Source organism: Lycium barbarum, chromosome 8, assembly GCF_019175385.1.
Source record: "Lycium barbarum isolate Lr01 chromosome 8, ASM1917538v2, whole genome shotgun sequence".
Taxonomy (NCBI): Eukaryota; Viridiplantae; Streptophyta; class Magnoliopsida; order Solanales; family Solanaceae; genus Lycium; species Lycium barbarum.
In genome coordinates this window covers 108,908,794-108,980,882 of record NC_083344.1, presented here as the reverse complement: position 1 = coordinate 108,980,882, position 72,089 = coordinate 108,908,794, and the positions used below count along the sequence as shown (strand labels likewise).

The 72,089-nt window shown below is 35.5% G+C and overlaps 5 protein-coding genes, 1 long non-coding RNA gene and 1 pseudogene across 6 annotated transcripts in view; 4 read left to right on the top strand and 3 right to left on the bottom strand.

Annotated features, from left to right (window-relative positions):
• LOC132605260 (uncharacterized) overlaps positions 1-182 on the bottom strand; it is a 3,102-nt gene extending 2,920 nt beyond the window's left edge. Inside the window, exon 1 of the long non-coding RNA XR_009569121.1 lies at positions 1-182. This exon is cut by the window's left edge and continues 360 nt beyond it. This is a non-coding gene — a long non-coding RNA (uncharacterized LOC132605260).
• A 4,311-nt stretch (positions 183-4,493) lies between these two features.
• Positions 4,494-6,474, top strand: LOC132606626 (1-aminocyclopropane-1-carboxylate oxidase homolog 1-like). Its single transcript, XM_060320206.1, has 4 exons — positions 4,494-4,644; positions 4,802-5,422; positions 5,642-5,963; positions 6,062-6,474. Exons 2-4 carry the CDS (start codon positions 4,881-4,883, stop codon positions 6,311-6,313), a joined length of 1,116 nt encoding a protein of 371 aa, XP_060176189.1. The 5' UTR covers positions 4,494-4,644; positions 4,802-4,880; the 3' UTR covers positions 6,314-6,474.
• A 7,775-nt stretch (positions 6,475-14,249) lies between these two features.
• On the top strand, positions 14,250-20,786 carry LOC132606625 (auxin transporter-like protein 2). The gene is made up of 8 exons (XM_060320204.1): positions 14,250-14,791; positions 14,969-15,154; positions 15,251-15,363; positions 15,463-15,646; positions 16,094-16,191; positions 17,432-17,639; positions 19,121-19,378; positions 20,118-20,786. Exons 1-8 carry the CDS (start codon positions 14,630-14,632, stop codon positions 20,376-20,378), a joined length of 1,470 nt encoding a protein of 489 aa, XP_060176187.1. The 5' UTR covers positions 14,250-14,629; the 3' UTR covers positions 20,379-20,786.
• Positions 20,787-22,214: 1,428 nt separating this feature from the next.
• Positions 22,215-23,232, top strand: LOC132606624 (glycine-rich protein 2-like). The gene has a single exon (XM_060320203.1). It carries the CDS (start codon positions 22,326-22,328, stop codon positions 22,935-22,937), a length of 612 nt encoding a protein of 203 aa, XP_060176186.1. The 5' UTR covers positions 22,215-22,325; the 3' UTR covers positions 22,938-23,232.
• Positions 23,233-38,531: 15,299 nt separating this feature from the next.
• LOC132606623 (uncharacterized) lies at positions 38,532-40,739 on the bottom strand. Its single transcript, XM_060320202.1, has 2 exons — positions 40,076-40,739; positions 38,532-39,533 (listed from the first exon to the last, which is right to left on the bottom strand). Exons 1-2 carry the CDS (start codon positions 40,263-40,265, stop codon positions 38,767-38,769), a joined length of 957 nt encoding a protein of 318 aa, XP_060176185.1. The 5' UTR covers positions 40,266-40,739; the 3' UTR covers positions 38,532-38,766.
• Positions 40,740-46,341: 5,602 nt separating this feature from the next.
• LOC132605259 (dirigent protein 22-like) lies at positions 46,342-47,403 on the top strand (annotated as a pseudogene).
• Positions 47,404-54,621: 7,218 nt separating this feature from the next.
• Positions 54,622-55,535, bottom strand: LOC132605258 (dirigent protein 22-like). Its single transcript, XM_060318462.1, has one exon. It carries the CDS (start codon positions 55,342-55,344, stop codon positions 54,760-54,762), a length of 585 nt encoding a protein of 194 aa, XP_060174445.1. The 5' UTR covers positions 55,345-55,535; the 3' UTR covers positions 54,622-54,759.
• Positions 55,536-72,089: the final 16,554 nt, after the last annotated feature.

Sequence of the window (72,089 nt, the reverse complement as noted above, 5' to 3'; positions counted from 1 at the left end):
CATGGCCCCTTAAGCTTAATTAATTAATGAAGTGATTTAAATTTTAATCCCACTTAATAATCTAATCATAGTTAATTTACCCCTAATCTCCAATAATATCTTTATACCAATAAAATTTATACACAATTTATGTTTTAATTAAAATTGAAAATTAACGATTTCTATTTCGTATCCGAAAATAATTCCGCCTTTAACTTGAGTCGATTTGCTTGCGGATAATTCATCGTATAAATGTACGGGGTATAACAGCTCTGTTCTTCATCTCTTTCTGAGGATTGATTGTTAGTTTGGCTGTCCTTTTGACTATATCTTTCCTCAACATTTGCTGATTCACAAATAGGTTGTCTACTTGTTGCAACAACTACAAATGGATCTGTTAGATATCTTCTACAAACAAAACAAAATAACCGAAGCTATGTCCAACAGATTTGTAATTGTTGCAATAGATTGTCTGCTTGTTGCAACAAGTGTTGAACTTGTTGCAACAACTACAAATCTGTAGGATATCTTCTACAAACAGAACCAAATAACTGAAGCTATGTCCAACAGATTTGTAGTTGTTGTAACAGATTGTCTACTTGTTACAACAAGTGTAGAGCTTGTTGCAACAACTACAAATTTGTTGGATATCTTTTACAAACAGAAGCAAATAACTGAAGTTATGTCCAACAGATTAGTGAGTTGTTGCAACATATTGTCTACTTGTTGCAAAAAGTGTAGAACTTGTTGCAACAACTACAAATCCATTGGTTATCTTCTAAAAACAGAACTAGATAAATACCAGGACAAGAACACAAAACTATCTGTTGGATATATTTTCCTAAACCCTGAACCATACCAGGACAACAACCAAAAAAACCATCTATTTCACTACAAACACACAACAACAACCTGGATTTTATCCAAACTTTTCCTAAACCCAAAAGAAGAAAAAAACAAGAAAAACTTCCTTTCAAGATTTTTTTTTGAGTGGGTGGGGTGTGAAAAAAACCAAAAATAAAAACTTTTCAAAACCTTTTTTTAAAACAATTTTTTTTTTGGGTGGGTGGGGGAAGTAAGAAACCAAAAAAAAAAAAAATGGGTTGGGGGGGGGGGGGGGGGGTGGGCAAAAACACAAAAACAAAAACTTTGCAAAACTTCTTTTTTCAAAACAATTTTTTTTGGGAGGGTGGTGGGTGCAAAAAAAAAAAAAAAAAAAAACTTTGCTAACTTTTTAAAAAAAAAAATTGGGGGAGGGGTAAGGGGTGGGAGGAGGCGGAGTGGGGGGCTGTTAAGAAAAAATCAAAACTTTTAAAAAAAAATTAGCCTGGGGGAGGGGCAAGGGTGGGAGGAGGAGGAGGGGGTGGCTGGTGAAAAAGCAAATAAAATTTTTTAAAACTTTTAAAAAAAAAAAAAAAAATGGGGGAGCGGGGGGGGGGGGGGTGATAAAGCTAATAAAAATATCAAAACTTAAAAAAAAAAAAGAAAAAGATAATTACACTCAGTATCAATTGGGGTACCAATGCTACCAAATTTAGCTCATATTTAAGTTTCTTGCCCACAGTAGCCCATCTTCAATTTAAACAAAAATTACTTGTCAAAAATGACCCAGCCTTCTCTCTCTTCTCCCCTCTGTCTACCTCCAGTGCTGCCACTACCACCCACCACTGCACATCGCCGTCGGCGCCGAAGAAGTCCTTCTCTCTCGCTCTCTCTCCTCCCCAAACCCTAAATCTAGCTCGCGGCGGTGGCCACTACACATCGCAGCCGCCGCCATGGAAATCCTTCTCTCTCGCTCTCTCTCCTCTCCAAAACCCTAGATCTAGTTTGCGGCGGTGGCCAAAAATGCCGGCAAAATCCTAGATCTAGTTCGCCTTTCTCTCCCCCGCCTCCTTCTGCTACCGAAACCCTAGATCTATTCCGCCGACGTTATGTTTGATCCAGGTTGTTTGGCCGGAGATGGAGCAATGGCGGCGGCGTTGTGGTTGTTGTATATGGATGTATAATATTGTATATGGGTGTACAATATTGTATATGGGTGTATAGTATTGTATAATACTATGGGTGTATAATATTGTATAACATTGTATAGGATTGTATATGGGTGTATATAGAGATATGTTATAATATTGTATATGGATATATGTTATAATATTGTATATGGGTGTATATGGATATATTTTATAATATTGTATATGGGTGTATATGGATATATGTTATAATATTGTATATGGGTGTATATGTATATAAGTGTGGGTTAAAGCTTTGCAATGTAAGTTTTGGGCTATTTTTTTGCAATGTAAGTGAGCAAATTGTATATTTATGAAATTTCCTAAAAAAAAAATTGGAGGGTGGGGGGTTGTGGGGCGGGGGAGGGGTGGGAGGTGGAGAAGGGGAGTTGGTGGGTTATTTGGGATTAAGTTGGGGTCTTTTTATATTTTGTAAAAGATTAAGAAATTTTAAAAATTATAATTCAGTCTCATTTAACTTAATCATATTTTTAAGATAAGTTTGACCTTGGCTGGTCAAACCATTTCTAATGAGCAAACTTATTTGTCACTATAAGTTAAATCTTTCAATACTCTGTGTTTAGGAATTGAAAAAAAAAAAAAAACCCCATCAAACCCTCGTCTCTAACATAGAAGAAAACTCCCAAGAAGTAAGTTTTCAATTTTTTGGACTGCCAAGAAGCCATGGGAGAGAGGAAAGTTTTGAACTCATCAGACATTCCAATGCGAAGACAGACAAAGAATTGACAGATGAAAATGCGCGTAATGCTACCTATGACTATTCGTTGTGCTACTTGTGCTAATTACCTCTACAAGGGCACCAAATTTAAATCCCTGATGGAGAACATCATTGGCGAGACCTATTTGGGAATAAAAATCTTTAGATTCTATCTCAACTGCACTAATTGCTCTGCCCACATTACCTATAAGACCAATCCTAAAAATTCTGACTATATTGTTGAGACAGGTGCAATTTGGGAAAAAGGGGATTCTGAAGAAACAATGGGTGTTGATCCGGTCAAGTCATTGGAAAAAAGAACCTTGGAATTGAAGTGAGTAATGGATGTTGTAGCTGCTTTACATGAATTGAAACACTTGAAGTCAAGACAAGCAAATTTGAATGCTTGAAGTTTGTTTCCTTTTTTTTTGGTAAATGACATGTTTAATTCAGTATTTTGTTTCCAGGAATTTTCATGCTCAACATATACAAATATGTACTGTATTACGAAACGCTAATTTCTGGTTGACTTGTTCTATTACAGCTTGTTTTGATTAGGAGTGTGCATATTTCGGGTATAACCTATAACTCGAATGGAAAAATGTTGTGTTGATTTATGTTATCATGTTCTCTGAATGTAGAATTATACACGTTTTGAGCAAGGTTTTCTCCAAAAATTCAGAAGAGTGGTCCAAGAGTATCAACTAGCCATCATCACAACTTAGTGGAGTAAATACAAGTCACAGCTAGCAAAATAGACATTATGCCTATTCAAATGAACAATCAGTATGTGGTCTTTCTTGTTATATTGATTTAAACAAGGCTTAATGCATATGTGGCCGCCTAAACTTGCCCTTTTTTTTCATTTTGGCATTTCAACCAAGTGTTGTTCCTATTGAACCTCTGAACTTGGCCTCAACTGTGTCTATCAAACATAATCTGACTTACATATATATGGTGAGCTTCATTTTTTTTAGCCTTGCGCATGAACGTCAATCGCATCCTACGTAGAAAATTCAACCAATTAAAACACCCCGCCCATTTTAATTATACACATCAGATATTAAGTTTTGGTTTTTTATTTTTCAGTTTTGTTTTCTTATTTTCAGTTTTTATTTTTCAGTTTTGGTTTCTAATTTTTCAGTTTTAGTTTCCAATTTTAATTTCTTATTTTTTTTTCCAACTTTGTTATTTGATTGGTTTAAGTGGTGGTTCTTCACTTGTATAACACGGTAGTACACTTCTTCCTATCTGATGTGAATAATTAAAATGGGTGGGGTGTTTTCATTGGTTGAATTTTCCACGCATGATGCGATTGACATTCACGCGCAAGGCTAAAAAAAATGAAACTCACCATATATGTTATGTAAATCAGATTTTGTTTGATAGACATACTTGAGGCCAAGTTCAAGAGTTCAATAGGAACAACACTTAGTTGATGTACCAAAATGAAAAAAAGGGGATAAGTTTAGGGGGCACATATGCATTGAGCCTTTAAACAATCATAGCTAGTTGATAAAAGAATTTAGAATAGTATTCCCTCGTTTCAATTTATATGATGTAGTTTGAGTGAGTACGGAGTTTGAGAAATAAAAGAAGACTTTTGAATTTTGTGATCTAAAATAAGCTAAAGATATTTGTGTGGTTATAAATCATCTCATCAAGTGTAAAAGGTAAAGTTTAAAGTTAAATTATTACCAAAATAAGGAAATGTGTCTTTTTTTTTTGTACCGGTTAAAAAGGAAACTGCGTGGACAAAGGGAGTACCAGTGATTCCATTGCTTATGAGGACCGGAACTTTGAAGTGGTTGTATTTGGCAGTTTATGCTAAATATGATAATGGAATTCTGACTATGATGAACTCTTCTTGATACTGAAAAATAAAATATGTTGACTTTGTTAAACATTTCAATTCTTAGCTAACATTATCTGTTACAGGTCTCTCTCTCTCTCTCTTTTTTTTTTTTTTTTTTTTTTTTTTTTTTTTTTTTTTTTTTTTTTTTTTTATAAGGCTGTTACTGTATCTCTTTCTTTGATTTTGACTAATACTTAGGTGATGTGCAAATTAATTTGTATATATCTTAACTTTTACAAGGTATTCAATAACACTTTTAGCCAAAGGCTAAAATCTAATAGGAGTAACAAATCCTGATTGTTCCAAAGGAATAAGAAAAATGGAGGTGTTCAACACAAATGAAGTTCAGGTTCCAAGTGAAGCAAAGTATGACAGAAAGGCTGAACTAGAAGCCTTTGATGAGACGAAAGCCGGTGTTAAGGGACTAGTGGATGCAGGTATCACCAAAGTACCAAGAATTTTTGTTCAACCATCAAAGAGTGAAGATTCAACAATTCATGACAGCAACAAGAAATTCAGTTTTCCAATAATTGATTTTGATGGCATCAAGGAAGATCCGATCAAGCGAAAGAAGATAGTCCAGGAAGTTGGTCATGCATCCGAGACTTGGGGTTTCTTTCAAGTGATCAATCATGGGATTCCTAATCATGTTCTGGATGAAATGAAAGACGGGGTTATCAGGTTTTTTGAGCAAGATACTGAGGTGAAGAAGCAGTGGTATACGCGAGACTTCACAAAAGAGTTTATGTTTAACAGCAATTTTGATCTGTTTGGAGCACCAGTAACCAACTGGAGGGATACTTTTAGTGCCACCGTAGCTCCTATACCTCCAAATCCTCAAGAATTACCTTCTGTCTGCAGGTATTTTATGGTCAATATAGGCAAGTCACCAATTTTAATGATATTTCACTATGACGGCCAAGTTATTTTTTGACCGATTTTTCATGTTATGTTATGTTATATTATTTCTATAACATCATTTCGCTATAGCAGCAAAAAAATATATACAAATAAATGACGCCGTTATAGAGAGGTTTGACTTTATTATGTCTTTGTTTGCTGATTGTGCATCTGTAATAGGGATATTCTCCTTGAGTACACAAACCAAGTGATGAAATTAGGTGATACTCTATTTGAACTACTTTCTGAGGCCATTGGCCTCGAACCAAACCACTTCAAGGATATAGGTTGTGCCGAGGGGCTTATGGCGTTAGGCCATTATTACCCAGCATGCCCACAACCCGAACTTACTCTAGGCACCAGTAAGCATGCTGACAATGACTTCCTCACCGTGCTTCTCCAAGATAATATAGGCGGCCTCCAAGTCCTACATCAGAACCATTGGGTAGATGTTCCCCCTACTCCCGGAGCTCTCGTGGTCAATATGGGAGATATTCTACAGGCAAGTGTTACATTTAGCACGTCTCTGTATCAAAAACATACTTGCCTTATCACTTATGTTATGTAGGTTGATAATTTTTTTACTCAAATCATTTTCAGCTTATATCAAATGACAAGTTAAAAAGTGTTGATCATAGAGTACTGGCAAATAAGGTTGGTCCAAGGGTATCGTTGGCATGTTTCTTCATGACAAATTTTGTGCCAACACAAAGGATGTATGGACCTATCAAGGAGTTGATATCGGAACACAATCCTCCAAAGTACAGAGAAACGACGATTAAGGAGTTCACAACTTATTTCAATAACAAAGGGCTGGATGGCACTTCCACTCTGTTGCATTTTAGACTTTAGACTAAATAGTTCAGCAATTATTCACAGGTAAGGGGTGTGTTGAAGTAGCTGAGGAAATGATAGTTATTGTATCAAATAAGGTTTGTACAACTATATATGTCAAACTATGTATGCTCATTTTTCAACCATCAATAAATTCTACTCAGAGTAAGTAATCTTCATGATTATAGTTACAAACACTTCTTGAATTACTTGACTGAATTAGAGAAACTCAATGAGATCTACAAGTCATAGTAGTTGATAATAGGATTAAGAAAGGAGCAGAATCACTTAAAACACCATAAATGGGAAAAAAACAGAGAAAAATCCAAGGCTTTGGCAGAGTGTATTCTCATGATTCTAAAGCATAATCTTTAATTTCTTTTTAGGTGGAGATCCCTTTTTTTTGGAGTGTGATGGATTTGTCTTTCAAGCTTAAATACCTTTATTTATTCATTTTTGGAATCATTGGATATGACAACATCAATGTCTTTGTCGATTTTTCTATTTGTTTTAGTTTGATTGGTAGTTCGGACGCATTCAGTGATGTTGTATCCGAACCTCCTTTGCCGAAAAATTACATTGAGTATAAAAAATTCTTTTTTTATATGTAAAGTAGATGAAAATCCAGTGTCCGCGACATTTATCCTTTGTAAATTCATTCAGTACTGTAGAGATGACTGTCCAGATACCTTCAACTTCATCATTTTAAGAGAATATTTTTTTTTCTTATTTTTTGTGTTCATAAGGTTAACCAAGTTCAAACAGGTGAACCTAATTGTATCTGGTTCCTTAGGGTTTGTCATATCATCAAAACATATTATTTCTTTAAACAATTTTTTTGCCATTTGAAAGAAGTACAGCAAGGGAAAGAAAGACTAAAGATTAAACACACCCTCAGTCAGAAACTCAGTATTAGCATCGTCATCCTCATCATTGGGAGTGGATGTTGATCTAATTTGAACGGTGCTAAGTGCTAACATATTCATTCCATTTTTGTATTCAGCGTCATTGTGAATTATTATTAGTATGTTCGCCCTGGTGTGTGCATTACATATTTAATATCATACCCATGCCTGATATTGAAATGTCCAGTTCTAGTTGAAAACTAATTGGGTTCTTAATCATCATGCTAATCCCATAAGTACTAATCTACCTATTTCTTGAAGATGAACCACCATCCTTAAAATCCTAATTATGGTCTAAACTCTCTAGCTACAAGATCCTGCACATCTAATTTTTCTGTTTATACAGCGTAAACCTATGTCATCATTTCTCTTACTGAACTCAGATCTTCAAGTGCTAATTTGGCACGTAAACTAATTGACACTTTCAAACTCCAACAACTGAAATGTTCTAGTCATGTTTTCTGTGGTAAAAAATCAACTAAAGTTCTCTAAACTTTTTTACTATTTGTATAGTCTTGAGAGGTTAAGTAGTACTGAAGGAATCATTCTGCCTCAATCATTCAATGTGCTTTATAAAATTCCTTTGGTGAGAAGAGTCTAAATTCTACAGCTAAACCTCTCATTATTCCGACTTAATCATGTTCAATCAACTGATATTGAATTAACACCACTGCTAAAGGGTTTCCTGTTGTCTCTCGCTTTTCTTTCTTGAATTCACCAACCAGACAGTATGATATACTCACATGTCTCAATTTATGTCGCGGTCTTTGACTGGGCACAGATTTTTTAAAAATTGAAATTTGAGGTCTAAAATAAGTTATTGATATTGGTAGCTATAAATCACTCATTAAGGATAAAAGGGAAATTTTAAACTAAATCTTTTTTAAATAAGAAAACATGACATTCTTTTTTGGACAAACTAAAAAGGAAAGTATGACAATTAAATTGACACAAAGGGAGTACTAGTATTTAGCCCAAATCACCAAGTGCCTATCTTAGCTCAGTTATAACAACATCGTCTCAATTTCAAACAAGTTGGTATGAGGATTCATAACGAATTGGCTAATATTACATTGGCTGCCAACCTAACGCAATTGATCTCCTCTTTTATCCGAGCTTGGAGTCGGTAATATGAGCAAATTCACACCAGCAGAGTCATCTTAACTCATTAGTTCTTGAATTATTACAACACTAGACTAAAAATTGCTTTCTTTTTACCCTTTAGACATCCATTTTGTCTCCTTGTTTGCAATGTCACACATTTTTTTTTTGGAAATAATGGTTTCTTAGATCTTAGTGTTTCAAAAAGAAACCAGAATGAGATTAAGCACAGCAGCGCCAGTGACTAGATAACTTCAGCGACCAGTTAATTATCAGGCAAAAAAAGAAGAAAGCCAATTACACATATTACACATATAACTAACACAAGCAGTAGGAATTAAGTAACAGGCTGTTCATTTTCTGAATGCAATAAAAACAGGCGGCAAACAATATCAACTAGTGTGTGAAAAATGTGCTGCAAAAAGAATTAATGGGCAAAGTCATTCGGTACCTATGCCGGTGATCGAGAGGTCATCAGTAGTTGGTAAAATAATTGAAATGCGGGTAAGCTAGCAGCGAAGCTAGGATTCACTAAGATGATTCAAAATATAAAGAATTAAAGTCACGAAGAAGCTAAGATATTGAAACAAATTGACCTTATAGATATGTACTGTGTATCCCCTACGCCTCTTACCTCCACTTTAGCGCAAGCTCACTCATACACACCTTTATTTTAAAAACGGAAAAGGGCCAAATATACCCCTGTACTATTGAAAAAGGGCCAATATACCCTTCGTTATACTTTGGGTCCCAATATACTCCTGCTGATATACTATTGGCTCAAATATACCCTTCATCCGTTAAAATTATTCACCTTGGACATCCTATCCCACGTGGTAGTGACAATTAATGAGGTGGATGTCACGTGACATTGCCACCTCATCACCTTTAACCCATTTTACACCTCCCCTCTTCAACCACTAAAATTTTCACCCCTCCACCACCACGGCCACCATATACTTACTGCCATATACTCCAGGCTCTATGGAATCATCCTGCTGGCCCAAAGACCAGTCAGAAATTAAAGGAATTAATAAATCCTACACTCATAATTTGAAGGCAACAAGTGAGTGGATCAAACTGCTCAAATCTGATCCTTCAGAAAGGTGAACAAAACTTGTATTGTTAGATCTTCAAGAGACTGTTCATTCCAAACGCAGCACCATAAACCCTAAATCTCTAGCACATTAAGGAAAAAATCGACTTTTTGAGTAATAACGGAAGCGAACCATAACTGATTGATTAAAACAATTTTTTCTTAGGGATGAGAGATCAATTAAAAGGAATACATAAATGGGAAATGTGGGCTGAGATTTGGGGAGGAGTTTTCCGACGAGACGGGTGACGTGTCATAGGAATCTGGTGCCGCCGCTGGTGGTGAAGGGGTGAAAATTTTAGTGGTGAAAGAGGACACGAGTGAAGTAGTTTAGGGTTGATGAGGTGGCAAATGCCACGTGGCATAACCTCATCAATTGTAACTGCTACGTGACCAAAATGTCCAAGATCATAATTTTAACAGATGAAAAGTATAATTGAGCTAATAATATAATATATTTGAACCCAAAATATAAGTAAGGATATATTTGACTCTTTTTCCATTAGTACAGGTATATTTGACCCTTTTCCGTTTTTAAAAAAACATATAAAATGCTGAAGAAGCAGTCAAAGGGGACAACGCCATCAGGGAACGTTTCTGGTCCCATGAGAATGTCTTGTCTGCAAAGCGTGACATAACATAAGGATTGGAATACCTGAAGTGAGGGCTCTGAGGCTCTCCAACATACCATAAATATGTTGATCTTCTCTTTAAACATTATGCTCTTTTATGGGTCCGCTTTACAAAGGGTGTATTTTTTTCTTTTCTCTAATAATTCAATTCCCAGCTTTTTTAGTTTCATAATCAACAATTACCATGAATTTGTTTCATTATACTCTACTTTATTTTAAAGAAATGCAATCTCATCATGTTTCACTATCATAACATGAAGGATATCAATGATTACACGGGGTCACACATTTAATTCAAAAGATCTCTGCAAGAAGCAGAAGACAGAGAATAAAAGAGGGTAAAAGAGTAACAAAAGATACAATATTTTGCACTTCACACCAAAAAAAAAAAAAATACAAATAAAACATTAAAAAGGTATACATTAAACTGTTTTGTCTTAGCCCTGCTCTTTCCTTTTCTTTTCTTTTTTGTTGTTGTGAATTTTCTTTTTGTCTTGCAGTAGCAACCCGAAATGTCCTGTTGGTTATCTTAACTTTTCATTATCATTTATCTGACATCTCGTATGGCAAGTTGGGTTGGGATAAATTTTTGTGAGAATAGTTCACTTCAATAACTTTTTGGATCTCTTCATGTTTCATTTTCTGATAAAAGCAGAACCCTTTTTCCTTTTCTCATTATTTGGTTAAGGGGGTTTCGACTCTCATTTGATTCCTAGTCCTTTGAAGAAGCATGTATAACAAAATTGCAAATATTAACACTTAATGTAGGAACTTCGAATCATTAATCCGAATAGACTTGAATTTCAACAATAATAAGCAAGAATTGACCAGAATCTCAAGTTAATGAACAGGAATAGACAATTGATAATGTAAATAAATACAGAATACATGTGACAATTACCTATATTGAAAGAAACTATCAATTCTGAGTGATTTTCTATTTGTATTTGACAAAGCAAGGTAAGTCTGTTCCCGAAAAAATACAGCGAGGTTGAAATGGGGTATAGTAAATATGCCACAAGTGCCCCTTAAACAATGGCCTCGAGTATCATTACAAGATCTCTTCAGTCGGATCCATCTATCACAGCCTATATTGCATTATTGTTTTTGAATCCTTACTTGATCATGAGAACAAGAGAAATTGCAGTTCCATATGCACATGATCAACCAAGTTTCAAAGTGTACAAGTTTCGGAGACCCCTTGGGTAAAAATAATAGGAGTACTATATTTTAATTACAGTCGAAATGTGGAATGTAGAAGAGAGTAATTGTAATAATTGGATTGAGTGAATTATCGAGTTTGTAAAGAGCTTCTTCCAAAGCCATGTGAAAAAACAGCTTTTCTTCATCTTCTTGGTATAAAGCGACCACGCCCCTTTGCCTTGCAATCATTCGGTCTACTTTCCTACAATTCCCATCTATATTCTCTCCTTTTTGTAAAATTAATCACTAAACATAAATTAATAACCTTGAAACAAAAAAAGCGAGTATAACATGCTAGAATCGATCAAATTAGACAGAACGTATACAAAAATTTACCGTACAAATAAAATACAAGTTAAAAACAATACACATTTTATAGAAAAGAAGAGTGAAGTTAGCTCAGACCACCTTCTAGGAAACTCTCAAGACAACATGCAAAGCTACTAGACCCAACTTGTTCTGTTGTTCATGCAACATGTTAGGCCATATAGTTTATTGAGAAACGACTTAGAATTCTTACAAATTTTGTTGCGCTAGTTGCCCAGTTTGACATTAATCAAACCTTTTTGTCTTTCTTTTCTGATAATTATATTCTATGTATCAGACAGTCCTCCTTTCTGAGTTCTAAATAATTGTTTTGCTTCGACAAAAAATAAGAAAAGAGTTAAAGTTAACCAACCTTGTTTTATGATGCTCAAAATAGCCAGTACTATACTCGAGAAAGTTTTTTCACTTTTTTATATATACCTCTGCCGGAGACACTTTTATTTTGTTCATTCAACATCAAATTAGTGTTTGATAAATTATCATAACACCAAAGACGAGAGCAATACATAATATGTTTATTTCTCTTACGTACCTTCGAGAAAGTATACATATATATAGCCAATATATATAGCGTCATTATTACATTGCAAAAAGAAAATTAAGGATGACTCGAAGAAGTGATTATGGCAATGTGAGCAAAGGAAAGTATTATAAGTATGTAGTACAGTATATTAGTTTAGGCCGAGTTATTGATTAGTACATATTTATATTGTAGTAGTATATATATTTCTGGGAAGAGGAGAAACCCGCTCGTGCGGACGAGCCATTCACGCTTCCATAATTATATTAGTTTTTGTACAAAAAGACAATAATCCTCATGTTTAATCCATGGAAATGTTTCCTCTTTGAAGTTGTAAATTACTTGTCTTTTTACGCTTCCCAGGCTCACACCAACCCCGCCATTTCTAAGTTTTGATGTTTACGCCAAACTATTTTGGAATCGTTTGGTTAGTGAAAAGTATACTGCAATAATAATGTGGATCAAGATTATAATACAAGATTATTAGTGGTCGTTTGGTTTGAGGTCAAAATAGTCCCGGGATTATAATCCCGGGACTAATTTATACCATCTGTTGGTATTATTTTATACCATCTGAAAGATGGTATAAAATAATATCAGTATAAGTGGGTTAAGAAGGTATAAGTTGAGTTATTCCAGCACTAATTTTTATAACACGTTTGGTACAAGGTATAAAATAATCTCGGGATAAATCTATACCTTATACCAAACGTGGTATAAAAATTAGTACCGGCATAACCCATGTTATACCTTAAACCAAACGACCACTTAGTGGATATATTTTTATTGATCGATATTTGGTTCATTGAACTTAAAAAAAAGAAATAATATAAAACAAGCGCGTGTTTGGTTTTAAACTAAATTAACTTGGATAAACTTTTATTCTAACCGTAACTTTAGCTTTCTTAAAAGACTTTGGCAGAAGTACTTTGAAGAAGGTCATTTTTGTCATTTTGTTAGTTAATATCCAGATTATTATCCCAAATTGAGTGTGGCATAAAAATAATACCACAAATAATTTTGTAATTGATTATACCGAAATCAAAATTCCAACCAAGCGCGAGGCAAAAAAAATCTATTTTTATTAGTAATTACAGTTAAGTACTATCTTTCATTTCAATTGATACATTTAGCCATTGTTCGGACTTTGGATGGACTTATAACTTATGGCTAACTATAAGTCAAAAGTTATAAGTTAGGAATTCTAGATTATGGCCTTTCGTTTTTTTTTTTTAATTATTATCTTAGCTTAACAATAAGTATTTAGTAGCATTTTTTTTATTTCACTCAAACACTAAAAAAATGCTTAAGAGCACCTGAATAAGCCAATCCAAGCAGGCTCTAAATTAGCAGTAAAATAATATGATTTATGACAAATACTAAATTCAGAATATGAGATCTAATTTGGAAATTTTTCAAAAATATACAGCCCAATATATTGTACTCATATAGTCATATTTTTTGTTTATATGTGCATAGCCAATTTTTTCGTGTCATCGTTTATACATCCAGATACGTACAATATACATTCAATGTAATAAATGTATCAACCTTGTATAATTGTGTATAAGAGGTGTTTATACATATTTCTACACTGTTAAATAAACCTATAAATATTATACCAAAGATATTTTTCGTCTCATATGAATTCAAAGCACGACACTCCGTCCAAATTGGGTCAAAAACATCACAAAATAGCTCAAATCTTCATCAACTAGCTTCGAATTTTAACCACAATTTTAAAATGACATCCCAAATGAACCTCAATCATCAACTTACCAAAATTTCAACAATCACAAAACTCATTTAATTTGTTAGTTTTCAGACTTTTGAATACGCCAATAGTGGAGTTTCCAATATTTTCATTTTAATTCACCCAACAATGTTTAAATGTGTTATGATAATTATAATTATGTATATAACTAGCAATCAGTTTTTAAGAATTAACAAATGGAAATCATAACCACAGATCAAGGATTTACTGTTTTTTTCTCTAAGTATTTCAAATTATATAAAAATGGATTAAATAAGGTAATATATGATAATCTGGACTAATTTGGTCATAAGCTTGGACCAAGTAATATAGAGAGTAAAAATCCTTCAATAAGAGATTAACAAAAATTAATAACACAAAAGATCTCATAAGATTATTTTCTTTTATTCAAATTGCAGGTGAACATCGAAACTAATCATTTCCCACCATGGAGCTAATCCCAAAAATGAAACAAATTAAAAAGAGATTGAATATCTTTTAACAGGAAGGGAATGAAATCTGGCAAGGCCCCACCCACCACACACAAAACCAAAAAAAAAAAAAAAAAAAGAAACATTTGCTAGTATATTCAGTTCTCACAATATAAATATGGCATGTATTGGTTAGACATAGCCACACTAGGCTTCCCTTTCAAGTCCATTTAAGGCACCTGCTTGAAATTTCAGTAGTAAACCCCACAGTAAAATACAACACCTTAATCACTACTCCTACAAAACAACAGAGTGCATATTTCAATTAAAGAGAAGAGTGAGAGAGGTAATAGGTAGGTCGAAGATATGGCATTATCTTCGGACAAAGTAGTAGAGACAGTAATAGCTGGAAATTATGTAGAGATGGAGACTGAAGGTAAGCCTAATAACGTTAAGTCCAAAATCTCAAATTTTTTCTGGCATGGTGGCTCTGCTTATGATGCTTGGTTTAGCTGTGCCTCCAACCAGGTACTGAATTTTTTTTTTTTTTTTTTGATAATCTGTCGTTAAATAGGATTAGCATAGATTTACAGTTTAGCAACAAAATTCTTAGTTTTGTAGTAAGGTATTTGGTAAAATTTGTTTGTTGGTAATTCTTAGTTTTGTAGTTGGTATGTTATAGTATTTTTTTCCCTCTCTTGTCAGGTAGCTCAAGTTCTACTGACGCTGCCATACTCATTTTCACAACTAGGAATGCTTTCTGGAATTTCATTTCAGCTGTTCTATGGTTTATTGGGTAGTTGGACAGCTTATCTCATTAGCATCCTTTATATTGAGTACAGAACAAGAAAAGAAAGAGAAAAAGTTGATTTCCGCAATCACGTCATTCAGGTAGTAATTAATTTCATAAATCATCCAAAGTTTCTCATATTCTTTAGTTTTCTTGTTCAATTTTATAATGAAAATATAATAGAGTGTACACTACAGTGGTTCGAAGTTCTTGATGGGCTCTTGGGAAAGCATTGGAGGAACGTCGGTTTGGCGTTTAATTGCACTTTTCTACTCTTTGGATCAGTCATTCAACTCATTGCTTGTGCTAGGTTCGTAAATTAATTTGTCACTCTAATTTTTTTACCTTGCTTCCAAATTATGCAATATCTACTCATATATTATGTCTTATGTAATTTATTGGCTTGCAGCAATATATATTACATAAACGATAATTTGGACAAGAGAACTTGGACTTATATCTTTGGTGCTTGTTGTGCCACAACAGTCTTCATTCCTTCTTTCCACAATTATAGAATGTGGTCTTTCCTTGGATTGTTGATGACCACTTTCACTGCTTGGTACCTTACTGTTGCATCAATACTCCATGGCCAGGTACCTACTCAAGAATCCACCTTTTACTTACATCAATATGCCTTAACTATGTATATACATGCAAGATAGAAATTAAATGTAGTAAGTATGTAATAAGATCAGACTAATTACAAATTCACTGACACTAAATTTTGAATTTGCATCTACTTTCAACATGTTGCATACATTATCAGAAAATTGAGCATATACATATTTTCTTGAGAGGCAGAAACAGAAAAAGAGAGATAATGCTACTTTTGAGTTTTGAATTTGTTATTTGTGAGTTGTAACATGTGAATTCAAAGTTTTGAAGATTCTAGTCTACTACACAATGTGAACTGTCAAGTAAACCTTTAATCATAACGCTATGTTGGGGTTGGATATTATATTTAATACTAAGCTTTTTAATTACATCTTAATTAGGGGATTTTATCCTTTCTTTTTATAAATAACAAAATATTATTACAGGTGGAGGGAGTGAAGCACTCGGGACCAACCAAGTTGGTGCTATATTTCACAGGAGCCACAAACATTCTCTACACATTTGGGGGACATGCTGTTACTGTGTAAGACTACAAAGCATGATTTTTACTTCTTACGTCTTTTTAACGTTTTTAGCTTCCAAGTACGAGGCCCTTGTCTCACTACCATAAATCCATAAACTAATAAACATTAGTAGCAATAGAAATTTCTTGAAACGTTATTTATTCCGAAAGTAACTTGACCTTGACTTGTTTCGACATATTCTGAGAACTATCCATTTTGTCGATAAAAGGTAAATATTCCCCCAAATCTTAAGATTTAAGACACCATGTCCAATTTTTGTCAAAACGATATATTATTTTATATAGTTGTGTATTCAAATTTCACTGTAAAATTGGCATGTGTTTATGTAGACTTTCAGCATCTTTTTTTCAATGAACAGAGAAGGGCGCCTTTCTCAGGCATGAGAAGCAAAAAGTCACACTTTTTACCCTTTTCAAGTTGGAAAGCTACGATGAAATAATAAAAGTTGGAAAGCTACAGCTCTTTTTTTCGATCACTTTCGCTTTTCCTGCAGAATCAATCAATGAGAATGAAAAAGAAAAACAAATAATGAGAATAGAAGCTGAAAAGGACTCGGATCTTAATGAGATATTTACTGAACTGGATATGTTGGGCGGAGCTACGTGGAGGCAAAGGGTTTAATTGATTCTCCTTTGTCGGATCATTATACAGCGCAAATAGAGTAAAAATGAATTTCTTCTAGTATAGATAAATTGTTGAATCTCTTTTGAGTAAGAGAACAGTCTAGTATTGTTTATAATGATACTCAAAATTGCATAACATTTTACTATTTTTTAAATCTTGTATATTATGAATTTATAGCTCCGCCAGGTCATGCTTAACCAGGGTTGACCTAGAAATTCGGATATAGATAATTCAGCCGAACTCAGTAGTCTTTTGCTTAAATAGTGTATTGTGTCAAGAAATTCATTAAATGTGTACAAAAAATTATGTTTAAAATTCAGTTATTAACACTTCAAGTTGTCATTCTATAAAATATAGAACCCATAAAGTTGAAATTCTAGCTCTGCCTCTAAGGTCAAATGTAAATCCATTTAATTGAGGGTCGTAAGTTATTTTTTTCCGATGGAGATCTATGATAAGTCATTAGCTTGTAAGTAATTTTGCAAGAAACTAAATACTTATCTCAGTTTAAAGAATTAGGACCATTGCTATTGGATATTCAAAATTGAATTACCTGCTTATTTAAATTATAATTAGAGCACCTAACTAGTAACTAATTAATTTGTGAAAATGCAGAGAGGTAATGCATGCAATGTGGAAACCACAAAAGTTCAAGGCAATATATTTATGGGCAACGGTGTATGTGTTGACACTGACTCTACCATCAGCAGCAGCAGTGTATTGGGCATTTGGGGACTTGCTACTTGATCACTCCAATGCCTTCTCTCTTCTCCCTAGAACGCCTTTTAGAGATATGGCTGTTATCCTCATGCTCATCCATCAGGTACATCATACTATCATTTTTCTCTTTTCTAACAATTTTTTCTCTGGTTGAAAGATCTTATATTTACTTGATCAAAAATAACATAATCAATGTTTGGGCCACACTGGGCCTGATAAGCAAGAGGAAAGTAGCTAGATTAAAAACATAACTGCCCACTATTTTAAAAGTAATTACAAAAGGCTAACAGGATTACTTATTTGACATATCTGGCACCCTATACATTTGGATTCCAACAGAAGAAACCACGTCATTAACAAACCGTTCCTAATTTTTTGCACAAAAATTTATTTTTCATGTGTATTGGTTGAAGAAGGGAGAGAAGCGAGAAAGATAAATATTTATTAGTTAAAGAAAGATAAAGATACAATAAAGAGGGGTTTATCCTTTAAATAATAGAGATAATAAAGAATAAGCAAATATAGTTAAATACCGAATTTAGGGGGACTTTTTCGTATAAGGTTTTTTAAAATATGACATAAAGGTAATAAAACTTTTCATTTTTGAAGAACTTTAAAAGTAATGCTATTTATGTTTCAAAATTTATAAGCTTGACATACGGCGTTATGTCTCTTACTACTACTATTACATCTCTCACCTGAAATTCTCTTAGTAATAGTAGTTCCTATTTTGTTTGCTCTATTACTAGGACAAAAGCACGAGGAACTTCATCCAAAAAGAGTCTTTCTTGTCAATTGCTAGCTCACTTTTCTAGTCTAATTTATATATAGTGACCGTATAAAATAATTAAACACTGGTATTGAATTATTTAAATGATAATTATCCGCAAAAAGTAACTTAGGAACATGAAAAATAGGATAATTTACCCTCTAAAACATGTTAAAATACATTGATTAATTATGTAAAAAATTGTGTATACTTATAGCTTTGTATTAATTAATTAGTTCTTTTTTAAGTTATATACACTTCTAATACATGTGTTTAGCATGTGATAGTAGGTAAATTGTTTTTTTATCAGATTTCTAATTAACCTTTTCCATAGAAATTTACTTATAATTACCTTATACTCCCTCTGTTTTTGAACTCATTTGACTGGACACGACATTTAAGAAAGAGTGGAGACTTTTGAAACTTATGGTTCAAAATAAATCTTAAATATTTGTGTGGTTGTAAATCATTTCATAAAGTGAATATGTTTCCAAATTAAGAAAGAGGTCATTCATTTTGATACGGACTAAAAAGAAAATAAGTTCACATAAATTGAAACAGGGGAGTAAAATATTTGATTCCTGTTAGTATATAGGATTTAAGCCCTTCTTAAAATTACTAACTGCTATTCATTTGATTCCTGTTAGTATATATAGAACTTAAACCCTTATTAAAATTACTAACTGCTATTCATTTGATTCCTGTTAGTATATATAGAACTTAAACCGTTATTAAAATTACTAACTGCTTTAATTTATTCATCATATGTATATATATTGTAACATGACAGGGTTGTGTGTTTATGTAATGTGCAGTTTATAACATTTGGATTTGCTTGCACTCCCTTGTACTTCGTATGGGAGAAGGCCATAGGCATGCATGACTGTAAGAGCCTCTGCAAGAGGGCTGCAGCCAGGTTGCCTGTTGTCATTCCTATATGGTTTCTGGCCATTGTTTTCCCTTTCTTTGGGCCTATAAATTCAACAGTTGGATCACTTCTAGTTAGCTTTACTGTCTATATTATCCCTGCGCTTGCTCACATGTTCACCTTCAAATCTGCTGCTGCCCGTGAGGTATATATTCTTCTTTCATAGATAAATTTGACTTTCTTTCTATTTAGAATAGAAAACTGTGATACATCTTATGACATAAACATAATATATTCTATGTATATAATATGTATATGTATGTATATTGAATAATTTATTCTATGTATACTTTTGTATACAATATGAGTATTTTATTTATATTTATACTTAATATACAAAACATATACATTTGCCAGCTATTATTTTTTTATGGCTGCCCAAAAAGATAATTATCCCTATTCTCTTTTATACAAAAAATCTTAATTGGTTAACTCTGGCTATAAGAGCGTTACAAAGTGAAAAATGATCGTTATATGTCCATTTACAAATGTTCTTTTAGTTATACATGACCCTTTCTCATAGGGGATCAATAAAACATAACACATGAGATCTTTTATAGCATCGTTTTCTCTATCCAGATTGTAATGGGTCACAGGAAATTATTTCCTCAAAAAATAAGGGTTGCGATTGTTGAGTGTTGGTGCAAAAGTAATCTACTTATATATATATATATATATATATATATATATATATATATGAAAAATGTGATGGTTCTTTCGTAACTCTCAAATTAAGTGTGTTTGGACAGAATAGTACTGAGATCAGTGCCTTGATCATTTTGTTACATTCCTTGAACCCTCAATTATTTGTTTGTTTTTTCTGTGGCTATGCTTATTGGTGTGATCAAATCAATCTAATGCTGACTACACACATTCTTGTGCAGAATGCTGTAGAACAACCACCAAGATTTGTTGGAAGGTGGGCCGGCACATTCACAATCAACATATTTGTTGTTGTTTGGATATTCATTATTGGATTTGGATTTGGTGGTTGGGCTAGCATGCTCAATTTCATTCATCAAATTGACACATTTGGACTTTTCACACCGTGTTACCAATGTCCATCTCCTAAACAATTCCCCATCCCACCACCACCCTACGCCACCGCTCCTCAGCCTGCTCCAGCCAACTTTACTCACCCTTGAGCTAACTGTCGCAAAGAAGCCTAATTGGCTTTTTTTGCAATTAAGAAGCCTAATTGGCTCTTTTTGCAATTCAGAGGGCTAATTGGCTCTTTTTTGCAATTATGAAGCTTAATTGGCTCTTTTTGCAATTCAGAGGCCTAATTGGCTCTTTTCTGCAATTAAGAAGCCTAATTGGCTCTTTTTGCAACTAAGAAGCATAATTGGCTCTTTTTGCAATTGAGAAGCCTGATTGGTTCTTTTTGCAATTAAGAAGAAGAGGATTTTGAGTTTCTTTTACTACCAGCAATCTGCTTAAATTAGCCACCTCGTTTTATTTTTATTTTTACCTTTTCTCCGGGAAAATAAATTCTTGGCTAGAATTGGATATTGGTTGGAATTTGTAATGGAGTATGCCACAATTTTTTGCAATTTCCTTCTCTTATGCTGATCGTTGATTGTTGATCCTTGAGTCATCCTTGAAACCGGCTAAAACCATGTGTTATGCTGCTGTTTAAGTTAATAATTAAAGGATTTAAGTTATATATATTGTGGTATAAGATTCTTTTATATTATCAGTGAAGTTTGAGATATGATGATAGGTTAGTTATCGTTGCAATCAAATTATCAATCAATGTTTATCAAGAGATTTATACATAATAAGTAGTAATAAATGACCAACAAATTAAAATATCCCGCGTGTCATCTCATAATTCGTTAAAAGGGGGTATTTTTAACCTTTAAAATAAGTTAAGGGCAATAGAAGTTCAATAGGTGGAAGAAGAGACATTTAAATAAAAAAAATTAACATTAAGAGCAACAAAGGTCTAATAAATGAAAGAATGATAAATTTAAATTATTTGTTTACGCGGCATAATCAAAATAAATTTCAAGGGTGGATGGTCCGCACTCCGACCAAGGAGAGCTTGCTATGGTTCTATTTTCTCCCGATAAGGATCATTTGAATTTCCAAAAATTATATCCAAAAATGAGATCCGAAACAAAGAAAGAAACAATAGGGATACAAAAACATGTCATTGGGACTGAATAGGATGTGATCTGTTAGCAAGGACAGGGACAGTAGGATAAGGCAAGAGCATAGCAATACGTGGTCTATGGTCCCATCACCTGCATAATTTGACCATTTCATTCATCTCTATATTTGACTGCATATAACCCAACCTAGTTGGTCTAACAATCCTATTAAGAAAAAATTACTCGCCCCTAAAATTTATTCTACATTGAATAAACTAATTTTATTAGTTATAAACTTAAATGAAAATAGTTATAATTCATCACAATTAGGTGAAAAAATTATTAGTTTAAATCACATGACATGCTAAGTTTGTGTGTGTATAGAATGTGAGTATTTTTTTTATTTTTTTTTGAGGGGATTATAGGATCGTGTACAACGAGGAAGCAATTGGAGCACTTTGTTCCATCGCCGCTAGGATAGCTTTTAAATTTACTTATCAAAACTTGCGAGTCTCCAGTGAAGTTTAAGGCTGTTCAAAATTTAGCCGCAGTCGATAACTTAATTGCAAAATAGGTTTATTAATTTACTGGTATCGGGTTAACGATTTAACGGATTAATGGTTGGTGAACTAGTTGAAATTTATAATTAACGATTTAACGGTGCAGGGTATGAATTACTCAATTTCCTTATCCGAAAAACCTTTAACGCAACAAAGGGTATTTTTGGTATTATGGCAAAAGTCCTTTTTATATCTTACGATTATAAAATGCAACGAAAGGAGCATTATTTATTCATTAAATAAATAAAGTCTTGGAAAACATTTATTTAATGCCAAAAATGGATACGGATGAAATTATCCAGTCACACGGGGGCCCACCTCCCTCCACTCCTCTCAGTCACAATATAACTCTTCCACCGCAACATCAAAATCCCCCAGTGGTGAAAACACCAAATAGATAAAAAAAAAAAAATCATCTGTTAGGGTTTGTACTAGTATGGAGAGTGATCAGGGCCGTAGGATGAAGGGATCAGTGAAGTGGTTCAGTGATCAAAAGGGTTTCGGTTTCGTGACACCTGATGATGGTGGTGAAGATCTGTTTGTTCATCAATCAGGTATTAGATCTGAAGGTTTTCGTAGCTTAGCTGAAGGTGAAGCTGTTGAGTTTGATGTTGAGTCTGGTGATGATGGAAGAACTAAGGCTGTTAATGTTACTGGTCCTGGTGGGGCCCCGGTTAAAGGAACTACACGTGGCAGCAGTGGTGGTGATCGTTATGGGGGTGGTGGGTATGGTGGTGGTGGATATGGAGGTGGAGGTGATCGTTATGGGGGTGGGGGTGGTAGGTATGGTGGAGGGCGTGGTGGGTATGGTGGTGGTGGTGGTGGGTGTTACAAGTGTGGTGAAGAAGGGCATTTTGCTAGGGAGTGTAGCCAGGGTGGTGGGTATGGTAGTGGGGGTGGTGGGTATGGTGGCGGTGGCGGTAGGTATGGTGGTGGGGGTGGGAGATATGATCGCTATGGCGGCGGCGGTGGTGGTGGTGGTGGTTGTTTTAATTGTGGGGAAGAAGGGCATTTTGCACGTGAGTGTCCCAACAGTAGTAATCGTTGAAGATTGAATGTTTTTGATGTTTTTTTTTTTTTTGTTTTTGGGTCTGGTCATTTACATAAGGGATAAACAATTTTAATGTTTTTGAATGATCATTTTGCATATGGTCGGTCACCTTTTTACGTTCGTCAAGTATGATTAGGATATGGTTCCCTCATTTGTTATTTGCCTATTTAGGAGTAATAGTGGTTATGGATTAATGTTTGAGCTTGAATATTTTGGGAATGTGCACTTTTTGTACATGTATACATACATGCTTGGAAGATTGATCAATTATCAAGTGCTAGCTTCTGTTGCACTTCCATTATCATTTTACATATGTTGCTTTTATGCTTTTATATTCACACTTATGTTTTTCCTTATGAGTTTTGTTCTTGATTATAGGGTTATGAATGCCAAGTTGCTTGTATTTAAAATTCTAAACCATGTAAGGATCTTGGTTCTTTGTAAGCTTATGAGATACTGGAGGGAATTTTCACGAGAATGCCCCAACAGCAGCAATTGCTGAAGATTGATAGAGAGTAGAGACAACAGGGTAAATGTGTACATTCACATTTTGTACTCTTTTCTCTATGCTTTCTACATTTTTTGTCTGGTTATTTACACGAGGGATAAACCATTTAATGTTTTTGAATGATCATTGCATATGGTCACGTTTTTGCGTGCGTCAAGTATGATTAGGATATGGTTTCCTTCCTTCTTTTTTTGCTTATTAGGGTTAGTAGTGGTTATGGACTAATGTTTCAGCTTGAATATTTTGGGATGTGTATACATACATGCTTGGGAGATTTATCAATTATCAAGTGCTAGATTTTGTTGCCCTTCCATTTTCATTTTAGAGACAAGAGGGTAGATGTGTATATTCACATTTTGTACTCTTTTCTCTATGCTTTCTAGTACTTCTTTTTTCTGGTCATTTGCGTAAGGGATAAACCATTTTAATGTTTTTGAATGATTATTTGCATATGGTCACATTTTATGTCCGCAAGTATGATTAGGATATGGTTCGGTTCTCGTCTTTCTTATTTTACCTATTAGGATTAGTAGTGGTTATGGGCTAATGTTTCAGCTTGAATATTTTGGGAATGTGCACTTCTTGTACATGTATACTTACATGCTTGGAAGATTGATCAATTATCAAGTGCTAGCTTTGTTTGCCCTTCCATTTTCATTTTACATATGTTACTTTTGTGTTTTCTATGAGGAGATTTATTGTTAATATACGGTTATGAATGCAAAGTAGGCTTGTATTAAGTGTGGGGAAGAAGGGCAGTTTATGAGAAAATGGGGGGAAGTTGACCAGTTTTATGGCAGATGAATCTAAATTTGTCTAGATCAACAGTTGAAATGAATGGCTTAGTTTAGTTTCTTGTAACTTAGTATCATGAGAAGGACGTGTGATTTGTTATTCCCTCTGTTGCTTCTCAAGGTTAAGACTCTGTTGTGTTACACCCTAATATATCTTTCTCTTCGTTCTTATTATTTTATTTTTGTATGGAATGGACTCACGAATTTTATATTTACAAATTACATACTTCGACTAGTTTGGCCAATTAGTGCGAGTATAATGAAGTACTCCATGTTTTATCCGAATTAGTGTCTACACTAATCATGTTTTTTTTTTTTAAACTTTGACTAGGCTTGAGCGCAGCTTAGTTTAGTATTATTAAGTGTTTTATGTTTTATTGGATAGAAGACTCTGTACTAATCATGGTTCGCAACTTAAAAGTGAGGTTCGGTGGAGATGGTCAACAAATTACAGGATAAAATACTTGACCAAAACTGTGAGGGTCCGTTTTGTTGCTTCTTGGTGCTTTAAATTGACTCTTCGTGGTGATCAAGCAACGACAAGGATAGTGCTGTTTTCTTTTTGTGAAGGACTTGAGAAACGTATGCCTCAAATGTGAAAATCTTCACCTTTTTTAATTCAATAATTGGCTAAACAATGCAAGCAAACCCCTGGTATGTGAGAGGAATGGTGTTCTTTTCCTGTAGAATCCTTTAGGGGTTCGTTTGGTGGGATAAGATATAACAATTGGGATAAAATGCGGGTTTATTTTTTCCCCGTTTGATTATGATTTTACTTGTCTTGAGAAAGATGAAGGCTAGCTAGCTAATTTCATGAGATGTCCCGCAATACATGAGATATCTCGTCTTTGATTTCGATAACCAAAGAGTAACTCTTTAGTGCCATCTAAACCTGCAGATGTATATGTCAGCCCGAATTTCCTTGTTGAACTCTTTCTTGTTTGCTATTGGTGTGTTAGGCAGGGAGGAAAATATTTTTCAGAAATATTTTTTCAATTTTTTCGTGTTTGGTTGGCCAAAATTTGATAAAATATTTTTTCCAGAAAAATGACTTTCCTATTGAAAGTAGAGGAGATATGTTCCGTAGATGATATTACACTCCTCCAAACCTTCCACCATACCCATCCCAACCCTAATCCTGCGCATCTTCCAACATATCTCATCCCATCCTCAACCCTTTAGCCGCCGCTTCCACCACCCCACACCCTTTCTTCGCTCTCATTCCTATATTTGTTTGTCTAGATTATATATAAATACTAGATGGCTTATGCCCGTGCTACGCACGGGCCCAACACTTCGTATTATAGTGTATCTATGTATATTTAGTCGTGTTTAAATATATATATATATATATATATATAAACACTATGTTCAAAATACGGTTAATTTAACATTGTAGTTTGTGCTCCGTATTTAAAATTCGATTAATTTAAAAATGTAAAATACTTATTATTTTTTATCAAATTTTGATTTGGATAATTCTAATTCTAATTATTAAATTAATTTTACATGTTTGAAACGAAACAAAGTAGAAATTAACTTTCTATTTAAACGAAGAAATGTTATTTTTTAATTTTTGGTAAATATTCTCGGTTTAACTCATTTTACTTGTCATGTTGTCTTTTGCATGGTTTTTTAAGGAAACGTGAATTACAATTATAATTTAACTAATTTACCTTATTCATTATTTGATCTCCCTTTGATATTAATCTCTTTTCACATTTATTAGACTAACGAAAAAAAATGAAAAAGTAATTAAATTCTATCTTATTTTAATATATAAGTATTTTAAGTATGTTGCTGTACAATAATTTCATTTGCTCCTACTAATGGGTTGATACGCATGTGGCAATGAGTCCATCATTATTGATTTAATTGTTTGATTTTCGAAGATTTTTTTTTTAACATTGTTTATTTTTTTAATATGGGATTCATTTTTTTTTATTAATATTGCTTGATTTTGTTAATATGGGGTCCACTTTTTTTTTCCTGTGAGTTTGGATGTGGTGGGTTCCACTTTTTTTTTAATACTGGTTGGTGTTTAATATGGGGCCCAATTTATTTATTTTAATATTAGTTGTTGTTTAATATATATGGGGCCCACAATTGTTTTGCCTAATTCTGTTAATATGGGGTCCACTTTTTTTTCCCGTGAGTTTGGATGTGGTGGGTTCCACTTTTTTTTTTTTTTTTTTTTTAATACTGGTTGGTGTTTAATATGGGCCAATATTTTTTTTTAACATTATTTATTTTTTTAATATGGGATTCACTTTTCTTTTTAATATTGCTTGATTTTGTTAATATGGAGTCCACTTTTTTTCCCGTGAGTTTGGATGTGGTGTGTTCTACTTTTTTTTTTTTTTTTTTTAATATTGGTTGGTGTTTAATATAGGGCCCACAATTTTTTTTAAATATTAGTTATTGTTTAATATATATGTGGTCCACAACTATTTTTTATGAGCCTGTTTAATATGGGCCCAAAAGTTTTTTTTAACATTGTTTATTTTTTTAATATTACTTAATTTTGTTAATATGGGGTCCACTTTTTTTTTTCCCGTGAGTTTGGATGTGATGAGTTCCACTTTTTTTTTTTTTTTAATACTGGTTGGTGTTTAATATGGGCCCCACAATTTTTTTTTTAACATTGTTTGTTTTTTAAATATGGGATTCACTTTTTTTTTTTTTAATATTGCTTGATTTTGTTAATATGGGTTCCACTTTTCTTTTTTTAATACTGGTTGGTGTTTAATATGGGGCCCATAATTTTTCTTAAAATATTAGTTGTTGTTTAATATATATGAGGTCCACAATTTTTTTTTTTTACAATTTTTTTTTTAATGTGGTGGGTTTCACTTTTTTTTTTTAATACTGGTTGATGTTTAATATGGGCTCACAATTTTTTTTAACATTGTTTTTTTTTAATATTGCTTGATTTTGTTAATATGGGGTCCACTTTTTTTTTCACGTGAGTTTGGATGTGGTGGGTTCCATTTTTTTTTTATAATACTGGTTGTTATTTAATATGGGGTCCATAATTTTTTAAAAATATTAATTGTTATTTAATATATATGGGATTCATAATTTTTTTTTTTAGGTTAATATGGGGCCCAAAAATTTTTATTTTATTTTAATGGGGTCCATCAACGGACGACGAAGAAGGACCCAACTCGTGCTTCTAATAAAGTAGTAATTTTTGATATAATATTTTCGAATAGTTTTCATGAAAATATTTTCTTCACACCAAACGCCCTACGTGTAGGTATCTCTGCATTTTTCCCACTGCACCAATTGGAGGTGGGGAAATACGTGAAGCTATCAAGTAAAAAAATGTCTTCGGATAGAGAAAAATGCGTGAAAAAAAACAATTAAGATGTTTTATTTCCGGCAATGTGCGACAAAAAGAACATGTTTGTGTTGTTGTACTTCATTTAAAAACTATGCATTCGATATATTTGATTATTACCTAAGATAAAAGTGTATTTTGGGAGAAAGTTCAAAAAATTTCAGTTGATATTCATTAAACTATGTAGAATAGAATGCTACATGTAGTTATTTTCAGGATTCTGTTACATGTGAATAGCGAAGAGTAAGCTATGATTGTTAATTATTATGCTGCTTTTTTTATTTTTTAATCAACCGACCATTCTTTATTCCATATTCTTTGTAACCTGATAAATCAAGCTCTCGATACTATGAAAGAAAACAACAAAAAAACTGTACAACTACAGTCATGGTGGATCAAAAGAAATTTCTGCAACTTTCCTTTGTCTAATTCTAAAATAGCCATTTCCAGTCTGTCCAGTTGCATCAATCCTCTAATTTGTCTTGGTAATTTAGAGAAGTTCGTGAAGATGGTTGGGGTTAGCTAACTTGTCTGCAACTTTATCAACATCTCTATAGCAATATTTAACAAACACTCCATGCTCATTCACCATTGCCTTGATTCTGGCCACAATTTGCATAAGTTTTCATGGAGCTGTTGTTTTTTCATTTGCAGCAGAAACCACAAGATTGCAATCAGCTTCTGCTATGATCTTGTTTAAGCCTTTTTCTGCACAATGTTTTGACCCTTGTAGCATTGCTCTTTCTTCTGCCCAGTTACTAGTTCCAGTAATTAATGATCTCATCCAGTTCCCACAGTACACTCTTAAATGAGCAACACGTGTCTCTACTTATTCAATCATTGGTTTAAAATTAACTCTTTTAACTACTATTTGTTTAACTAGAGTTGAAAAAAAACCAAATAATTCCTGCAAATGAACAACAAAGGCAGACCCAGGAAAAACTGCAATAACTCCTCCAAATCAGCAGCAAATCGATGGTGCGTATCGCTGACTCCATTCTCATATTTTCATCGTCAGCACAACTGAGACTGAAAAAGAAAAAAGCACTGCAGCGATAATGGATTGTATCAACTAATTGTCTGCTTTTATATGGGCATGGAGCCATTGTTCTAGCCTAAATCAAGACGAAAAAAACCGACACAATCGAATTTGACTCTCACAAAAAGAAGAAGATGAGTACTAATTTATGATGTTCTATCTGGTTGCAGTCAAATTAAAATACAATTGCACAAGTGAAGTATTTACTACATAACATGATACCGGCTACTTATCTATCATAAACGTTATGATCTAACATAATTGCAAGCTAAAGAAGGAAAAAACAATACTATTCCTATACATAATACATGCAATAGTTACTTGAAGTAGAAAATAAAGAAACAAAATTGTATTTGTTCCTATTTTGCTTCATTATCATTCCTGTATCCACTTGCATTTACTTCAAAAATCATAGAAAAGTAAATGGCTTCTCTTCATATTTTCTTTGTTTTGTACTGATTGCAAATATTTTAGCTCCATTTGGCCATGGATTTTGGGAGCATATTTTGAATGGCCATGGATTTTGGGAGCATATTTTGAAGATTTGTTTTCAAATCTTTGTTTGGCCACAAAAATTTCACTGATTTTAAAATTAAATTTTCAAATCCCAAATTATGCCTCAAACCTGTTTTTGGGCCACGATCTATGCTTTGGCTTTTTCAAAACGTTTAAAAACTATCCCAAAGTTTTATATTTTATAAAAAAGTCTCATCTATTTATGACCCAACTCATTCTATCTATCATAAATTCAATTCATGTTCCTCCATTAAAGCTGTCTCTATCATGTTTCCATAATTAAAGCAGTCTCTTCTATAATGTAAACGAGCTAAGTTGTGCCCAAACAGTAAAAGAAAAAACCCTCCAGAAAATTGCTCTGCCAATTGTAGAAATCCGTTGCAAAGATAAAAATGGATTTTTATATTATAATTTGAATTGTAGTAGCTAATAAGTGTGTTGTTAAAATATCACGTTCTGTATGATTTGGGATTAGCAAGTAGGTATATTTTGTATGGTTGGATATTCTTGATAGTTTTTAGAACTTATGAGTATAAATAATGTTTCATATTTTTCAAAACAAAAAGTGAAATATTTTTTGAAAAACTATGGTCAATCATATTTTCAAAACTTGAAAACTTTCATCAAATCATGTTTTTCAATTTTTTTTTTTTTTTGGAATCTATGCAAACGCTAGCTTAGTTGTGTCTTTGTAAAGATATCTTGGCGATCAACAAAAAATCAGATAATTTATATCTATTTTATCCTTATTATTAATTATTAGGTTGAAAACTTCAAATAATTGTTAGTGCTGCACAACTATTAAAGTGTATTTGATAGATTTCAATTATTTAGATAATTTATAATAATTAGGGGTAAAATTATCATTTTATTTATTGCTCTTAAAGGGTGTATCGAGTCAAGTCAAACATGGACAACTAAAATTGGACGGATGGAGTACGGGGCTAGCTAATTCTAAATGTCAAAAAATTGGATCCCTCAAATTAAAGTTGTTCATTGTTTTTTTGTTACTGAAGATATTTGGGAAGTGCAAAAAGGGTATAATTTGTAATTAAGATCATACTTTTATGATTTAAAACCACGGAATTGAAGTTTATATTTCACTTGCATTGTCTTTTGAAACCCTTAAATAAATGGAGGGAAATGAAACATACCACTGTGTACTATCAGCATTTATTTTCTTGAAGCTCTTAAATTGATCCTTTCATACTAGTAGTTGTAGCAGTACTCTTGTAGTTTATTGTCTTTCGATTTCTACGATTATCTGGTGTTTCTTGTGCTTCGATTATCGTATTCATTTGTGGTAGTTGTTTTATAAAGTATTTTGCCCTGACCTTTTATACTGCTTTGAATTACTTGTCTTTATGCCGAGGGTTTACCAGAAGCAGCCTCTCAACCTCCCAAGGTAGGGGTAAGATGAGCGTACACTCTACTCTCCCAGACCCCACTTTGTGGGATTTCACTGGGTATGATGTTGAAGCTCTTAAACTGATACAAGTAATAGTATTTTCCACTGTGTATAGTCACAATGTATGTGCATTTTCTTTTCAAGCCCGTGCATTTTGTAAATTTTCTTTTGCAATTCGTTTTCCCTAAAACAAAATTCGTGTTTTTTGCCTAATTCATTGTGTTGGAACCTGTTAAACTTTAATTAATATATTGCGGTTTGATTACCAGAACCGAACTGTATTGAATTCTATTAATCCTGCAGCTTGGTGTCCTTGTTGAGTTCAATATGGTTGTAATGTTCTCTGTGAGATTGTCTCGAAATCATTCAGTACTGTTGTTCCTCATAAATCTCACAATACTAAAGTGAAACAGGCTAGCTTTTGATATCATTGGTAACTCTATTAAGTGTGAAATTTTCCATTGCATGTCATGAAATTAAGATGTGGAGGTCTGTAATGGTAATATCAGAACCTCACACAATATACCTAGGATTTATGACCTTGAATAGATTTCATTTGCATCGTTTGCTGTTTTCATAAGAATGATAACCACATACTTCAGACTCTAATCTAAATGGAGCCATTTATTTCTGACCCTTTCCGTTGAGAAGTTCTTCGACACATTTTCTCCAACATAGAGATCAGACATTGTTCTAAGGATAAATAATTCCTCCAAAGGTTTTTACCAAGAAAATGGAAACAACATAGAATGAGATGTGGTTTGTTAAATGTGCTATAAAGTTTCTGATACAAAATTTGAACTGTACTGCTTTTACTACAACATTGTTTATATCTAGGCTAAAACTTCTTGTTGTTATACTAGGCTTTCGGTTATTTATGCTTACCAACCCTTTTAAATGATTTATCCTCTCCATAGGGCCCAATATCTATAGATTGTCTTTTCCTGTCAATTTTCTAGTCCGAATAATGCCAAATAAATTCTGCCTCAAGTTTGTTTCTTAGCAGTTATCACTCAGTCTCTTGTGTTGCTGCTTTATGATTGATTGTTATGGGCTTTGGAACAATTATATTTGCTTGTATCTTGGAAACAGAGAAAACCTTCCAATGCTTGGTTCTTCTTTATTTGATGTTGTTATCCATGACATATAGCCTTCTTTTTTCTTCTTTTTCCTAGAAGATTAATCTGTATCTGGGAAGATTGGCAGTCGACTTGAAGTTGGGTTTGAGCTACAATTAGTATCATGTCCCAGTAAGAATTTCTCATCCTCTTTATTTTCTTATTATGCAGTCATTTGTATGTCAATTCTTTTAATTCCCTTTTGGCGTTTTTGCTTCCTCTTGGTGCCTTTCTTTTTGGTTTTTATTTCTCTACATTTGAACTCTCGTGTATTATGAGTTTATCATGAATTCTTGTTGTATCTTTTGGATGTTCATGGCTAACTGAATAAACAAATACTTTCCAGATATGGTATAGTATCTCTCCAAGTTGAATTTACTTAACATGATTTTAGCCCTATGATTGATTTGCTTGTAAAGTATAACTGAGTATACATTTGAAGTCTTAATATTGATGTTTCATTATTTAGGTATGCTCCAGATGTGTCCAAATATTGGATGGATTTGCCGAGGTATAGCCAAGAGTATATTAATGGTGTTCAATGTTTCTTGGACTTTGCTTACACGGCTGGAGATCCTCAAGGCGAAGAAATTCAATGTCCTTGTGCAAAGTGTTGTAATATCCCTTGGTATCGAAGGAACATAATATATGATCATCTAATATGCTATGGATTCGTTCAAGGTTATACAAGATGGATTAATCATGGGGAATGGAATAACTTTGGTGGTGAATCAGTGACAACAAGTTATCTAAAAATAGACGAAGAAATTAGCAAATTCAAACACCAATATGCTGAGGATGTTGCTTCTTTAAGAAGTGACATACAAAAATTGAAGGAAGAAGTGCTAGAATTACGACATTTTATGAACACATTGGTGCAAAACTGTTAGGTGTGGAATTGGCCAAACAAGTCAATTCTTTTGTTCACATAGTCGTGATGTAAGCGCTTACCTCATAATAGTCGTGATGTAAGCGCTTACCTCATCATAGGAAATTCATTCCTATAAATAGGTAGCTTATGGTTCATTTGTAAGATATCATCAAGATCATTTGCTAAACACATCCCAAAGAGAGAAAAAAAAATCTAAGAGAAATACTCTTAGTGAAAGGCCGAAGTAAGAGAAGGTCTTTGAGAGAATTTTCTGTGGTAAAATTCTTGAGTGTGGGATTGGGGTTGTGAGGTTGAGTGTTGTAAACACTTGTAATATTTCTTCTTTAATAAGATCTGCAGCAGCAATGTGGACGTAGCTCTCACATTGAGGGTGAACCACTATAAATCTGTGTGTGCTATTTATTCTTCGCTTACATCACGGCGTAAGTAGGTTCTGTCTAAGGAGGTTGGTATTTAAGTGGTTCAGCTGTGACCCTCCAATCTTTCCTGGGAACCTGCTTACAAAGGTCGGATTTGGGATTCAAATCCTAACAACTGGTATCAGAGCAACAGGTTGTGTTGTGATTTAGAAACGATGGGAGGCGAAGATGGTACGACGCACGGCATCGGTAAATTCGATGGTACAGATTTTGCGTTCTGGAGAATGCAAATTGAAGATTATTTATATGGCAGAAAGCTTCATGAACCTCTGAGCCTGAAACCAGAGGAGATGAAGCAAGCAGATTGGGATCTCCTCGACAGACAAGTTCTGGGAGTCATTCGACTGACGCTGTCGAAGAACGTTGCTCACAACGTGGTAAAGGAGAAGACCACCGCAGGTATGATGAAGGTATTGTCTGACATGTATGAGAAACCTTCGGCAAATAATAAGGTATTTCTCATGAAGAAATTATTTCATCTAAAAATGATGGAAAATGCTCATGTTGCTGCACACATAAATGAATTCAATACCATTGTAAATCAATTGTCATCGGTAAAAATTGATTTCGATGATGAAGTACAAGCTCTAATTTTGTTGGCATCCCTACCAAATAGTTGGGAGCCAATGAGAGCAGCGGTTAGTAATTCTGTCGGCAGTGACAAACTAAAGTTCAACGATGTTAGGGATCGTATCCTTGCTGAGGAGGTGCGCAGGACAGATTCGGGAGAGGCATCGACGAGTTCTGCTTTTAATGTTGAAAACAGAAGCAGAAATTATGACAGAAACTACAACCGAAATAGGGGCAGATCGAAGTCAAGGAATGGCAGGGGTCAATCCAGACCAGGACGAACACATGAGTGCTGGAACTGTGGAAAACCAGGTCACTTCAAGAAGAACTGCAGGGCGCCAAAGAAGGAGGACAACAAGGGGGCTGGAATCAACGCTGCTACGGAAGACATTGGCGATGCGTTGTTGCTATCGGTTGACAGCCCGATAGACTCTTGGGTGCTTGACTCAGGAGCGTCCTTTCATACCACCCCACATCATGATATAATGACAAACTACGTGGCTGGGAATCTCGGCAAAGTTTATTTAGCCGATGGAGAGCCGCTAGACGTTGTTGGCACGGGAGACATTAATTTGAAGATGTCAAATGGATCCTCGTGGAAGATTACAAAAGTTAGACATGTTCCAAAGCTGATGCGAAACCTGATTTCAGTAGGTCGGCTTGATGATGAGGGATATGATCTCAACTTTGGTAATGGGTCTTGGAAGGTGGCGAAAGGTGCTATGGTAGTTGGCCGAGGAAAGAAGATTGACACTCTCTACATGACGGATAGCTGTCGTGATATTGTTGCTGTGGTTGACAACACAAAGAAGACAGATTTGTGGCATTGTCGGCTTGGGCATATTAGCCAGAAGGGGATGAAGCTGTTGGTGACAAATGGCTTAATTCCGGAGCTGAAGACGGTGGACCTTCATACGTGTGAGAGCTGCATTCTCGAAAAACAAAAGCGAGTAAGCTTCTCAAGTGCAGGCAGAGAGTTGAAGGTCGAAAAGCTGGAATTGGTGCACACAGACGTGTGGGGACCTACCACTGTACCCTCCCTTGGAGGATCACACTACTACGTGACCTTCATTGATGATTCAACCAGGAAGGTATGGGTTTATTTTATGAAAAATAAATCCGATGTGTTTAGTGTATTCAAAAGATGGAAAGCCATGGTCGAGAATGAAACAAACCTCAAGTTGAAGTGTTTGAGGTCCGACAACGGCGGAGAATACACTGATGGTGATTTCAAACGGTACTGTGCCGATAATGGGATCAAGATGATGAAGACTATTCCTGGAACGCCGCAAGAGAATGGAGTAGCCGAAAGAATGAACCGAACGTTGAACGAGCGTGCTCGGAGTATGAGAATACACTCTGGACTGCCCAAGACATTCTGGGCAGATGCAGTCAATACCGCGGCCTTCTTAATTAACCGAGGACCGTCAGTTCCCTTGGATTTCAGAATTCCAGAAGAAGTCTGGAGTGGCAAGAAGGTAAATCTTTCATTTCTGAAAGTGTTCGGTTGCTTATCATATGTTCATAATGATGATACGGCTAGAAGCAAGCTTGATCCAAAATCAAAGAAGTGTTACTTTATTGGCTATGGTGACACCGAGCTTGGGTACCGATTTTGGGATGAACAAAATCGGAAGATCATCCGAAGCAGGAATGTTGTCTTTAACGAAGAGGTACTGTACAAAGACAAGCTGCAAAAGAATTCAGAATGTCAGGACAAGGAATCGGAAATAGTCGATTTGAGGGACTTTCCGGCACCTGAGCCGCAGCCAGGTACAACCGAGGCAGAGGAACAAACAATCCGAGAAGGTGCTGATGAAAGTGCTGATTCTGAAACAAATGAACAGACGCCAATCACAGAGCTGCGTAGATCATCCAGGATCAGGAAGCCGCTTCACAGGTACTCTTCATCCCTCAACTACATTCTACTCACTGATAGAGGGGAGCCGGAATGTTATGAAGAAGCAATGCAAGTCGATGAATCGACTAAGTGGGAGCTGGCAATGAAGGATTTGGGAGCTGCAAAGCAAATCCTTGGGATGAGAATCGACCGAAGCAAGAAGGGCATCAAACTCTCACAAGAAGAATATGTGAGGAAAGTTATCAAAAGGTTTAACATGCATGATGCCAAGCCAGTCAGCACTCCCTTGGCTGGACACTTTCGGTTGTCAAAGGATCAGTCGCCGACAACCGAGGATGAGAAGAAGCAGATGGACAAGATACCTTATGCATCTGCAATCGGTAGTCTTATGTATGCAATGATATGTACAAGGCCAGACATTGCACATGCAGTGGGAGTTGTCAGCCGATTTATGAGCAATCCGGGAAAGCAACACTGGGAGGCTGTGAAGTGGATATTCAGATATCTGAAAGGCAGCTCGAGTTCAGCTCTGTATTTTCGAAAATCAAAAACAGGATTGCAAGGGTATGTTGATGCTGACAATGGTGGTGATATTGATAGCAGAAAGAGCACATCCGGGTATGTTTACACCTTCGGAGGTACTGCAATCTCTTGGGTTTCCAAGTTGCAAAAGATAATAGCTCTCTCTAGGTGTGAGGCTGAGTACGTTGCTGTGACGGAGGCCACAAAGGAAATGATGTGGCTACAATCTTTTCTGCGGGAATTGGATCAGGACCACGAGGGAAGTGTGTTATATTGTGATAGCCAAAGCGCCATTCATTTGGCAAAGAACCCGGTTTACCATGCTCGAACGAAGCACATACAACTCCGGTACCATTTCATTAGATCAGCTTTGGAAGATGGAGCGCTGGTGCTTGAGAAGATCGCAGGGAGTCAGAATCCAGCAGACATGCTGACAAAGGCAGTGACGATAGACAAACTGAAGCTATGCTCAACTTCAGTTGGCCTGCACGAAGTATGAAAGTAGGAAAGAGCTGCTGCATCGATCAAAGTGTGAAGACAAATTAAAATTAGTCTTCAAGTTGGAGATTTGTTAGGTGTGGAATTGGCCAAACAAGTCAATTCTTTTGTTCACATAGTCGTGATGTAAGCGCTTACCTCATCATAGGAAATTCATTCCTATAAATAGGTAGCTTATGGTTCATTTGTAAGATATCATCAAGATCATTTGCTAAACACATCCCAAAGAGAGAAAAAAAAATCTAAGAGAAATACTCTTAGTGAAAGGCCTAAGTAAGAGAAGGTCTTTGAGAGAATTTTCTGTGGTAAAATTCTTGAGTGTGGGATTGGGGTTGTGAGGTTGAGTGTTGTAAACACTTGTAATATTTTTTCTTTAATAAGATCTGCAGCAGCAATGTGGACGTAGCTCTCACATTGAGGGTGAATCACTATAAATTTGTGTGTGCTATTTATTCTTCGCTTACATCACGGCGTAAGTAGGTTCTGTCTAAGGAGGTTGGTATTTAAGTGGTCCAGCTGTGACCCTCCAATCTTTCCTGGGAACCTGCTTACAAAGGTCGGATTTGGGATTCAAATCCTAACAAAAACAACTGTGTATTGGACATTCAGGATGTGGCAGAGTATGCTGGATCTAATCTACCAGCTGATGTAAATAGTGCAGGGGACGTGAGAGACCAAAATCTTTCACATTCATCAGGATCAATTCATGTTCTGAGTCATAAAAAGGTATTTTGCACTATTTAATTTTTCACTCGTCACCTTAATTTTCACCATTGCTAAGCTTTAGCTATGCAAAATTGAGATACAATTGGTGAATCATAATACTTGTATGTTATTGTTGTACAACAGATGTAACTAATGTACCTAGTTACCTACAGAGTGGCCGGACGGAAATGTCCAATGTATTCTCACAATACCTTTGAATTGATAGAGCTTGGAAGACTAATCTGGGTGCGCATCATCTGCGACAGAAAAATTCAACGAAGGACCAAGAAATTGTTACTTATGATGTAAGTTTTCAGCATGCGAAGACTGTTAAATTGTACTTTCACCTCCTTTTTAAGTTGAAATCCCAAAGACTTCTTGTGGTGGACCATGGCAAATTCCAGTGATGTTGTTTATGTACTTGTTAATTTTAAATTCTGTTTCAATGCGTGATTGATTTTACTTGATTGCCCATCCATGTAAGAGTGAGTAGCTATCAAGAGTTTTTCTGGTCTAGAGCATGGCAAATTTCTATATTGGGGATGACAGTTAAGAGTTAATTTCTATATTGCGCAAAATCTCTCTTATCATTTTCTTTTCCCTCACTATCATCATTTATGACACTTATAGCATTATTCCTCAGAATAATCTTCCTCCGGACCATTGATGCTTTTTTTTTTTTAATAAAAAAATAGTGGTGTTCGAGTCAACTTGTATGCACCTTGATTATTGCACCGCGCATTTGCTACTTTCTACTAGCATAGGTATCATGCCTTTTTGTCCACCACGATTTAAACAGATAGGAAGAAATCAACCAGTGTATTTTTTTTTTTCTGCTGGGCCTGAACCTTGGTCTTCCATAGTTTTTTATTTTATTTTCATTGACCACTAGGCCATATCTGTCTCTTGGGTTCCTGATATGTGCTTATTTGGCTGGTAAAGATATGTGCAAAACACAAGTTTTGACTGATACACTGAGAACTCCTCCCCTGGCCGCTGCTTTTCTTCGATGGATAACGTCAACAGCATTAGAGGAAACTACTTCTCAATTCAATATGTTTTGATGTCTACGCTATTCAAAGTTCAATAAGAAATTGTTAAAAGTAATTGAAACTACAAAAGAAGATTAAACTTGTTTGCATTACACACTGTTCTTGCTTGTTCGAAAACCTTAAAATATTATTACTCAAGTGGTAAGAAACATTACATCGTTTCATTTCTATAGATCGAGGAACAGTGAGCAAGGTTGACCTGCAAATACTTAGGTCCATGGTCATTATACAAGAAGTTAACAAAGGCTTGAATCTAACTACATATATACAAGTATCAAATTCATAAGCATGTAGACAATTTCTAACAACTGAGACGGTACTAAAAGCTTTAACAAAACACAAGATATGATGAACAAATATGCAAGTGATAATTCACATATTTTAATAGTTACAGTTTTATAACAGCAAGACACATTTAGGTACCTAAATAAGGACTAGAGAATAACTGAGCTACCTACGGCACAACCACCTCTTCAGCAGCAAGTAGGACGTGTTGCTTTCTGATCAAACCGTGTACATACAAAAAATTCTTGAAAGATGTAATTATACTGCTATTTAGATCTGTAAACATTTGTTCAGCTTCAGAGCTTCCCTTCAATCCTTGCATTTGTAAGACCAATGCATGCATCCACAAAATCTTCATCTATGAAGTCTGATGAAAATATTTGCAATCGATCACCATAACCTCGTGAAATACATTCCATTACGAACAGCCTTGCATATGGATGAATACGGTTAGCCACTGGTTTCACCCACAGGACTGGATTATCTGCCTGTGGTGTCACCGTGTTCTCCACCCTGTAAAAGAATTTTCGGGAATTAACCGGTGGTTGCTCACTCAAATGCTTCATGTTACTTTTGAACTTCTTTTCAGGTAAGTCAGTGTCTATCCAGTCATCTTTTAGGTAACATGCACTCCATAAAGGACTTCCATGCTTTGGCTCAGGTGATTTTCTTGGTTTCCAAACGCATATTACTCGTTTTGGCAATAACTCTGCAATTGTCTTGTTGAAAACATTGTCGTCTTGGTGGATGAGAAACTCCCCTAGCTCATCCTCCAAGTACTTATCAAAATCCGGTGGATCATCATGGCCAAACTCTGTTCGGATTTCCAGAATTATTATCTCTGAATGAGTTTCTGACAGGAACTTCTTGATGTCGTTGATAACAACGTCAACGTTGTAGCAAAGAAGGATGCCATGGCATATACGGCGATCTTCTTGAACACGAATGTCAAGAACGCGGACACCATTTACCAATTGTTGATAAATGGACAAAGATTGGCATTGAGCGAAAGGGCGAGTGATTAATGGGATTCCAATCTGGTCAGTTGCAGAATCATGCGTACCTACAGAGGTGGATGATGCTAGGAAAATAAGAAAACATAATCGAAGAAGAAATGATTTTGAGGCGTGAAATAATAGACTTTCCTTAAAGAAATATTAACCGTATACATATTAGGAAAAATACAGTTCTCTAAAGGATATAACAAAGCCTATGTTTATACTTGCATATTTTTCTTGGCCACTTCATGAAAGAAGACCCAATTTATAGAGTTAGAAATTGACAATTCTGAATAGTCATCTTATTTCATGAACATTCATGTCCATTTAGATTCAAGTTTTGAATAAAACCTTAAAATACTAAGACTTTTAATATTTCAAGCCTCAAACTCATTTCACCTTCTGTTTGGACAATTCCACTTCATACATATTACAAACTTTCTAACAGATGCTACATGATTAATGATTCAATTGAATACAGGACATGGAACATAGAAATATATGTAAAGAATTATTATATTATCAATCGATAAATATAATTCAAAACTGTAATGGATTCAATGATACAAACCTATCAAATTTAAATTCTAAAATCTGCCGTTAGTACCTGGCCAAACAATCTTGTTCACATGGAGTTTCTCAGGGATAAGTGCTGACATCCAATTTTTTCTGTCTTGTACATGATAATCAGAACCAGGAAAGTTGCATCCATTTTTCTCCTTGAGGTCATCCAATATTTTTTTCTGAGTATGGATAGATTTTCTTCTTTCGACTTGATAAGCCAGCACACCACCCATTTTGAGAATAATATCTCAAGAAGAAGAAGAAACAATGGAGCACTTCCTCTTCTTCTGGATTTTCTTTCTTTCTTCCCCGTTTTCGCACAGCGGAAAGGTCAGTTCTTCTGCGTTGTAATATATGCATTGTGCTGTAGATTTCCTTTTCAATTATGACAAATTAAGAGGGACAAATTCACTTCCTTTTAGATATTTCTTGTTCCAACATAATTATTTTAACATATCTCCAAAAGGTTTTTGTGGTTATAGCTTTGTGAGATAGAAATAGACTTTTCTTTTGGCACTTGTTTAGGTGATAATGGGGATCCGCCTTTGCTTGAATTATTGGCCGTATTTGGTAGTCATAATCGCTATTTTATCTATCATGTGGCTATCATCATCCGTATTTTATTTGGTTGGTTTGGTTTAATTTAATTCATCTTTTCACTCTTCTTCAAGATTATAGCGAGCGACTATTTTATATTTGTCCTAACTACTAACCGTTATTCCAGTAATATATCTGGTAATATCCTTCCTATCAACGACAGGATAGATATGATGATAGGAAATGAGAAAAGAAGAGAAACGAGAGGGGGCAATAATACTGAATTTGATTATTGACCCAAAGTGGCAATGTTGATTATTGAGAATTGACCCAAGTTGTACTAAACATATTTGTGGAATATTGCCAGATCAACAAGATTTATAAATTGCAGAAGATATGGCTGATATCTGATTAATAACTAATAATCTCTTATATATGACAACTGCTAGTCCTCATCATAATAATTAATCATCAGATGCACCTTTAATAACAGTTTTAATTTGGCTTAAATATATACTTCCTTAGCCTATTATTATTAGATTATAAAGGGAAAAAGGGTCAAAAATGCCCCTCTACTTTGGAAAAAGGGCTAAAAATATTCTCTTTACAAATTTAGGTAAAACATATCCCTCCCGTCATTAAAGTTTTCAAGTATATACCTGTCTTAACGGAATTTCCTAAAATAACCCGATTTCATTTTTAAACACGCTCCATTTAAACCCAACCCAACTACATAAAAAACTCACATATGACCAACTTGTTTCTGAGTCCTACATCTGGAGCCACTAGGCACAGGAGCGGATCACCCATATGATTTTTTTTGTTTAGTTGGGTCAGGTTTAAATGGAGCGGGTTTAAAAATGAAATCGGATTATTTTGGGAAATAACGTTAAGACAGGGTATATTTGAAAACTTTAATGACGGGCGGGGTATTTTTGACCCAAATTTGTAATGGAGAATGTTTTTAGCTCTTTTCTCAAAGTAGAGGAGTATTTTGACCCTTTTTCCGATTATAAATCCCCTCGCAGTTAAAAGCGGCTCATTTATTCCAACCAAGGAAAAATTAGCAGAAGCCACTTAGTGATATATCTGAACATTTTCAATTGTTTAGGGCATGTTTCAAATTCAGTCGAAGACATTGTCCGCAAACAAAATTTCCCTTTTCCTTAACTAAACTAAGCAACATGTTTCTAAAGTGATGGATATTTTATTGCTGTAATGATGTGTCCAAGCTATTCAACATCAAACTAATCATGGTAACCGAAAATAATACGAGAAATTAAATAGCCACCTGGACTTGTGGATTAATGTAATGCATATTTCAAGGTTTATAGACAACCACATATATATCTGAGTTGTATAGGTATTTTCTGAGTTGTGGAAGCTACCAGCCTAAAAAAAGTTGAGTTGGTATAAATCATCTATTTTGCTCTATTTGAGCCATTTTCGTAAATGATACTAAGTCTTAATTATAAGGAAAGCCAAAAAAAAAAAAAAAAAAAAAACTGTACTCCAAAACTGAAGTTCTCTAAATCTTATATTTCACTACTAAAAAAACTGGTTTTCCCGACCTCAAAAAACCGACCTCATGAGGTCGGTAAAGTCGTAATATTTATTTTTTAATTTTTTTAAAAATAAACCGACCTCATGAGGTCGGTAATATTGTACCAAAATTTGAACAAATAATATACCGACCTCACTAGGTCGGGAATTTATTTCCTGATAAATGTTATAACTTTATTTTAAATAAAAAATAAACTTATTAAATATACCGACCTCATGAGGTCGGTATTAGTTTAAATTAAATATACCGACCTCATGAGGTCGGTATTATTTTAATCACTCAACTAGATTGCACCTAGACCCAATTCGTTCCCATTTCTCTACTTCTCTCCTCTCACTGTTCTCTCCCCCTCTCTCTCTAACCCTAGTATAACTCCGGCGACGTCACCGTGTCTCACGCCCTTCTCTTCTTCCATTGCTCTCCACCTTCATTTTCCATCTTCTAGGTAAGCCCTAATTTCTCCTTTGGTTCACTAATTTCCTTTCTCATTTTAATTCCCAAAGTTACTTCCCCTTTTTTTGTTAACTCTAGGGGTGGGCGTTCGGTTTTTCGGTTCGATTTTCTCATACTTCGGTTTAGCTATTTCGGTTTCGGTGTTTTGAAAGTGAACACCAAACACCGAACCAAACTAATTCGGTTCGGTTCTTTCGGTTTCGGTTTTTTGAAGTTTGGTTCGGTTCGGTTTCGGTTTTTTTAATTCGGTGTTTTCAATTCAGGCTTTCAGCGGCAGCAACAGTTGCGCAATTTCAGCAGGAGTAGCAGTTCAGCAGCAGGAGTAGCAGTTTCATACTTATGATTTATGAAACAACACTGTTTATTACCATCAGATCAAAGAAAATGTAATAGTATTCAACTTTAGTTCATATTCCCTTTCTAATATAAACTAGGACCTAAATAGCTTTGGACCAGTGCAAAAAAACTTCAAATGATTCAAATTTTCATCACATAAAACAACCCTGTACCCCTAGGCTAGGCCATGGACAATTGGACATCATATAAAAATTGCTTATTACCACCAGACTACAGAGAATGTATCAGCCATGAACCTCAGTTCATATTCCCTTTGTAATAACTTCCAGGACCTATATATATAGCTTGAGACTAGGTATATAACCAGACCAAAAAGGAATCCATTGCATAAAAAAGAGTTGATATGGATAAGGAAAAATTGAGGCACCAATACCCCCGTACTATTGGACAAGCCAATAGTTTCTATTTAGATTGTGATTTAACAAGAGTGTGAATCAACTAGTATGCAATTTAGTGAGTCTCACCAGAGCATGGCACCTGAAGAAAAAGAAAGCTTAATAACAGGCCATAGATCTTTAAAGGCCAAAGAAGTAAATCCCTTCCATGTTTCTTTACATCCTCCACAAGTAACATAATTAACCCTTTTATTTCGCGAGAATATTACTGCATTAAGATGCATAAAGACACAAACTTTCCTTACTAAACATGCTTAAGAAACCAAAATCAAGGCATTTAATTAAGGAAAAAACATCCTTTTACTCACCAGCAAACCAAAAACCCAACAAGCAAAATAGTTTTAAAATTAAAAAAACAAAAAAAAAACTTCATGCATTAACGGAAGAACAAAAATGGCAGAACCCCATATGAATAAAACACTAAACAATGAATCAAAAAGCTTAAAAAATGCTAATACTTAAAGATTATTGAGGAAATCAGGCAGATGAATAAAGACAGGAACTTTCCTTAATTAACATGCTTAAGAAGCAAAAATCAAGGCTTTTAATTGAGAAAAGAACATTTCTTTTACTCACCAGCAAAGTAAACAAAGACCCAACAAGAAAAATATTTTTTTTTTAAATGTTAAAAAAAGCTTAATGCATTAGCAGAGGAACAAAAATGGAAGAACCCCAAATGAATAAAACACTAAAGAATGAATAAAAAATGCTAATACTTACAGATTATTGAGTAAATTAATTAGGCAGATGAAAAGAACATGTTTTTTTATGTTCTTGAAAATGAAGAACAATATTAGGCCACTGAAACTGAAAGTTCTTGAGAGAGAGAGAGAGAGAAATAGTGATGGGAAAATTAAATGAGATGTTTGAAGAAGAAGAACTGAAGATGGAAGAATGAAGATGGAATGGTGGATGTGGATACGTTAGGTACTTAGGTTTGATACAAAAGTAACAAAACAATGAAATGAAATTATGAAAGTGGGCTTTTTTTTATTTTTGTACTTATCTAAAATCTGATAATGAAAGTGGGCTTGGGTTTTATTTATTTTGGACTTAAATTTAGTGGGCATGGGCCTAACTATTTAATATTTTTGGGCTAACACATAATATTTCGGTTTAAACCGAAAACCCGAATACTAAACCCCGAACACCGAACCGAATCCCGAAATTTTTGAAAATTGAAACCGAACCCGAACCGAAAACCCGAAAAACCGAATTAATTCGGTTCGGTCCGGTTTTTCGATTTTCGGTAATTATGCCCACCCCTAGTTAACTCTTACTAAAATGTTAAAGCCTTGGCTGGAATTGACCCAGTCTTTCCTTTATTTTAGTTGTCATTTCAGTTGAAGTTGTTTGTGCTTGATTTAGGAGATCATTGTGCTGCTGCCTCTATTGACAGCTTTGACGCTTAATTAGTAGACAACCTCCTAAAACTTTCTGGTGTGTATTTTCCTATCTCAAAATGTGCTTTCTCTATTTTAATTGTTGAATTGATGCTTAATGTAATTTGGAATTAGAAACACTGTAACTGTTATCTTGCTATCTTTCGTCACGTAACTTGGAATTAGAAACACCGTAATTGTTATGTTGCTGTCTTTTATCATGTAATTTGGGATTAGAAACACCGTAATTGTTATGTTGCTGTCTTTTGTCTTCCATTGTTTTGTACAACTTTATTTGGGGCATGATGGCATCATTAATTGGCCAAAACAGTAGACCATTTTGTCATATTAGTAAAGTTCGTGTAGGACTTTGACAAAAAAAAAAAGAAATATAAAAAGAAAATAATTAATGAAGGATATTAAAGTTGTTGAATTGTAAAGCAAAGAATGGAGTACCGAAGTAGTCTACAGGCTATGATTCTTTTCTTTATGAAAATTCAAAAATAAGTCCAGAATCATGACGTTCTTTACTATTCCAAAAATATTAGTCGGTAAAGGATGGAAAAGGTAAATAAATGATAATTAATTTTGAAGTTTTCTTAGATTAAATTGTCCTAGTTAGTTTTTGCTAGTCTGAAGCTTTAATTTGCTAATTAGGGCAACTGGTGATTTGGGTTTTGAACATTGAATTAAATTAAACATTGAATTTGTTCCGTAACAATTTCAAATTTGGTGTTATTTGTGTAGATGGAATCTCGTAATTGGATGTATAATAGGACAAACGAAAACCGAAGGGGGATGAGGCAAGAATTTGTAGACGGTGTCAATGCTTTTGTTGGCTATGCAATGACACTTGAAACTTTTCTAAGTCATGGCTTGGTTAGGTGCCCTTGCGTGAAATGTCAATGTAGGAATTACGAGAATCCAGAGATTGTTAGGCTTCATCTCTATAAAGACGGCTTTCAAAAAGATTATACAGTGTGGACTAGTCATGGAGAAATGAATAGTAGTTTTAGTAGATTTCAAGACTTTGTTGTTGGTGAAAGTAGTAGGGCGGTGGAACCTAATTTCCAAAAATTCTAGAATGCACGACATGGTTCAAGATGCTTATGGGATGCATTCTGATTTTGAATCCGGTAACCATGGTGAAGAAGCTCCAAATGAAGAAGCTAGTCGTTTTTTTGAACAATTGAAAAAGGCTAGTCAGCCTTTATATGACGGGAGTCCCCACTCTCAATTGTCTATTGCTGTTAGATTATTAAGCATCAAAGCAGATTGGAATGTCCCTCAAGGTGCAATGGATGCTGTGATTGGCCTTATACATGAATTAGTTGACCCGAATTTAGAAATACCTGAAAATTACTATAAGGCAAAGAGTCTAGTGTCTAAGTTAGGACTCTCGTCGATGAGAATTGATTGTTGTGAAAATGGATGCATGTTATACTATAAGGATGACGAAGGTTTAGAACCTTGTAAGTTTTGTGGAAGAGCTCGTTTTAAGCAGACTTGTAAGTTTAGTAGTGTTTGTCGTTACAAATCTCTGACTATACAAAAATATAATTGCCATGTGCATTCTTCGTTCCTTTCTTTTATTTCTCCTTTCCGAATTTAAATGATTCCCTGAATTAGGTACAAAATTAAAAGTCAACTAACTAACAACTTCTATATTATACTCTGAACGAACAAGAACCTATCCTTTTTTTTCTTTTATTTTTTCAGACATACCAACTCCTATTCTCACCATATATGTACTGATCATATCCTTGTATCTGCAAAGCATTCTTTCTCAAATAACTAATTTAGTGAGATCAAAAGATGGAAAAAACAAGTCTAGTTCTATTTATTTTCTTTATTGTTATGGCTCTGCAAATGGTTCAAGGGGTTGAATTAGGACCCAAAGCTGTTGAAAAATGGTTCGAGAAGCTTCCACATGCAAAACAAAAAGGTAACTAAATTTCATTTCTATTTTCACGACATTGTTAGTGGGAAGAATCCAACTGCAATTTCAATAGTCCAGCCCAACACGACTACTAATAAATCCCCAACTTCCTAACACGAAGCAAAAGGTGACCAAGTTTCATTTCTATTTCCACGATACTCAATCCAACTGCAATTCAAATAGCCCAGTCCAATATGACTGCCAAATCCCCAACATTCTTTGGGTTTGTTGCTATGATTGACGATCCACTAACAGTTGGACCCGAGCCCAATTCAACAATAGTGGGCCGGGCCCAAGGGATTTATGGTGCAGCTGATCAAAATGAAGTTTGCCGCCTTATGACCATGAACTTTGTGTTCACAACAGGCAAATACAATGGTAGCACACTGAGTGTACTTGGCAGGAATCCAGCATTGCAAAAGTATCGTGAGATGACGATCGTTGGTGGTTCTGGAATTTTCCGGTTGGCTCAGGGAATCGCCACCGCGAAGACATATTGGATTAATACAACCAGTGGGGATGCTATTGTTGAGTATAGTGTTGTAGTCCTGCATAATGACATTTGATGCTTTTGCTTTTTGATATTTGATTTGTAATTTGTAATTTCCGGTTCATTATATTTAAATACTTCTATAGTTTCTTTATTTTGTCATTAGAATAAAGATGCATACTGATCAATGAAATAGAGCCTTTGATTAACACGCTTTCCTCTATTTTGTCTTTAGAATAAAGATGCGTATTGGTCATCAATGAAATTAAGCCTTTGATTAAGATGCTTTTGTTACAAATCAGCCACTTTCTTGGATATGTTTATGGAACTAACTTTTACTTTATGTTCCTTGATATAATGCAAATCTGAATATATGTTGTTGGTGAGAACTTGTCAATGAGTTGTAGAACCAACGTAAAGTCCACGAGGTACAGATGTCCTTGTTTGTGGAAATCAAGCAGTCAAAGTTCTCGTAGAAAAATAGGTGCTCACCGACACCAGTGGTGCAAATATAAAGGAGTATTCGACCTGTTAAAGAAAAAGATTTTTTTTTTTCCTAGCGGAAGCCAATTGACATTAACCCTACAGGAAAGTAGGAATACTTTTCTATTCCTGGAATAATTCAGGAAGTTGTTTAAGTAATTAACAAGTTTAATTAGTTCAGCATGTATGTTGAATGTTGAATATACAGCGAGTGGGTGCAGGTTTACAATTTCCAAACATGCAACAACTTGGCCATGATAGCTATTAAAAAGACATCTTATTTCTGCATAGATTATATCATATTTGGTAGCTAATAAAAAAACACCTTATTCATGGATTAATTTCTGCATTACTTATACCACGTTTGGTTGCTAGTTAGGAAGTCAGTAATTCATATATAAAATTAATTCGACGCTAGGTTTGCAATTTAAAAACTCGCATAACTAGTAACATGTATATAAGTTATAAGCCCATCAAAAAAGAAAATTGTTTATCCATAAATCGGTACAGTTGAATTTGTAAATGTGGTCCAGGACACGTGGATCAATACGACCAAAATAATAAGATACTCCCTCCGTTTCAAATTATGTGAACCCATTTGATTGGGCACGGAGTTTAAGAAAGTAGAGAAAACTTTTAAACTTGTGGTGTTAAATGAGTCACATATACTTTGTGTGGCTATAAATCATTGCATAAAGGTAAATTGTTTCCAAATATAAAAAGAGGTCATTCTTTTTGGCACAGACTAATAAGGAAATATGTTCACATAAATTGAAACAGAGGGAGTAATATGTAAAATTAAACAAGATAATTATAAAGAAAGCTAAAGGAATTTAAAGTAATAGCCTGAGCCTTGACGAAATGATGAGCTGGCGTATCCGGAAAAGCTATACGTCAAAGCCCTCTTAAGAACAATCAAGACCAAAAATACTGCTTTAAGAGTATTTATTTTCTATTAGTTTTCAGATCCCTTACAAAAGAATGAGATCCTATATCACTAGAGCTATGGGGTACATGATCAACAAATCATTCCCCCTTAATTACCAATATTAATGCTGCAATAAAAGGTAATTAAGAGGTGATAAAGGATAATAAAGGCTGGAAGAATCTTGGGGGTACGGTTGTGCATTGAATAACGTTTGACCGGTGAGTTGGCATGCTTCTTCGAGCCCCTTATAGTTTTTGTCTCTGATAGCGGTTACCAAATTACTTCTCCAGAGTGTCGTATGCTTTCCCGGAGCTATTCGCTTGCTGACTCGAATCTGACCTGCCACCATCGCCACGTGTCATCTTTTGATACATCAACTTAATGTCTATGGATTTTGCACTATACAGATAGTGCCCCCACTTTTCGGTTACTCGCTGAGATGTGATCGGAAGTGGAAGATTTTACCTTTCTTGTCGGAAAGTCATGTAATCACCCCTGCGACTGCCTCATTAAAAACTTTGCCAGAAAAACACAAATGCGACAAAAATCGGGCGAAGGGAATAATGAGTGCAGGACTTGGGGATTCAGATGACTATTCTACCACTGGTTTTTCTACTGTCAACTGCCGGTTGGTGTTGAAAAAGTACCACCACCACAAAAAGCTTGATCTCGGGTTTTTAGTGTTCACTCGGAATTTTTGATCTTTGAGTTTTGACTCTTGGGTTTTTAGTTGTACCCGAAACTTTTCCTTGAGTTTTGATTCTTGGATTTTTAGTTGTACCCGAAACTTTTATAACCTCACAGCCTTAGAGACCGGAATGTTAATAACCAGGAATTTTCAACTTCTGGTTATTGTGAAGTCCAGAAACATATTACTCCGGTTAACTTCACGATCGGAAAATAAAGCATCCGGCCTCTTAGCTATTTAACTGGACGGCTTTATAAGAGAGAGCCCTTATGTTTATAGTGCTTATAAAGAGGACGTCGCCTGTTTATCTTGACACAATTGTTCGGATTTGTAATCCTTATTTGCTTTTAAGGGTGAGCAAATCTAAGGATGATTTTGTTTCATTCGGACATATACGTGAATGTTTAACATAGGCAAGCTTTGCTTCATTCTATTCCTTAAACGTATACAAGTGCTTACAACTTTGTATATACGAAGGTTTTCTAAAAGCGACAAAAGACACATTGCCAGAGATTTTCAACCGTGCTTACTTCTAATGAGTCTAGACGATTTTTCTTCCTACTTTTCTCGGGACTGGTCTAGCAGTCCCTAGCCCTTTTCTTTATTCCAAAGCCAATTCGGGCTATCTCCGGTATCTCCTACGTATATGATGCCTTTGGGCATATTGCCTTTTTTTTTGTTTAATCGTTCTGGGGTTATCTTCAGATGCATCCGGTACTTATTGTGATAGTTTCCACTGTTTTCATACGACAGCCCCCAGTGCCACGGCCCTCCCTTTACACTATTAGAGTAGTTTTCCTGGTGCTTGAGCGTGAGGACCCGGACACTAAAACTTGACCTTCAAACTTCTTTCCTCCGGTACCGGGCGATTGCATGTGACTGTGCTCTGCTCTTCCAGAATGTTCATAGACATTACTGTTCTTCATGTAAGTTTTTTTCTGGCGACTCGCTCGGAAACGTTCCTGCCTCTAGTCAGTCCGTGGTCCCTCATCTATATGATTCAAACCGATGTCTGAAATATCTCTGGTCAAAGTTCAGTTGACCTTGACTCCGAGCCGTAAAAGACGTCAGTATATTTACCTGATCATCTTCTACTCAAATCTTCGACGTATACCAATTGTGAACATCTTTCCATGTTGTTGCTTGGAAGTCTAGCAAATTTTCTTTGAGTTTACATGAAGCATCCGAACTTAGAGGGTTGAGCCCCCCAATAAAGCTTCGGCGACCCATTCGTCCGGAACCGCGGGCAACAACATCCGCTCCTTCTGGAACTGGGTGACGAAGTCCCTGAGCTGTTCAGATTCCCCTTGCGAAAAGCAAAATATGTCTGTCTTTCGCGTTCACACCTTCCGGGCCCCAGCATGTGCTTTTATGAACATATCTGCGAGCATAATAAATGAATCAGTAGAGTGTTCGGGTAAAAGAGAATACCAAGTTAAGGGCGCTTTAGCCAATGTCTCGCTGAACTGCTTGATTAAGACTGATTCGATCTTATCGATTTCAAATCATTTCCATTGACAACTATGGTGTAGGTCGTTATGTGCTTATGCGAATCTGTCGTCCCGTCATACTTAGGGATGTCCGGCATCATAAATCTCTTTGGAGCAACTCCAGGGCAACTTCTGGTTTGTAAGCTAACTGAATATACTTTTTCTCATCCCAACCCTCAAGGACCAACAAAGCCATCGGGATTTGATCCATGCGGGCGTGAAACTCCTTTGCGATCTTTTTCGCTTCCTTAACGTTTTTATTCATCTTATCAGTGATGTCTTTCATAAATTGCAAGATGTGTGCCCGGAAAAGATCATCTGGGACGGACTCGCTCCCGGATACATCTTTATTTTCAATGGTTCTACCCTCCATTCGGTCTCCACTGGGTGTATTATTTTTTTATAGTTGATGTCTGAGGTGTCCTTCCGGGCCTTCTGACTCCGGCATTTGGGTTGCCAGATAGTGCTGAGATACTTTGACTCCGGCATCGGGGTTACCTCATGGGTAAGTCGATTCATGGATAATCCGGGTAAGACACATTGGGAAGCAATTAAGTGGATATTGAGATATCTTAAAGGTTCTTCGAATATTGGTCTAACTTTTTGTAGGATGAGAAATGAAGGCTTCTCGGCCCTTGGTTATGTGGATTCTGATTTTGCAGGTGATCTTGATAGAAGGAGATCAACAACGGGCTATATCTTTACTCTTGCAGGTAGTGCCATAAGTTGGAAGGCAACTCTCCAGTCTATAGTTGTTTTATCCACAACAGAAGCTGAATATATAGTAGCAGCAGAAGCAGTAAAGGAGGCTATATGGTTGAAAGGTTTGGTGTCAGAATTGAGTAGGGTTCAACATGAACCAACCCTAAAATGTGATAGCCAGAGTTGATAAAAAAATCAAAGATTTCATGATTGCACTAAACACATTGATATCAGATTTCATTTTATTCGTGACGTTGTTGAACAAGGCACAATTAAGGTCTTGAAGGTTGACACAAAGGACAACGCAGCGGATATGTTGACCAAGGTGGTTCCTCTTGTTAAGTTCAATCATTGTATGAATTTGTCAGAAGTTCGCATCAACTGATGCGTCAGGATGGAGAACGGTAGAGCAAGGTAGAGCTACTAGTATGTACAAGGTTTCGGTTAGTGTCTGTTATTTCCTACACGGAGTTAGCTCACGTAGGCTTAGAGACATTGGACTAAATGACGTTCATATGGAAACTTGAATTCATCTCAAAGTGGAGATTGTGAAGTTGAGAAGATATTCAAAAAGTTGAGAAGATATTCAAGCCAATTCCTACTCAAAAGAGGAAAGAAATAAAAGGAAACTTTTTTCTTTATTGGTTTTCGAGTGTTATTGGGATTTAGATCCTTTCTAGGAAAGGAGACCTAGTAGTATAAATACATGCTAGCTAGGATTTATTAAGTAGGACAGAACATAGAACCTAAGAGTATTTAATCTTGTAACTTACTTTCTCCCTTGATATTAATAAAAGTGTCGGCCATTCTCCGTGGACTAGGATCACATCAATTCGAACCACATTAATTACTGTGTTTTTATCGTTTCAGCGCTAACAGTAAGAGCAAAATCAAAATTATATTATTTTTAAACATATTAAGATGACATTAGTTGAAGACAAATTAAAAAGAAGAATGACATAAATTTTAAAAAATAAATAATAAGTATTGACTTTCTGAAAGTGATAAATGCCTCAAATGCCCTGGAACAACATTGCACTTGTCATAAAATTGATATTTTCTAGTAATATACAAATGGCATGACATCCATCTTCTCATATCAAACCTTGACAAACTGTTCCGGTAGTTGCAAGAAACCTCTTATTAAGAGAGCTTTACATTATTGGTTACTCTCTCCGTCCCAATTTATGTTACACTTTTTATTTTTGAGAGTTAAACTAGATGTTTTTTTACTGTAATTTTTGTGTATATATGCTTTTTAAATATTTCAAATTATTAATTATGGAGACTTGTAATACTTTTTACGTAGTTTTCAATTATGTAAATTTTATTTCAAGAAATTTAAATACTCTATGTTCAAACACACTGTCAAAATTTAAAAAATTAAATTTTAGAAACCGAAAACTGTCACATTAAGTGGGATAGAGAAAGTATTATTGTTATTAAAATTAAACTCGAAAAGAAATTATAGCACCAACTCGATCTAATACTTTATGTACCTTGATATAAGCAAATCTGAAAATATGTCATTGGAGAGAACTTGTCAATGAGTTCTAGAACCAACGTAAAGTTCACGATGTGCAAGTGTTCCTATTTATGGAATTCGTGGTGTCAAAGTTCTCGTAGAATAATAGGTGCTCATGTGGTGCAAATATAAAAGGAGTGTTCAACCTGTTAAAGAAAAAGATTTTTTCTAGCAGAAGCCAATTGACATTAACCCTTACAAGAAAGTAGGAATACTTTTCTATTCCTGGAATAATTCAGCAAGTTGTTCAAGTAATTAACAAGTTTAATTAGTTCAATTGTTGAATATACAGTGAGTGGGTGTAGGTTTACAATTTCTAAACAACTTAGGCCATTAAGGATCGTTCGACAGCTAGTAAAGAGACATCTTATTCATGTATTAATTTCTGTATAACTCATACCACGTTTGGTAGCTAGTAAAGAGATAACTTATTCATGAATTAATTTTTGCATAACTCATACCACGTTGATAGCTAGTTAGGAAGTATGTTATTTATATATAAAATTAATCCGATGTTTATGCAATTTAAAAACTCATATAACTAATAGTATATGTATAAATTATAAGCACATCAACAAGGAAAATACTAAAGCAACCGTATATAGCTGCAGCTGTTTAGATTTTATTTTATTTTATTTTTTTATATGCAGCTGTTTAGATAGGACTACCTAACGCACTATCTTTTATTTTGCTCTCTTTCGATCAGGAATTAATGATTATACTTGTCACGTAAAGCAAGTGGACCATAAGTATACTGTAAAATGAACATTAAAAGCAATAGTGACGGTCCCATTTTGAGAGCACTTTTGCAAAAGTGGAAATTTGGAATCTGTTTTTGGAGTGGGTATTTTTTACTTTTAAAACAGTTGACACTGAAAGTTACATCCAGAGTTTAGGTGAGCAAACATGATCCTTGCAAGTTGCGTAAGTTGTTAGAAGTTATATTTGACGACCATTAACCTAATTACACATTGATATTTGGAATATATTACTCTCTCTGTCCCAATTGAGGGTTAACAAATTTGGGGAGTCAAATAATTCTTCTTCGACTGATATTTCAAATATAAATTCTTTCAGTATTTTATTATAAAATTTACATATTTGAAAACTACATATATAAAAGATATTATAAGTTTACATAATTAATAATTACTAATTCACAATATATTTAAAAGAGGTTGAAAAAATCGTAGTCAAAGAAAAAATTATTTGACTCCCCAAATAGGTGAACCCTCATGTAAATTGGGACGGAGGGAGTATTACTCACATATTTCATTTTATATAACGCTTTCATTTTCCAGTCCGTTTTGAAAAACACATATTTCTGTTATTCTATTTTTTGAATTTTTTTAATATTAAATATTTCATTTTACCCCTTAAATGAATACATGTTCTTATAATCATAATGTCATAGCTAAGATTACTTTTGATATGTGCCGAAAGTTCAAAGGGAGTATATGTTTTATCTGAAAATCTATGATCCTTATAACCGAAATCACGAGACAATTTCTTCTTCCTCTAAATAGAGTATGAAAGCTGAATGAACTTCTTGCAACTTTTGAACGCAGCGAACCGTTTTGAAACTTTGGTTATGGTATCTCACAATAACATAAATTATTGTCATAACTATATTTATTTCTCGCCTGATCATGAAAATTAATTTACTCAACCTGCTATCAAATTATACGAACATTAGAATGAAAAAAGAAACGTACATATGAGAAAATTCAGAAGAAAAAAAAGATAAAACAAAACAAAATTAGCAATTCCATGGCCGGCCAACATACATAACGCTCAATAATGCATTACTACAACATTATACTCAACAATAGCATCACCATTATTCCTCAAAACATACGTCTTTGCGGTCGCGACACCTCTAGCTAGCCTGAAAACACCCGAACCACCAACAATCGGCATCTCTCTATATTCATTCAAAACCGTGTTACGTCCCAAAAGACTAAGTGTACTGCCATTGTATTTTCCATGTGTAAACACAAAATTAAGACCCATCAATAAACTAAATTCATCAAGAGAAGCTGCACCCACAATTCCTTGAGCTCGACCAATAGTCGTTGAATTGACCTCAGGTCCACTTGTCAATCGATCGTCTAACACTGCCAACAGGCCAAAACTCGTAGGCGAATGTGACGTGGAATTGGCCTTGGCAATTGGTACAGCAGTTGGGTTTTTGCCACTAACTATATCGTGAAAGTAGAAGTGAAGTTTGGTCATTTTTGGTTTTGCATGGGCAAGATTTTGGAACCATTGGTCTACTGCTTTAGGTCCTTGAGCAATATTGCAATGTGCTACTGGAATTGACAATAATGTGGCAATTGTAATATAGCAAAGCAATAGAACTGAGTTTAGCTTTCCCATGTCTTTGTTTGTGCGTTTGATTTCTCTAGAATTTTATGTGTCGTCAATAAATATATAGAGAGGGGGAGGATGACTTTAGAAAGAAGAAAATGGAGTTAGTTTCTTGATTTCCCATTTCGTGGGAGTTGTTGGACGTCAAGTTTGACTCTTCTATTTCTTTTGTGTGGTTGCAGTGCGCAAATACTTTCCTCGAAGAACCTAAAATTCCAGCCTAATGTGTTTGGTAAAGTTTCATGACTTATATTTTGGAATAAAAATATTTTTTTTGATATTGGTTGGGAAGTGAATAATATATTTGGGGAAAACATTTATTACTGTATGAATTATCATAAGTTAGCAAATCATGCTTTGATAAAAATCTGAAGTACGAAGAATTGATGATAACATTTACGTGTTTGATTAGTAGAGTATGAGTCAAAATAGCTGCAAAGAAAAATGATTATTCCACCTAAAAATGAAAATAAAATTATTGATTCCCTTTTAGCGAACTATATTTTCCGACATCAAAAAATAATTTCTGTAAAACGTTTTCTATCGTACTAAACACGCGTCAAAGTCTCCGGTCCAAGTGTTAGAATTGTTGGGTACCGCACCATCATCAAAGGATATGGTCCAGCATATGAATGCTCCTCCCTTAATTTGAAGGTTTCGGGTCGAGCTATGCATAGGAATTTTTTTTAGAAGGAAGTCACGACAACAAATGTGATATTTAACCACAAATTTTTTAGCTACGGTCGAAAATCTGTCACTAATTATGCACTTTTCATGACAAAAATTACATTTCGTTGTCAAATGCATGAGTCACATACTTTTAGTGACAAAAAACTTCATAGTTATTGTTTTGTCTACAAAGCTTTCCCACCAAAAAAGTGAATTGGCGCCAATTATCGGGTAGTTTTAGCCATGAATTTGAGAATATTGGTGACGATTAGTTTCGTAGCTAATTTTGATGTCAATTTGTGACAAACTGTTATTTGTCTTTAAATTCCTTTAAGTTTGGGTACTAAAATGTTTCGTCACTAAAAGTATGTAATCAAATTAGCGACACAATAATATTTGTAGAGAAATAGTGTAAATTTCGGGATCTTTTCGCCATGAATTTGAGGATATTGGTGACGATCAGTTTCATTGCTAATTTTGTTGACAATTTGTGACAAACAATTATTTGTCTTTAAATTTGTTTAAGTTTGAATACGAAAAGGTTTCGTCAATAAAAGTATGTAATCAAATTAGCAACATAATAATATTTGTAGTGAAATGGTGTAAATTTTGGATCCAATTATCGGGTAATTATAGCCACGAATTTGAGGATATTGGTGACTATCAATTTAGTCTCCAATTTTGTTGACAATTCGTGACAAACCATTATTTGTCTTTAAACTCGTTTACGTTTGGATACGAAAAATTTTCGTCACTAAAAGTATGCAATCAAATTAGCGACATAATAATATTTCTCGACAAATTATGTAAACTTTGGCGCCAATTATCGGGTAATTTTAAGCACTAATTTGAGGATATTGGTGAGGATCAGTTTCGTCGCCAATTTTGATGACAATTTGTGACAACCTATTATTTATCTGTAAATTCGTTTAAGTTTGGATACGAAAAGTTTTCGTCACTAAAAGTATGCAGTCAAATTAGCGACATAATAATATTTCTAGTAAACTTTGGCGCCAATTATCGGGTATCTTTAGCCACGGATTTGAGGATATTGGTTACGATTAGCTTCGTCGGTAATTTTGTTGACAATTTGTAACAAATCATTAATTGTCTTCAAATTCGTTTAAATTTGTATAGCAAAAAATGTTGTCACTAAAAGTATGTAATCAAAATTAGCGGCATAATAATATTTCCCCCCAAAAATTAATTGGCGGCATTTATGGAGTATCATTAGCCACAGAGATAAAGTTATAATTATGTTTCTCATTAATATTGTACACAATTTGTGACAAATAATTATGATCTGTCTTAATTTAGTTAAAACTTTGAATACGAAAAGAAGTCAGTCACAAAAACTATGTTTTAAAAATAGCTACAGTTAGAATTTGTAGTTAAATTTTGTAAAATATAATAAGTCATAAAATTTGAATTTGTTTGTGTCCTTAATTTTTGTCACTAATAGTATAAATAACTAGTGATAATTATTGTATTGCCTTTATTTAACCTACAATTTAGCCACAGTAAAATTATCTTAAGAAATATAGTGCTTAAAATGTCTATGACTTTAAATTTGTACTTGAATAACGATTATTATTTATAAAAACAATATCGTGAAACAATGTAATTTTTGCTATAGTTAACTACGATTACATGTGACAAGTATTATTTCAAGTGCTCTACATATGAAATAACAAGACGTCATCATTGAAGGATATTTGATCGTAATCCTAAGCTGGGTTGCTAAAATCATCATAGAGATTTTCAGGACCTGCAACGACCCAATCAATTATATATTTTTTTTGTCAGGGATTATTTCTGACGAATTTCAACATTCCTCGTCGAAAATTGTGGAAGATTAAACTACCGCAAATTCTAAATTTCCATCCCCTATAATCTTATTGATTTAGTGATAAGTTGGTATTTTTACCAACTTATCTCTTTTTTATGCTTAAATTTTTGTTATGTTTAATTGATAAAATAGTGCATTTAATGTCATTTATTCATGTTTTACAAGTTTATGTGATTTAGAAGTGACCGAAAAAGAAACTAAGTGAAAACAAGTCAAAAAGAGGCCAAATTGTAGAGAATGAAAAAAGTGGGCAAAAATGCAAAAACGGCCAGAACTGCAAATCTGAAACTTTGCGGTTTGTTTTTGTTACATCCGGTGCTTTTTTACGTTGCATTTGTCGTAAGTTAATCGACATAAGTTCAAGAACAAGATTATTTTTGAGGTTATAAGTATTTATGATATGTTTGACAAGCGATAAGTAAGTGTTGTGAAGGTTAGAGGTTAACCGAATCGAAGAGTATAAGTTTCATCGATAAAATACCCTGCATTTTCGGGCTATGATTTGAACCGCTCAACATATATAAGTAAACCTGAGACCCGGAGAATTTTGGTCATATTCAAATATGCAAATAAAGAGCGTGGTGAATAAAAGGATGAAGTCCCGGAATGATTTAAGACTTAAGAGTGTACCGACGATGATTGGAATTAATTTTGTATGTGCCAAAAAAGGCTATGAACTAGTGCCACATTACATGGCTATGGTAATGAGTATACGTAAGTGTTGAATGATTGTTATTTAAGTAAATTGAAATCAAGAAATTAATTATGCATATAATTAATTAAGAGGCGAGATTGTAGTGGGAGTAAGTAAATTATTTGGGATTGTTTGATATATTTTGGGGACATACCCATGTGATCATGATAGGTGGCAGCAACTTACCATTCATTACATAAGTGGTGCACCTTGGTGATTAATATCAAGGTATGCACCATAGAACCACACGTGTAAAGCCAAAAAAGGATAATTATATTTTCTTGGCAAAAGACATAAATTGATCCTTAAACTATACCCCAAAGGTCATTTTTACACTTAAATTATACGGGCGATCTATTACACACCTAATATATGAAAAAGTGATATTATTTAACCTCTGATGCACATATAACCAGTCTCAGGTGTGGAAGTGTACCACACGCGCGCGACACATCAGCAACATGTCATTTATTCTTTCACAATTTTGCTTTTTTTACTTTATTAACAAAATTAAAAAATTTAAAAGCTAATTTTCCCTCTTCTTTTTCATTTCACTCCCCCCCCCCCCCTACCCCCCAAATCCTTCACACCACCAGCACCATCGTCACGCCGCCCCCACCCTCAGACTCTCCTTCTTCTACTTCATTTTTTATGCCCCCACCCCCACCCCCCCAAATCCTCCTTCTTCATTTCTGCACCGCCGCACTACCGCTCGCCAGCACCCAGACCACCCACCGTCAATCTTCTACCACATTCCAATCTCTCATTCTAATATTCTTTCTCTTAGAATTATTACGCAAATCATCATTGCCGATAAATTACAAATTATTTCCATAAGTTGAAACCATTACACATTCTTAAATTTGAAATGGGTAGTCGAAAATGTTGTTGGGTTACCAATTTTGAATCTGAAATTTTTGTTTGTTGGTGATTTGTTAGTCAAAATTGGTAATCAACAATTGCTTGTCAAGTAATATCAATTGGGAATGTTCATGGTGAAAAAAAAAACAGAAACAGTAAATGCCGGAGACGAGCTCGTCGGAGCTCCGACGTAGGTGGAAGTGAAGAAGAAAATGAGGGGCATGGCAGTGGTGAAATGTAGAAGAAGAAGGTGCTGGAGGTGGAGGTGGCGTGAGGGTGGAGGAGGGGTTGGGATGTGGTGGTTAAATGAAAAATATGAAGGTTTTGGTTGGTTGGGGTGGTCTGGTGTGGCAGTGATGTTGTGAAGATGAAGAAGAGGGGGGTGGGGGGAGGGGGAGAGGGATCCTAAAATATGTATATTTAGCCAAAAAAAATCAACAAAACGCGCATTTTTTAAAATTATTTTTATATTTTATGCCACATTAGCTCTCAGGGGTTAAATAATATCACTTTTTCATATATTAGGTGTGTAATAGGTCGCCCGTATAATTAAAGTGTGAAAATGACTTTTGGGGTATAGTTTAAGGGTCAATTTATGTCTTTACCCTATTTTCTTTAACAAGAAGCATTGTGGTTCAATACCTTTAAGAGCAACAACGTGTACATGGTAAAACAATAGCATTTTCTTCACATCAACCAAGAAAAATTTAGTTCTTCTCAAGAACAACATACGGGTTTTGCTCATCGCTTCGATCTAGTTGTCCCGTTTTATTTCATTATTGAATCCAGGCTTTCTCCGAAGTGAAGTAAAGTGGAAAAGAGTAGTTCTTAGTGTATAAGTTAAGAATTTTCTTCTCCTAAATATATTTAAATTCGTCCAGATCATAACTAAATTGTTGGATGAGAAATACGCAATTAATAGTAGGGAATCTTGTTTTGATGTTGTTGTATGGACTGTTTGGTAATTTTTTAAGTGGTGATGTGGCTAGAATTTGGTGGATTTAGTGTGGTTATGGTTTTTTTAATTTGAAGGAAGAAAGTATATAGTGTCATTGTATATAAGTGTATATCCGGATGGTACGGGTATATCTTTGCATTGTTGGTGATTTGAGTCTAAGAAAGATCGGAAAAGGTTGTAGTTGCATTTGTTGGTCTTGTTGATTGTATTGTGATGGTCATGAAATAGGAGAAATGTTGTCCGTTTCATTTTAAAATCGAATTATCATATGGTATGCGTGATATACTAGCGTCATCTAAGTTCATATACGCATTCCCTTGTTATAGGATTGGCATAAACGTTATGACGAGTTCGTTGTTGGTTCATATTGGCGACTTGAGGTATGTAATGGCTTTCCCTTCTTTTCTTGGCATGATCCGTAGATAATAAGTGCTTATCGAATCTTAAAGAAAGAGAATTATTGTTTAGAGCTGTCATAGAGGTGTAACGTTTCTAGATGTGGTATTGTATCTTCCGAGGGATTTCTATCCGCTCCTTAGTTCATTGTTATAGAAGAGTCAGAAAGAGACATGTTGACATCTCCATATATTTCAGTTTACACATGATATTTACATATAAATATTTTTCTTTAGCCTGGCCACTTGGTCAGTGAGACATTTTATTTAGCCCGGCCACTTGGTCAGTGAGACATTTTATTTAGCCTGTCCTCTTGGTCAATGAGAGAGTATTGCCTGGCCGACGAGTCAGTGAGATTTTACAGTTGCCTGGCCACTTGGTCAGTGAGATATATGATAGTATTATATTGCATTTCATATGAGACAGGTCAGGTGAGACATTCAGGGATTCTTTAGCCTCCAGATTATTACGTTTTCAGTTCAGTTTCAGTTATCTATTGCCTTATATACTCGGTACATTATTTCGAGACCGATAGATCTTCGCATTAGGCAGGACCTGATACCAGCTGATCGGTGAGCTCCTTCTATTCGGAGTTGCCAGATCTTTTGGAGTCTTTCTTTTGTGACTACAGATTGGATGAGTAGGCCCGGGCCCTGTCTCTACAATGATACAGTTATACTTTCCTTAAAGGCTTCTAGACGAGTCCTATATCTAGCGTGTCAGTGTGATAGCCTTGCCGGCTTGTATATGTCTATTTTGGTACTGTTGGCTTTGTGCGATCGTAGTAGCCTCATTGGCTTGCCCAGTTGTATGTATATGTTTTGGGTGTGTATGCCCAGTTGTATGTATATGTTTTGGGTGTGTATGCCCAATTCAGATGAGATAGCCAGTGTTCATATATATATATATATATATATATATATCCAGTTTGTGCCCTTGCCGGCTTATTAGTATTGTCTGTGTGCAGGTAGGCCCTACCGGCCTAAGTTGAGGGCTACCCCTCCAAAGTTGCAGATTCAGAGTGGTTCGCTCGGGCCGAGTGTGGCACCAGGTGCCGGCCACGCCTCTCCAGATTTGGGGCGTGACAGACTTGGTAGCAGAGCAGTTCCGTCCTAGGAAGTCTACAAGCCGTGTCTAGTAAGATCTTGTTTATAAGTGTGTTGTGCACCATATTATATAAACAGGAAGCTACGGGGCATTTGGGAGTCTGTTACCCTTCTTTCAAATCCAAATCGAGTCGTAGAGCTGAGTCATAAGAGTTTGAGTTAGGATTTATGTTTGTTATTGATAAACAGAGATGCTTGCAATCAGAAAGATTACAGCTAATACATCAGCAGGTACGAGCACTAGCAGAGAGAGTTCTAATTGATGTAGCAAATTTGAGGTCCTATCAGGATGTGTATATCAGATGAGCAAATTTCATGCTTAAGACACTAAGATGGGGATATCTAACACACCTTCCGAATAAGAGGCTATGAGAGTATCAGAAGGTAAAAGTATAAGCTTCAGCAGGCAAAAGAGGAAAGGAAATATAAGCATTGTGAGTCCCCTTCTAACTGTAATAGAGGTACGTACAATTAGCTGCACTTATTTCAGATATGCTTCATGAGAACTAACAAATATATCTTAAGAGAAGGACGGGATTTTAGGATCTACCTGGGGTTAGAATGACCCCGAACTGTGGACATATTATTAGTACTGGGTGACATTTTTGAGTGATATTGTGAACGTGATAAACATTCCTATTACGAGGCATTACGGTGGTGTACTCTAGAACAGTACAGTCAAATATGATTACCAAATTATTGAAGCTAGGTATTTGAATCCTAGAAGGGATAAGTACTAATCTTAGTTGGTTCCCGTTCCCAGTAAAGGAAAATATTGGGTGTCCAGAAGAACAAAGTGGGATGAAGCGTGGGGAGCTAAAGGTGATAGAGTGCCTTGTTGAAGTTTTTAGAATAAAGTAAGAGATGGGAGCATTAGTAAGAGGATAATAGGAGGATAAGTGAAGCGTCACGAGTAAAATGAGATAAATCGGCGTATAATGGTAAGTCAGAATGTGGCAAGATGATGAAGTTCATGGCCAAGTACATGAAGAGACAAGAGAAGACGGATCTTGAGGTCATAAGAGAGCATAAGCCATACGGTTATACCCATATTTCGAGAAATGAATTGGAGACTCCAGCAAGATTATCAAAAGGCTAAGTTAGATTCCCGGGGTAACGAAAATCAGTATGGGATAGTAAACAAGATAACCACATAGGAATTAGGAACCTGAGGGATTTCAATAATTCTTGGCGTCGAGATAATTACAGAGACCGCGTTCCAGAAATAATAAAATGGGTGACAGAAGAGTAACCTTTAAAGGTCAATGAAAATGTGACAAGACGCCGAAGATAAAGAGGTAAGCCGGGATTAAGTGTCCATCTAAATATAGAATGGTGAGAAAGAATGTATCAAAAGGTGAAACGAATGAGGTTATATTTAGCCAGACCCTATAGATAAAAGTAGAATATATGGAAGGTTACCTGAAGCATAAATACGAGAGCAAATCGAAAAATGGTTAGTAGTTGATTTATGAGGAGCCTAGTTATAGCCAAACAAGAGACCACAGGTAAATCATCAGATTATGCAGAATAGCATAGTGAACCCCAGCGTATGAAATTCAGTCTCGCAAATAAGATCATATTCCTCGAGAAGTGTTTAGATAGGAGTTGTATTAGATGAGTGTATAGAAGTAGCGGAGAATGCTATTGGACCTACAGAAGAGGCAGACAATTAGAATTTGAGTTCAAAAGTAACCCTATAAGCATAAGGGCACAAATGTAAGCAACTAAGGATAATTATAGGCGAGAAGAATCATTGAGTCAGGTATACAAAATAATGGACCACAGTTTTACAAATATCAGAGGGTCTACTACAATGAAAGACTAGCCGAGAAAAGAAGAGAGAAGACTTATATTAAGTATAGAGACTTGAACCCAATGTTATAGAAAATGTGATCTTTAATTAAAGTCTCATTAGAATATTGTATGTATTCCACAAATGAGTGGCATCTATTTTGGCTAATGAACGGAGAAACTGAATTAAGAGTGATATTCGAGATCATATGAGTTACAAGAAGTCCCACGATGTGTGGGAATTAAGATAAGTCAAGTATCCAGGCTGCAACTAGAAAGCTTTAAGGTAGCTAATGCCGTGAGGCGCAAATTAAAAGGCAGCTTAAGTTTACTTAACAACCAGAAGTCTAATTATTAGACCGAGATGATTACATAAATCGAGACCCAAAGTATTGCAGAATTTCCCTCAATAGCAGAAGCACAGAAAGACAGTGCAACGACCCTATCCCATAATAGCTCTAAGATAAATCCCAGTTAAAAGAGCACCATCCTTGGAGATAACAAAAGACAGAGTGGGGATGTCGAGGCTAAGTATGTGTCCCCACTATTGCGGGACTCAAAATAACACAATGGCGAGAGAGCATCATTCTTACCATTTGACTAAGAAGCACATATGACATCAGATTTGTAATCTAGAGTACTGCAGTAAATATAAGAGATGATCTAAGAGTAAATATAGCATGGCCACTTGGTCAATGAGACATCTCCTTTAGCCTGGCCACTTGGTCAGTAAGACATTTTATTTGGCCTGGCCACTTGGTCAGTGAGACATTTTATTTAGCCTGGTCTCTTGGTCAATGAGACAGTATTGCCTGGCCGACGGGTCAGTGAGACAGATTTTCCTAGCCGACGGGTCAATGAGATTTTACAGTTGCCTGGCTACTTGGTCAGTGAGATATATGATAGTATTATATTGCATTTCGTATGAGACAGGTCAGGTGAGACATTCATGCAGCTTCAGATTATTAAGTTTTTAGTTTAGTTTCAGTTTTAGTTATCTATTGCCTTACATACTCGGTATATTATTTCGTACTGACGTCCCTTTTGCAGGGGGGCGTTGCATTCATGCTACAGGTACAGATATATAGACTGATAGACCTCCCCATTAGGCAGGACCTGATATAAGCTGATTGGTGAGCTCTCTTTGTTTGGAGTTGTGAGGTATTTTGGAGTCTTTCTTTTGTGACTACAGATTGGATGGGTAGGTTGGGCCCTGTCCCGACCATGATACAGTTGTGCTTTTCTTAAAGTCATGTAGATGAGTCCTGTATAGAGTGTGTAAGTGTGATAGTTTTGCTGGCTTATAGATGTCTATTTTGGTATTGTTGGCTTTGTGCGATATTAGTAGCCTTGTTGGCTTGCTCAGTTGTATGTATATGTTTTGGGTGTGTATGCCCAGTTCAGATGAGATAACCAGTGTTTATATATATCCAGTTAGCCTTGCCGGCTTGTTGGTATTGTGTGTGTGCAGGTAGGCCATATCGACCTAAGTTGAGGGCTACCCATCTAGAGTTGCAAATTCAGAGTGGTTCGCTCGGGCCGAGTATGGCACCGAGTGCCGGCCACGCCTCTCCAGATTTGGGGCGTGATAAATTTTGTCATAGTTTGACTTGAAATAGTTGGGTCGACAAAAGCAAGACTTGGAGGACATTATTTTCATCTTTGGCTAACTCTTTGAAGCTTAGGAGCAAGAAACACCAACCACACCTAGGGTTTGAAGATTTGAAGGCAAACAATGAGAAATTCTTTACCCATTTCTTCAACTCTTGCTATGTATTGAATATTTTAGTTTGTAGTATTTAATTTTAATTCTTGAACCTTGTTTATGGAAGTATACATTGTTAAAATTTGGATTGAATATCTTGTTTTGCTTATGTATTAAACGATTTTTATTTCTAATGAAGTGGGTTAATGTTTCTCTATTTACTCTTTAAGCTTTAATGTTATTTAGTGGTTGCAAACATGATATTCCAAGTGCATTCGTGTTTTGATGATTGTCAAAATGTTTCAGAACCAGATAGAGACTTGGTCTATAACCTGCTCTCTGTGTACCTTGCACTGTCGGCAGAGACAGCTGTAAATCTAAGTGTAACAACCCGCTAGGTCATTATAGGGGGTGACTTAGAAAACTAGACCTGCGTTGGGAATTCCGAGGCCGCTGGTGGGTATGTAGTGTGTTTTTATGTATCTGTGCATATTTTGTTTGCGTCTGTAGGGACTTGTATTGGTGTTGGAATTTTTGAGTGAAAACTGGTGCAAAAACCCGAGCTACTTGTCAAAATGGACCTCTGCAGCGGGTGATGGGCCGCTGTAGCGGGTCTGTCGTAGCGAGGAGAGGGTCGCTGTCACGGGGAAGCGGGACATTAATGAGGTCCACCATAACAAGAGCTTTACCGCTATAGCGAGATTGCTGCAGGGAGGATTTGACCGCTGCAGCAGTCTACGCAAGGCAAAATCAGCATTTTATATTCTTTATTCCGAATCAATTCCCCACATAACACCCAAAACAGTTTCTAAGAATTGTTGTGGCGAAATTCTAAGGCTATGGATAGAGTACTATTGAAAGGTAAGTCTTAACCCTTGACTTTGTTAATTCCATCATCATGTTAGATTCCAGGATTAGTTAAAGGTTCGTTAATGGTGAATGAAAGGGATAAAACCCTAGAACTTAAGAAACCCTTGATTAATCAATGGGTTTTTGATTTTATTGCTGTTTAATCATCTAGGAGTATAGATTATCACTTCCTAGGATGAGAACTTGTCTATTAATGGTGGAACTTGTTGAATGAGACCTAGGGTTTCATAAAGATGATAACTTTGGCATAAAAACTGCTTGTAAAAGGGTCGAATTAATTAGAAACCCATGAATGGGAATAGTATGATGGTTTGGGGTTGATTTTATAATGAATTCACGCTTAGTGGTAGTTCACCCAACTGAAAAAGGTAGAATGTAGTTGGTTCTTTTCCCCAATTGTTGTATTGTTTGAGTGGATGATTCGGATACTCATGTAGCGCTATATTTCTAGACTTTGAATGTGCGAAAGCTTTGTGAAAGGGGAAAGATATTGCAGAGTGACTGCTTTATTCCAGTTCGGCTTTGAGGTAGGTTACGGTATACTTGATTTAGACTTTGATTAGTTGATTGTATGTGTTACGAAATTGACAGGAGAAGCATGATTAGGGCTTCAGACATAAAGTGTGGTTGGTAGTCGCTACAGTTGATAGTGATTGATTAATTATGTGATGAAATGATAAAGAAGGAATTCATAAATACTCTTCTTGTTGTCTTGGTGAAATCCCTTATTCATGTTATTGATGAATTAATACTTAAGTCTTGATGACTTGTGACATGGTGACTTGTGTTCCCTGATATTGATTTTGATTATTCACATTTATTATTGACTGTGGAACGAAAATACATTGTGATGAGAAAGATTTTATAAATATAAAAAGACACATTTGATAGGGGGTGAGGATGTGGCCTAATTATGAGCTCGTTATCCGAGGTCAGTTCCGGAGCGAGTAGTATATGGACACCATGGGTCCCCTGTAGGTCATGGCTAATGGGTCAGATACTTCCATTTAGTATGTGTGTACGGATATGTGATAGAGTTAAGATAATTTGTGATTTACGATTGTGTTTGGTGACTACATGGGTCTAGTTAATCTTATTGAATTCTAATTGTGTGGATTTATCTTATCCCTGTGTTGGCTGATATTTTGGTGTTGGATGATTCTTGTTGATGGCTTCGTGTGGTTATGTGCTATTGTGCCTATCTGTCTATTTTATTGATTTTGTGATTGTACGCATGATACTAATCTTACTCGGCCTATGATTTCTACCAGTACATAGTATTTGTACTGATACTACCTTACTGCATTCTTTTGAGTGTAGATTGTGATCCAAAGATATCTACGAGACCTTATATTTAGTATGAGGCCAATTTCCGCCAGATTCGAGGATGAGCTCTTATCCATGCCAGGTCGCCTTATGATCTTTCTTATTTTAGATATCTATTTCATTTCAGACATTTATATTATTTTTAGGCAATTATTCATTCTTTAGACAGTTATGTTTTAGAGTCCTTGTATGATGACTTTTGGATTTTGAGGTTGTAATAGTTAGATTTCCACATTTTATTTATCTATAGCATGACTAGACATTTGGAGATTTTTTTATATCTGTTATATCCTTGAATGTTTTAAAAATTGGCTAAATAATGTGGTAATCTTTTGGATGGTTGGTCAAGTAGATGGTTCGTCCACTAGGTGATTTGTGTGGGTGCCACTCACGACTGTTTGGGTCGTGACACCGAGCCATTTGCTGTAATGTGAGTTGGCCCATGCTTTAGGTCAAAATTGAAGAGTGGTCTTCCACTATATATATATATATATATATATATATATATATATATATATATATATATATATATATATATATATATATATAACATGATGGAAATATATTGAGTAGACTTGAAAGCCCAATCTAAATCGTGCTAAGCTACTGACACAAGTTCTCAAGATCTCTAAAAAACAAAGTTACTTTCAAGCTGAAGAATCAGCTACTGATATGAGTTTAGTCTATGTTCTTTAGGTTGTTGTAAATCTTTGGTCTTTTGTGCTTAAACCGTAAACTTGCTCTTCAATCAAAAGAAGCTAAAGAAGTTGTTTGTAAGTGTTCTAAATTCTCAAGGTTTCTTCCACAAGCTCTTGAGTGGTACACTAGGCTAAAGTTAGCATAGTTGCATTAGAGTTGTAACCTGAGTTGCTCGGTTAGTGGAGTTGAAATCCTACTCGGGTAGGTCATGGTTTTTAATTCCTTGAGAAAGGAGATTTCCACGTAAAAAATCTTGTGTTGATTCTTGTACTGCATTGCATAAGGGAACTGGTGCACAACTAGGTGCCTCATACATTATTTGGTAGACGCATAGCCTACAACAAAACATTAAGTGTGCCTTTTTACCTTGGCTTTTCTTGGAAATGAAAGTCCGAGTTAGGAAAAGAGTAAATAGTAAGGATTTGGGGCTTTAAATCTCATCTATTAATAACTTGAACTAGAAATGGGATAGTTAACTTGGGGTTAAATTGATTATGCTTAATATCACACTCTAAGGCTTGGAAAAGCTTAGAGTGAAATTCATTAATTTGGTTGGAAGACTTTCAATGAGAGCTTATAAATCATTATCTATTACATAGACTCGCTCTTAGTTGTAAAATCGTGAGATACATTGGATCGTTACTTGAGAGTATTTTATCATGTTAGGATTTAAATCCCAAATCCGACCTTTGTAAGCAGGTTCCCAGGAAAGATTGGAGGGTCACAGCTGGACCACTTAAATACCAACCTCCTTAGACAGAACCTACTTACGCCGTGATGTAAGCGAAGAATAAATAGCACACACAGATTTATAGTGGTTCACCCTCAATGTGAGAGCTACGTCCACGTTGCTGCTGCAGATCTTATTAAAGAAGAAATATTACAAGTGTTTACAACACTCAACCTCACAACCCCAATCCCAATTACACTCAAGAATTTTACCACAGAAAATTCTCTCAAAGACCTTCTCTTACTTAGGCCTTTCACTAAGAGTATTTCTCTTAGATTTTTTCTCTCTTGGGATGTGTATAGCAAATGATCTTAATGATGTCTTACAAATGAACCATAAGCTACCTATTTATAGGAATGAATTTCCTATGATGAGGTAAGCGCTTACATCACGACTATCATGAGGTAAGCGCTTACATCACGACTATGTGAACAAAAGAATTGACTTGTTTGGCCAATTCCACACCCAACAAATCTCCCACTTGAAGACTAATTTTAATTTGTCTTCACACTTTGATCGATGCAGCAGCTCTTTCCTAGTTTCATACTTCGTGCAGGCCAACTGAAGCTGAGCATAGCTTCAGTTTGTCTATCGTCACTGCCTTTGTCAGCATGTCTGCTGGATTCTGACTCCCTGCGATCTTCTCAAGCACTAGCGCTCCATCTTCCAAAGCTGATCTAATGAAATGGTACCGGAGTTGTATGTGCTTCGTTCGAGCATGGTAGACCGAGTTCTTTGCCAAATGAATGGCACTTTGGCTATCACAATATAGCACACTTCCCTCGTGGTCCTGATCCAATTCCCGCAGAAAAGATTGTAGCCACATCATTTCCTTTGTGGCCTCCGTCACAGCAACGTACTCAGCCTCACAACTAAAGAGAGCTACTATCTTTTGCAACTTGGAAACCCAAGAGATTGCAGTACCTCCGAAGGTGTAAACATACCCGGATGTGCTCTTTCTGCTATCAATATCACCACCGTTGTCAGCATCAACATACCCTTGCAATCTTGTTTTTGATTTTCGGAAATACAGAGCTGAACTCGAGCTGCCTTTCAGATATCTGAATATCCACTTCACAGCCTCCCAGTGTTGCTTTCCCGGATTGCTCATAAATCGGCTGACAACTCCCACTGCATGTGCAATGTCTGGCCTTGTACATATCATTGCATACATAAGACTACCGATTGCAGATGCATAAGGTATCTTGTCCATCTGCTTCTTCTCATCCTCGGTAGTCGGCGACTGATCCTTTGACAACCGAAAGTGTCCAGCCAAGGGAGTGCTGACTGGCTTGGCATCATGCATGTTAAACCTTTTGATAACTTTCCTCACATATTCTTCTTGTGAGAGTTTGATGCCCTCCTTGCTTCGGTCGATTCTCATCCCAAGGATTTGCTTTGCAGCTCCCAAATCCTTCATTGCAAACTCTTCCGATAACCATTTTTTCAACCGATCAATCTCTTGTAAGTTTGCTCCTACGATTAGCATGTCGTCGACATAGAGTAGCAGTATCATGTACGAGTCTTCAAATTTTTTGAAGTAACAGCAGTGATCTGCCTCGCACTTTGAAAAATCAGCTTTCTTCATAAAGCTGTCAAACTTTAAATACCACTGTCTTGGAGCCTGCTTTAGTCCGTACAGACTCTTTTGAAGTTTGCACACCAGATTCTCCTTTCCTTTGATTTTGAATCCCTCCGGCTGTCGCATGTAGATTTCCTCGTCTAGATCACCGTGAAGAAATGCAGTTTTCACGTCCATCTGTTGCAGATGTAGATTTTCCTTTGCTACCAGCCCAAGAACAGTTCTGATAGTCACCATCTTGACTACGGGAGAGAAGATCTCCGTATAGTCAATGCCTTCTTTCTGTTGAAATCCCTTTGCAACCAGCCTTGCTTTATAACGCTTGCTTCCATTGGGTTCTTCCTTTATCCGATAAACCCATTTGTTTTGCAATGCCTTTTTATCCTTTGGCAACCCGGATAATTCCCATGTATGATTTGCCGATAGTGAATCCATTTCATCCTTCATTGCCAGCTCCCACTTAGTCGATTCATCGACTTGCATTGCTTCTTCATAACATTCCGGCTCCCCTCTATCAGTGAGTAGAATGTAGTTGAGGGATGGAGAGTACCTGTGAAGCGGCTTCCTGATCCTGGATGATCTACGCAGCTCTGTGATTGGCGTCTGTTCATTTGTTTCAGAATCAGCACTTTCATCAGCACCTTCTCGGATTGTTTGTTCCTCTGCCTCGGTTGTACCTGGCTGCGGCTCAGGTGCAGGAAAGTCCCTCAAATCGACTATTTCCGATTCCTTGTCATGACATTCTGAATTCTTTTGCAGCTTGTCTTTGTACAGTACCTCTTCGTTAAACACAACATTCCTGCTTCGGATGATCTTCCGATTTTGTTCATCCCAAAATCGGTACCCAAGCTCGGTGTCACCATAGCCAATGAAGTAACACTTCTTTGATTTTGGATCAAGCTTGCTTCTAGCCGTATCATCATTATGAACATATGATAAGCAACCGAACACTTTCAGAAATGAAAGATTTACCTTCTTGCCACTCCAGACTTCTTCTGGAATTCTGAAATCCAAGGGAACTGATGGTCCTCGGTTAATTAAGAAGGCCGCGGCATTGACTGCATCTGCCCAGAATGTCTTGGGCAGTCCAGAGTGTATTCTCATACTCCGAGCACGCTCGTTCAACGTTCGGTTCATTCTTTCGGCTACTCCATTCTGTTGCGGCGTTCCAGGAATAGTCTTCATCATCTTGATCCCATTATCGGCACAGTACCGTTTGAAATCACCATCAGTGTATTCTCCGCCGTTGTCGGACCTCAAACACTTCAACTTGAGGTTTGTTTCATTCTCGACCATGGCTTTCCATCTTTTTAATACACTAAACACATCAGATTTATTTTTCATAAAATAAACCCATACCTTCCTGGTTGAATCATCAATGAAGGTCACGTAGTAGAGTGATCCTCCAAGGGAGGGTACAGTGGTAGGTCCCCACACGTCTGTGTGCACCAATTCCAGCTTTTCGACCTTCAACTCTCTGCCTGCACTTGAGAAGCTTACTCGCTTTTGTTTTCC

What these genes read in the sequence shown, in the direction of transcription:
- LOC132606626 (XM_060320206.1), top strand. Translation starts at nt 4,881, where the DNA reads ATGGAGGTGTTCAACACAAATGAAGTTCAGGTTCCAAGTGAAGCAAAG. An exon ending in GAATTACCTTCTGTCTGCAG is followed by an intron (nt 5,423 to 5,641) that starts GTATTTTATGGT and finishes CATCTGTAATAG; the next exon opens with GGATATTCTCCTTGAGTACA. An exon ending in ATATGGGAGATATTCTACAG is followed by an intron (nt 5,964 to 6,061) that starts GCAAGTGTTACA and finishes AATCATTTTCAG; the next exon opens with CTTATATCAAATGACAAGTT.
- LOC132606625 (XM_060320204.1), top strand. Translation starts at nt 14,630, where the DNA reads ATGGCATTATCTTCGGACAAAGTAGTAGAGACAGTAATAGCTGGAAAT. An exon ending in CAACTCATTGCTTGTGCTAG is followed by an intron (nt 15,364 to 15,462) that starts GTTCGTAAATTA and finishes ATTGGCTTGCAG; the next exon opens with CAATATATATTACATAAACG. An exon ending in AATCTGCTGCTGCCCGTGAG is followed by an intron (nt 19,379 to 20,117) that starts GTATATATTCTT and finishes ATTCTTGTGCAG; the next exon opens with AATGCTGTAGAACAACCACC.
- LOC132606624 (XM_060320203.1), top strand. Translation starts at nt 22,326, where the DNA reads ATGGAGAGTGATCAGGGCCGTAGGATGAAGGGATCAGTGAAGTGGTTC.
- LOC132606623 (XM_060320202.1), bottom strand. Translation starts at nt 40,265, where the DNA reads ATGGGTGGTGTGCTGGCTTATCAAGTCGAAAGAAGAAAATCTATCCAT. An exon ending in GAACAAGATTGTTTGGCCAG is followed by an intron (nt 39,534 to 40,075) that starts GTACTAACGGCA and finishes CCACCTCTGTAG; the next exon opens with GTACGCATGATTCTGCAACT.
- LOC132605258 (XM_060318462.1), bottom strand. Translation starts at nt 55,344, where the DNA reads ATGGGAAAGCTAAACTCAGTTCTATTGCTTTGCTATATTACAATTGCC.